Here is a 72,089-nt window from a genome sequence, read left to right as displayed (position 1 = left end):
AATAAAGCACAACCTACACCTGAAGCAAGCAAAAAGAAGGATATAAAATATTACAGAAGAAAAAATTACATAATAATAGGAAACAACAAACAAAATAAAAATTATAGTTGGTTAATTGAAATTATCTACAGGATTAAAAATGTTTAGCTAGATTGGCAAAAAAAAGAGAATCAAATATCTAAAATCAGAAATGGAAGTATGTGCCAACTATTGTTACACAAATGAAAGCAGTGTAGGAAGATGCTATGAATAATTGTATGCCCACAAATTAAATAATTTGGATGAAATAGAAAAATTCCCAGAATCACATAAACTACACATTTTATCAAGAAGATATAAAATGCTTTAATAGAAAATCAAAGGAATGGAGTTAGTAACAAAACACTTCTAATAAAGAAAGCTCCAAACCAGATGACATCATTGATGGGTTCTATCAAACACTTAGGAATAAATCAAACAAATGCATCTCAAGTTCTTCCCCAAAAAACAAAGAGAGAGAGAGAGAGAGAGAGAGAGAGAGAGAGAGAGGAAGTAATACGTCCTAACAGTCTATGAGGCTAATATCACCCTGCCACTAAAATCTGGCAAATATATCACAAGTATCACAAGAAAACTACAGATTTTATTGATTTTTTGTTTGATATTGATAATACCACTACAGGTTTCTTTTTTTCTTTGAAAATTGTTTAATTAATATGCACTGTATTTTAGTGTATCTTCAGGTAAAATTTAGCAGAACGTAGGGTTCTCGTATATACTCCTCCCCCACACAAGTACAAACTCCTCTATCACCACTAATTCTGAGACTACAGTTGAGATTAAAACACTTTTGTGTATGCTTTACAATGTTCCACAATTTAGAGGTATTTGTAGTATTATTGTGGAAGAGTTATTATTTCAAGCCATTTGTGAGTGTTTGGCATTGTTACTGCTAACTAGTCCTTTCAGCATGCACTTTCTTTGGTCTCAAGTATTTTCCACAGGTACATGTGCTTCCCAATATTCATGTGAATATTTGAGAGTAAACTTTGAATAATCTCTGGAGATTTTCCTGAGTGCAGCTCTCTCATCTCCAATACTCTGCATTGGGAATTGTAGATGCTTTAGTCTTCTCATAGTCTCAGTTCTATCTCCATAAATCAGGAAGTGTGTGGTACTATACACTCTTTGCATTTTGATTACAATCTCTCTATAGGCAACAAGGTAGGTCAATCTTAAGTTTCACCCCATTTATTTTCCATCTCTGAGGGATCATTGTCCTTTTTACCTAATTTCCCGTGTCTTTCAATCTTTTCTTTCCATGTATAAATATATACATTTAAACAGAATATATATACATATAGATATATGTATTTGGTTTAAAGGTTTTAATTTTTTCAGGAAGGCAAATGTAGTTTCTTCTATTTCTTGTTAATCAGCAGAAGTCTTAAAAACATACTGTTAAATTGTTCACTGGATTTTTCATAAGAATATTTCTAAAAATTTGTTCAAAGAGGAGGATAAAGTATATACTATACACCAACAGAGAATAATACAGACCCAAATATGAGTGAAGTTCAGGTATACATAAATTTAGTGACAAGAATGGTCTTACTTTTGATTATGTTTGAAATGTTTTTCAAATTTCCAAGTAAGCTAAGTAACACATACTAATAATTTACATTGATGAATTTCATCAGATAATTTTTAAATTGTATATATTTATATCAACCCCTGAAATTATTTTGCTTTTTTGACATAGAGATGAAATCAACAATATCTATTAAATTTCAGAAAATGGTGACAAACATATATTTTATTTAAAATGTACTGTATGATGTGAGTGGAGAATCATAAGATATTTAATAATTCATTTTGGAATTTTCATCAAACAGAATAGAAATATAGCTGAAGTTGATAACTGTAATAGAATAAGAAGTATTTAAATCTTATAATAACCATAAAGATCCATAAATATTTTGGTTCTCCCAAATTAACAGAAATCTTGATAAGAACTTTAAACTTCAAGAAGATGAGTTTTATCCATATATTTTAATGTTAATGAATAGTGTACCAATGCCAATATGTAGTGCAGAAAAATAGGTGAGTGTATATGTTTAAGGCATATTAATTTCCACAAAATTTCCATGAAAATGATGCTATTCTAATCCCATTCCATACATTAAGAATCTAAATTTGAGAGGTTAAATTACTTTCACAAGATTGCACACAAAATCAGTGGTAGACGAAACAACTGCCATTTGTAAATATCTAGGTCTGTTTGACTTAAAACCTATAAGTTTCATGTATGTTTTTCTTTTGTGTTCAAAATGTTTTCTTAAGGTAGCAGCTTTTCTGCAAAATGCCCTTCATCCATAAAGTTCTGCCTCTTATGTCCAGAGCAATGGAGCCAACCCACTAAGGACTGAACATCTGAATTCATGTACCCAAATAAATTTTTTGTCTTCTAAAACAAAAGAAAGAAAATATTACCATAGTTATTAAATATGTGTTATTAACACTCAATAATTGGAGGAGTAACCTTGTTTTTGGTATATTATAACTGAAATAATATTGGCCAAAGAATTAGCAGCTCAGAGAAGTGGTCTCAATTCTTCCATTAAGTGGTCTGACAGACAGACAGACAGACAGAATTGGACAGACAGAATTAATATTGGCAAAATGTCCATAATGCCAAAAGCATTATACATATTTAATGCAATTCCTATTAAAATTCCAATAACATTCTCCACAGAAATAGAAAAAGCAATGATGAAATTCATTTGGAAATATAAGAGACCCAGAATAGCCAAAGAAATTCGTAGCAAGAAGAGTGAAGCAGGAGGCATCACAATACCAGACCTTGAACTATACTATAGAGTAATAATAACAAAGTGGCGTGATATTGGCACCAAAACAGACAGGTAGAATAATGGTACAGAATAGAGGACACAAAGACAAACTTACATAAATACAGTTATCTCATGCTAGACAAAGGCACCAAAAACATTCATTGGAGAAATGGTGCTGCATATAACAAAAAGAAATTAAACCCCTTTCTCTCAAGGTGCACAAAAATTGACTCAAAGTAGATAAAAGACTTAGGCACTAGACCAGAGACCCCAATAGAATAAAAAAAGTAGGCCTAAATCTTTATTATGTCAATTTAGGATCTGACATCCTTAATAAGACTCCTAAAGCACAGGAAGTAAAATTAAGAATCAATAAATGGACGGATTCACACTAAAGAGCTTCTTCTCAGGAAATAACAGAACATGAAAAGAGAGCCTACAGAATGGGAAAAAATCCTCATGACCAGCACCTCAGAGCATTAATCTCCAGGATATACAAAGAACTCAAAAAACTCAACACCAAAAATCAAATACCCCAATCAAAAAATGGGCTAAGGAACTGAATATACACTTCAAAGAAGAAAAAATATGAATGAATGATCAACAAATATATGAGAAAGTGTTCATCATCTCTTACAGTTAGAAAAATGCAAATCAAAACTACTCTAAAATTTCATCTCACTCTACTCAGAATGGCAATTATCAATAATACAACAAAAACAAATGCTGGCAAGGATGTGGGGAAAAATGTACCCTCATATATTGCTGGTGGGGTTGCAGATTAGTGCAGCCACTCTGGAAAGCAATATGGAGATTCCTTAGAAAACTTGGAATGGAATCACCATTTGACCCAGCTATCCCACTGCTTGGCCTATACCCAAAGGACTTAAAATCAGCATACTACAGTGATGCAGCCACATCAATGTTTATAGCAGCTCAATTCACAATAACTAGATTGTGGAACCAACCTAGATGCCCTTCAATAGATGAATAGATAAAGAAACTGTGGTATAAATAGACAATGGAATATTACTCAGACATAAAGAAGAATGAAATTATGTCATTTGCAGGTAAATGGGTGGAGTTGGAGAATATCATGCTAAGGGAAATAAGCCAATCCCAAAAAAACAAAGAATGAATGTTTTCTCTGATATGTGGATGCTTTTCACATTAAGGGGTGGGGGCTAGGGATGAATAGATGTAGTTTGGATTAGACGGAGGGGAGTGAAGAGGAGGGGTTAGAAATGATAGTAGAATTAATGGTACATTATTACCCTATGTACATATATGATTACATGACTAGTGTGATACTACATCATGTAGAACCAGAAGAATGAGAACACTAGAAGTTATACTCCATTTCCATTTTTGTATGATGTGTCAAAATGCAAAAAAAAAAAAAAAAAAAAAAAAAAGGTTTGGAGGAGAAATTATTGGGTTACATCTTTAACTTAATCAGAGAATTAATCCCTGATGGGATTAACTGTATGGTAACTAGAGGCAGGTGGGATTTGACTGGAGGGAGTGGTTCACTGTGGGTGTGGCTATGGGTATATATTTGTATCTGGAGAGTGAAGTTTCTGCTTTCTGATCAACATGTGATCCACTTCTCTCTACCACACTCTTTCACCATGATGTTCAGCCTCACCTTGAGCCCAAGGAATGGAGCTGGCCTTCTATGGACCAAGACCTGTGAAACTTTTTCTCCTCTACATTTGTTCTGGTCGGGTCATTTAGTCACAGCAGTGAAAAAGCTGACTATAAAAAGGTATTGAATCTCAGTGAGTATCTTATCCAAATTAATATAGTATAATCCAGTATTCTTCAATTTATAGTTCTGAATAATCCTTGTATATACAATATGTACTTTTCAGTTTTTCAACCAAATAGTAAGTGGTTTCAGGCATGATTATATTGTTGTTTTACTGAGAACTGGGTTCAGAAGTTGGTTCCAGAATATACTAACTTTAGGAATTTGGGTCATCATTTCAACCTCTCTAAGCTTCAGTTTCCTCATTTGTAAAATGGGCATCTAATGGTATGATTGCATATAAATGTTCATAAATGAGAAAACATATATAATATATATAGCATGCACACACAATATATTTAGTTATAACCAATTATTTCTTCTGTTTGAGATAAATAAATTTATAGTTTACTATAAATTTCTCATTATTACCCTGCATAGTTTGGGATCATTTCAGATTAAGGAATTAGGCCTACTAAAAAATAATAATTACAAATAAATAGTTTCATAATTATGTGCAAATAAAATATTTTCTAAAAAATTCTAAAAAAAATCCTGTTTTTGTTCTTATATTATTCTGTGATAATATTGTTCTGATATTGTTCTGTGATCATTATTTTTTCTTACAATATATTTCTTGGAACATCATCTTCCCACGACATTCTTTCCCCACCCCAACACACACACACACACACACACACACACAAACACAATTGTCTGTGATTGAATATCTTATCAAAATTCTACAAACTAAAACATCACTTAAGAGTTCTTTGATGTAGAATACAAGGGCAATAGGATATATTTACTTATGTTACCTGTTTAAATTTTAAACACAAAGACTTGGGACATGCAGGAGGTACTGGGTTCAACTCTAGCACAATTTTTTAAAAAGTCATTATCACCCTTTTCTCTAAATTGTATGATGTGTAAACATGTTCCCTTTTGTCTTACCCCAACTCCCACGTATAATGTATTAAATTTCATGCACCTTATAAATGTTGAAGTGTATCCTCTAATCATATTTCCAGTTTTCATATTTTACCACTCTTATTTCTTTTCTTTATGCAAATGTCAGTACCTAATTATATTTTATTATCCAAATGTTCCTTATTATTATTGGCAAATAATATGATCCTTGGGCAGTTACTCTGTATCAATATGTTTTACATGCAAATAACAATAAAGTTCTCAACTTAGTTTTAACAGAAAGTGTGTTGTCATATAACAAGATTTCTGGAATATTACATGGGAATTGTACTTCCACTTCTCTATAATTTTTTAGCTTGAATCCCTTCAGGTGTTATTTTCAGTCCCAGGCACACATCAAGAAAGATTGAAAGTTCTCATAATCAGTCTATACAGAGCAATATCCAATGTAAAGTAACAGACTTTCAATGTCTTTTTTCAACTAGCACTGAGAAAGTATTCCAAGATATCTTTCAGAGCACTTCATTCACATATCATTGGTACATGGATATTCCTACTTCAGTCACTTGTAAGAAGACTAAAGTTACTATGAATGTGAATTAAACTAAATTTTGTCCACTGGCTGGATTTGGGGATAGTCAGCTTCTCCACGAGTACATGATTATATGTTAGAATGTGACTAACTGAAAAAAATCAATATTTCCTTAGGAAGAAAATGGAGACTATAGTATAGTGATCAGACTTAAAACAAGATCCCTTGTATCAATTTAAGTAAATGTTAAAAATATCAAAGACTGCTTTGAAATAATAGGCTTAGTTTACATAGAGAAACACTGAAAATAAACATCAAGTGGAGCATTTGAAAATCTAGGTTTTATTGTCATTTCTCACAATTAAAATATATATACTTGCACAAATTATTACAACTGTCTGAGCCTTAATATCTCTACATTTATAGTGATGTTATTACTTTTTTACCATTATTCAAATAGACATGATGATGACATGGAGTAACATATATGAAAGCTCTTTTGCATAAAAGTTCCATTTTAAAAGATTATATTTAGTTACCTTTGAGAAAGTAGATTTGACCTTTTCATGTGGTAATCAGTGCACCTAGACACAATCCATTAAAAAGACAAAGAGGATAATTTATGTCATATTTTTATAATAACTTTTGGAGTTCTCTTCTGTATTGTATTAAAGGATGTAATGAGTCAAACAGTGTTAAACCCATTTTTTCCTTTATTAGCAAGACTTCTTGAAGATGGTTGCTTGTATTTTTGATGAGTTTGCAAGCAAGAGAAAGGTCTGAAATCTAGCAACCCAGAGTCAATATAATGCTTACAGTAACATAAATGACAAAGTGTCAGTGATGACTGAGATGACAAATGACAACATGCATATTAATAAGCACTAGATGACATTCAATCACTGTCCAATATTCTTAGTCATGTTGAAGGACAATACAATCTTCAAATGCAGTACCCACAAGAGAGGTGTGACTGTCACCAAACAACTTCTACATCTTAGAAAGTCAGCAGAAAAGTGGCAAGGTTATGCCTACCTTCATGGAGGAGTGAATGACACCTGCATAATTTTTATATCGATACTAAAGATAAAAAACAATAGCTCCAAATTATTGTATAGAGGTCATGTCTATACCTATCATCAGTTCAGTTCTTTCAAATGAATTTAGTAATGAAAGAAATTAAAATCTTCGTCTTGTGCATGCTCTCTCTTTCTCCCTCCCTCGCTGACTCCCTTCCTTCCTACATAGTTTTTAGACTGAACTGTTTGGCTGATCAATCAATTCTGTCAAGGGAGTAAATATAGATGGAATTTATGTAGTCCAATGTCATTAATCTAGTTATATGATGCAGAAGTTATGTGTGAATACATATATAGAACATACATAATTGATTTTAGATCTCAAATGTCTACACTTTTATAAGCACCATCTACTTCGTATTTTTACAAGATTATTTTTACATACTTAGAAATATTCCCTAAAGAATTTATTACCAACATATAATAAATTTAAATAATGTAGGCACTTGACAGAATCAGTCAACAACACAACAAGGAAGCCCTGAGGTGGACAGTCCCATCCAAAAGCTTATTGTATGCCAGAGTGACAGGCAGAGATTCCTTCTGGCAGTGTAGAAATGGCTGATGTTATTGTGTGTTACAGCCCTAATGTTATTCAAAATATATTTTGGAAAATCTATCAAAAAACTATTTGTGTGCTTTGGTTTGAATGTAAACGTATACAGAAGCCTCATCCTTCAGCTCTTATGTTCATTCCTTTTCTATTGAATATCAACAGACATTTTTCTTTTCTTCTACATTCTACATAGGCAGCAATAAGTTGTATTGCAGAGATAGGCTGTTGTTGAAATGTACTTTCTTGAACTAAAAACGTTAAGAATGGTGATATTAAGTAAAACTAAAACTTTACCCTGGAGATAAGAATGTTCTTATCAAAAATGTTAGAAAGAATTAGTGTTTCTCCACAATTATTTATCTTAGCATAGACTCTCTTTGTCTGCTCAGGTGTCATAACAAAATATACAAGATTGAGTGGCTTAACAACAGAAATATATTCTCTTACAGTTCTGGAGGCTAAAATTGCAAGATTAAGGTGTCATAAGATTCGGTTTCTCCAGAGACCTCTCTTCTTCATAAATAGCTAATTTCTCTTTTGTTTTGGCATGACTTTTTTCTGTATTTACACACTGCTGGTGTCTTTTCCTCTTCTTACAATAACATGATCCTTTTGGATTAGAGACCCACATCCTTATGACCTCATGTAACTTTAATTACCTTCTCTTTTAAAGGATTCATTTCAAAATCCATTTTATATTGAAAGTCAGAACTTCAGTCTATGAATTCGCTGGTGACACAATTTAGTACATGTCACAGAGAAGTGTATTTCCTTTTATGTAGATATTTGGTGTATGGTCATCAACTAAACTCAATTTAATTAGATGAACATTTCTTCAATATATAACCTATGATAAAATATGTAAAAGAACACATTTCTGGCACATGTATTTATTTTTAAGCTACAGAAAAGTATAAGAAAGAAAGTAGTGAGAGATAGGGAACCGTGTGTTTATATGTATGTGTAAGAGACAGAAAGAGAGAGAGAGATAGAGAGAGAGGGAAAGACAGAGCGAGAAAGAAAAAGAAAAAGAGCGAGACCTTAGTCTTAGAAAAACTTAAAAACAGTTGGGGGCATAAAGACTCCATGAATTACAACAAATTGTATTGTATGATTTAGTATTAAAGAGGCATTACCCATTATTAGTGTTACAAAGAAGGAGAAAAGGAGGAGAGACTTATGGGTAGGTATTTGTGAGAAGGGAATGTTCATGAAGGAATTTTTAAGGCTTTAATAAGAAACTCAGTGAAATTTCCAAAGATATCGCCCATGAGCAAAAGCACAGGGATAGGAATGAGCAAAAGTTATTATAGAAGGTTCCCCTCTCATACCACCTTTGCTCTTGAAGAGTCAAGAATAGGCTGACACCCAATACTCGGTCTGCAAACTATTGAATATATTATGGCCATCACTAAACTCAGATACCATGGATAAGTTATTATTTGAATTTCAAAGAACACGTCTTCCATTGTGTTAAACCAGCATGTATTTCTGATTCATGTTGATCTATTCTCACTTCTAAATTTGCTAGCAGTATATCTACAGAAAATTAAGTCACATGGAAAAAATTGCCAGAGAGAAAAGTAATACATCTTAAGGAAGTTACTAATCTTTGAGAGATTGCTAATAATCAGACATTAGCAATGTAGAGTCAAGCCAGATGCATACTTTTGAGAGTGATTTTACAAATAAAATTGTCTAACTTTATAGTATGATTTAAATACCAGGTTCAGATTTTATCAGGTTTGCTCACAATTACTAAGAAACAAAACAAATTCAGAGCATTTAATAAAAGGTTTATGCAATGTTTTGTATCAATATTACCCACCTATTAATAATAGGAGCTTGTCATTGATAAATTGTTTGCAATTTGGACTGGAGAAAAGGGGAGAATAGATATAGAATAGCTGCTGATCATTTCCACATACAATTCTAATAATTATATTTAATATATCCATTGTTTGTTTTTACATACATCACATTTTTAGATTACTTGACAGAGTAGCAGATAAAAAGGGATAAGATCTCACATTGTTTGATTCTATGCTTTCTTAAGGTGATTGTACCAGCACAATCTGTCTAATAAAAACTAGGATAATCAATTTTTTTTTCATCAGGAAATTTGTATTTATGCACAGAGGCTGAGTTAGTTAAAGGGTTTTTGGATACTTGAAACATAAGATCAAATAGATACAGATCAGAAATAGTACCCATGATAACACTAAACCAGAAGAAAGACCAAACTTAAGAGTCCTGTAGAGAAAGCTTGCCTGTGGAGAGAAATATGGACTGTATGTATACAATACAGAAAGAGAGAACACATAGAACACCTGGAAAGAGTCAGATTTAAGGACTCTATTTAAATTGTGGTTATACTTTCTGAAACTATTTTCTGCTTCTTTGCTATCCCATTCTTATAAACAAGAATACTTTGATGTTTTTTCCTTGGAATTTGAGTCCCTGACTAGGAGAATGTCGCTGGCTCTTTGCAGTTCCAAAATCCATGGATATTTGTCACCGCCTGCAGCAACAACTTGCACGGGTCTTATGGGTGGTGGAGTGGAAACTGAGGCACTTCTATCTTTCTCTTTGGTGCCCTGCTTTCTTGCTTGTTTATAGAGGATAGAGGAAATGAAATTTACTTGCTTTGAGAGGAGAGAGAGAGAGACTTTGTTTCTTGCTTGTTACTTGCTTTGAGAGGAGAGAGAGAGAGACCCCGCTTATCAGAGAGAAACTTTGCTTAAGAGAGAAAATTTGAAAGAAAGACAGGCTTTTCTTAGAGCTTAGAAGGAGAGAGGCCTGCCACGCCTTAAAGTCCTGCATCCTGTGAACTAAGGGTGTGTCTACCTAAGGTGCCCTAGTGATGCGTCTCAGTTCTCTGTTCCGCAATCTGCCTTCCACCGCTGCCCCTACTCGCTGCTGTGTTTTTCCCTCTGGCTACTTCTAATGGCTGCTGTGGCGTGCCTTTCCCTCTGGTTGCTTCTAATGGCTGCTATATATCTGTCTCGCTCCGCCTACGCTTATATCACCTCCAGGAAGCGGAGAGCAGGGCCACGCCTCTTACGCAAAGATTAGGCTAGACGCTCTGAGCAGGCAATTAGTGCTCGAGAACACATGTGCATACACTGTGTGCGTGGACGAGAAAATCACCTGAGTGTGCTTAGGTCAATTAACCTCCTCGCTGCCGGTGTGATCAGGCGCCATCCCAGCGCTGCCAACATGGCACAGCCCCCAACAGGAGAATACTTTTTAGTGTTGTTGTATGTGCTTTTGGATGTCCACAATGATCCCACAAATTAAAGTTGTTGCTTTGCTCTAAGCAGTAGCATATTTGCCTATTGTAAAAGGTATAACATGCAATGTATTCTGTATTATTCAAAAGATACCAAAAAGATTAATTAAATACTTTTAGTTTTCAATCGTGCACAGGAACATAAAGAACATTACGGAATTATTAAATTAATTATCATATTATGGCATTTAATTTCAACATAAATTTACACTTATAAAAATTTATTCATAGTGGCCATAACATATGTAAGCATTGCTTAATGTATTAATTTATATCTCAGTCATTATGATAACTCTTTTTTTTTCCTTTGGTACCAGGGATTGAACCCAGGGTCACTTAAATACTGAGCCACATCCCCAGCCATTTTTTATACTTTTTTTGGAGACAGTGTCTTTCTAAGTTTCTTAGGGTCTCACTACGTTGCTAAGGTTGACTTTGAACTTGTGATCCTACTGCCTTAGCCTCCCAATCTGCTTGTATTACAGATGTGTACCACTGCTCCCAGCTTGTTAACTCTTAATTCATGTATAAATACTGAACAAATTTATTCCTTTAAGTAACTATTTTTATGCCATAATTTGCCAGAAAGGATATAGTTAAAATGGCTTAAATATCTAATGCACAGTCAAGGACTAGATCAGTATATATTTTAATTTAATGTTTGTTGAATAAATGAAATCTTTAAAATCTTAGGTTAAATAATTTTGTAAATTGCCACAGAATTTACAACTTTAAATTTGACTTCTTTTCTTATTCTACTAATTGATCCATGGGGAAGAAATAGGTGAATGGTTACCTCTATTTTTTTTTTTAATATTCTTTCAATATACTTTTTCTTTTCTTTTCTTTTCTTTCTTTCTTTCTTTCTTTTTTTCTTTCTTTCTTTCTTTCTTTCTTTTTTTTTTTTTTTTTTTCTTTCTTTTTTTTTATTTTTTGGAACTGAGGATGGAACCCAGGACTTTGCGAATGCAAGGAGATGCTTTGCCACTGAGCTACATCCCAGTCTTCTCTCAAGATATTGATACGTGACTTTTCACAAAACAAATGAACCAAATGCATAAAAAGCCAGGAAAATTTTTTCTACTGATTTCCAGTAATGCAACTTTAGCAAAGAGAATTGTTGTAGGATAGAGTATTATGCATCTTCAAAGAGTATGTATGTAACAAATCAAACATAATCAATACTTTTGAAGAATGGACAGTTATAAAATCTCTTATTGTGAGAGAAGTGTAGTTACAATCATGGTTCTCTGGAGGATGGAACAAATTATAGAATTCAACTGATAGGAAAACACTTGTTTGATACATGAGAAAAACTGAGCTTCATAAGATATAAACTATTGACCTTGAACACTTTAAAAACATCAAAAGTACAACACCTACATCTAATTTTGTGTTTGTGGAAATTATGGGTTATATTTCAGGATCTTTTCCCCTTCTTCCATAGTAGTAAAATATATTCTCATACATATTGCTGCAGTTCAGAATAAAGACACTTGTTATGGTTTAGATGTGGTGTCCCCCAAAAGTTCACATGTGAGATCATGAAAGAAGGACTGGATGAGAAATGATTGGGTTGTGAGTCTTAACCCAATCAGTGAATTAATAATCCCTGGTGGAATTAACTGAGTGGTAACTGGAGGCAGATGGGGTGTGGTTGGAGGAAGTGGTTCATTGGGGGTGTGGCTTTTCAGTATGTATTTTGTATCTGGTGAGTGGAGTCTCTCTTTCTCTGCTTCTTGATCATCATGTGAGCTGCTTCCCTCTGCCACACTCTTCCACTATGATGCTCTGCTTCACCTGGAGACCTGAGAAATGGAGCCAGTCTTCTATGGGTTAAAACATCTGAAACCATAAGTCTCCAAATATCCTTCCTCTACAATTGTACTGGTCAAATCCTTTAGTCACAGCAGCGAAAAAGCTGACTAAACACTAACTCCTAGCATTCCCTATAGTTTGTCTGGGTGAGGGGAATACATTCCCTGCAACAAGCACAAACATAACTGTTGTGTGTTTGCTTTTGTGAAATTCCCTTAGACTTTATCTATTACTTTTAGTTCTTCTTCTCCTGGTGGCTAAAACATTCATATAATAGCCAAAACCAGAAAAGCCATTTTGGGGGAATGTATGAATAAAGTGCTCTCCTGGAGGAACAACAATGTTGAAGAATAACAAATTTGGAGGAGAGTAGACCTCATGCCTCTAGACTTTGAATGACAAGTACATAAAAAAGAAAGACCTATGTTAATTAAGGAATGGTTACAATTCATTTTACTATTACTCTTCATCAAATGCACTTATAACTCCTATTATTCTATCACATCAGAGCTTGGCACAGTAGTTGACATGCAGAGTATTCATTAGATGTTTGCAGCAATGTAAGAGTCACCTTTTACACCTACTTCTCCTTCCCCAGTATCGAATCCAACATTGAGTTCTATTAGTTTTAACTACTGTTATCTCTGAAATCTATGCACTTTTCTGTATTTCTTCCCATCAAAATGAGCTGAAGTTCTCAACTTGTCTTGCCTAAACTATTCTAAAGTTTTACGAATGGTCTCACTCACATCATATCCATTTCTACTTAAAATTGGCCCTTTTGTTTCTTTCAGGAGAAAAGTACAAATCTTTCCTGTAGCCAGTATGCCTCATTTTTCCGGTTTCATTTCATAGTAATTCCAGCCTCACTATGTGATCTTCCTAGTCCCACCCCAGCTCTACAACATTAACTTCTACAAATACTTCAAACCTCCCCTTAGCCCTTCAGGAAAGATTTCCCTGACTCTGAACATACTCTTACATGATCCTCTTAGGGCTTCACATGTGTCTCTATCATATTCTCTATTCTTTATAAAACTTTAAAAACTCCCAAGTACACTGTATAACAGTTCCTTTATCCACATCCTTGCCAGTGTTTTCTTTCTTTCTTTTGTTCAACATTCATTCTAACTGGGGTGAGATGGAATCTCTTTGCAGCATTGATTTACATTTCTTTGGAAGTTTAATGGTATTACATGATATATCTTGTATTTATTGCCTATTTATATTTCTTCTTTGAGAAGTGTATATTCAGCTCATTTGCACATTTTTATTTGGATGACTCAGGATTTTTGTTAAATTTCTTTTGAGTTACATGTATTTTGGTTATTAATCCTCTTGTCTACTCTGTCAAATATCAGTACTTTTGTCCATTGTATAGGTTGTCTTTTCACTTTTGTTTTCCTAGACATAAAGATACTTCTTATTTTGATGCAATCACATTTGTCAATTTTGACTTTTTTACTCTCCTTTTGGGATTCTTGCCAGAAAATCATTTCCTATTACACTGTCTTGAAGTGTTTCCTATTTTTAAATCTAGTAATTTCAGAAGATATTTGATGCCATTTGAGTAGATTTTAAATACAGTTGTGTCAAGTTTCAATCTTCTGTATGGGAATATCCAATTTTCCTAGCTCCATTTACTGATGATGCCATCCTTTCACCAATGTGTATTTTTGTGTCTTTGTTGAAAATCGGTTGGATGTAGATGCAGGGTCTATTTTTCTGGAATCGGAATTGTTTCCAAATGGTCTGTGTGTCTGTTTTTATTCCAATACCATGACATTTTGAATACTATAGCTTTGTAGTATGTTTTGAAGTCATACATTGTGATGTCTTCAGCTTTTGTTATTTTGTTAAGATTCTTTTGGATATTTGAGGTCTTTTGTGTTTCCCTATGATTTTCAGAACTTTTTCCAATTCTGTGAAACGTGTCAATTGTATTTTGTTCATGATTGCATTGAATACATAGAGTGCTTTGGGAAACACTGACGTTTTAACGATATTGATTCTTCCAATCCATAAATGTCAGAAGTGTTTCCATTTTTTGTGTCTTCAATTTCTTTCACCAATGCTCTATAATTTTCACTTTAGAGGTCTTTCACTTCCATGGTTTAGTTTATTCCTAGGTGTTTTATTTTTTTTAACTGTTGTCATTACAATTGCTTTCATTAACTCCTTGTTTTGGGCTTTTGGGGAAGAAATTTATTTATCCTATGTTCTCCTAATTTATGAATGATAATTTTGCTGGGTATATTTTTCTTAGTTGGCAGTTATTTTCATTCAGTTCTTAGAATATGTCCATCTATTAACTTCTCTTCCATAGGGTTTGTGCTGATAAATCTGTTGTTAGTCTAATGGAGTTCTCCTTAAATATGACTCTGCTGACAATTAATAGCAGAATTGATAAAGCAGACAAATATATGAGATGAAGGACAAGCTATTTGAAAATACAGTTGAAAAAGAAAAATGAAAAAAGAATCTAAAGGAATGAAAAAATCTTATGGAAATTATGGGATAGAAATGAGCAAATGTATGAGTCATTGGCATTCAAGAGGGGATGGAGAAAGCTAAAAGGGTAAAAAGCCACACACAGTGAGGAGAAATATTATTAACCATATTCAGTACAAATAAGACTATTCCAAGGCACATTGCAATCAAATGTTCAAAAATCAAAGACAAAGAGAGATCCAAAAAGCAACAAGAAGAAGCAAACATCAAATAAATGAGCACAAATACACCTAACTGAAATTTCCAATAGAAAATTTACAGACCAGGGGAGACATGTTAGAGTAACATGTTAACATGCTAAAGATTTTTTAAAAATGTCAACCAAAATACTGCATTCAGCAAATCTACCTATTAGAAATGGAGAGGAAGACCTTCTGAAACAAACAAAAGCTAAGGGAGATTATTATAACCAGAACTGCCTTACAGGGGAATTTTACAACATGGCACAAAGACATGTGAAAGTATAAATTCACTGGCAAAAATAAGTAAATATTCAAATCTATAATGTTCTAATACTGTAATGGTGCATTATAATTCATTTATATTTAATGAGAATTTTAAAAGGCAATAATTTGGTAAGGGATGAGCAATATGAAAACATAAATTATGAGATAAAATATTCAGAAATGTGGGGGAGGAAGTAGAGTTAATGTATAGATGTTTTGTATGTGTACATGTGCTAATTAAATATTATCAGTTCAAAAGAGATCGCTATCACTATAGGATGATTTTTATAAGCTGCATGGTAAACACGAAGTAAAAACCTACAGTAGATACACAAAAAATTAAAAACCAATAATCAAAACATACTAGTATAGACAATAATTGAACCAAAGAGGAAGAAAATAAGAGGGTTAGAAGGGGTAAAACTGCGCAAAACAACTAAAAAATTAGCAACAAAATGACAGTAATAAATCATTGTTGATTAATAATTACCTTTAATATAACTAGATTTTATGCTATAGCTTAAAGACTCAGAATTAATGATAAGACTCAACAACATTCTGCCCACTGTAAAATCTCTCATAGACTGGAAACAAAGTGAAGAAAAAAGATATGTCATGCAAATGGACACCAAAAGAGAGCAGGAATATTTGTACTTATATAAAATAGACATTGAGTTGATGATAAGAAGAGACAAAGAAGGTTATATAATAATAAAGCATTCAATCCAACAAGAGGATATAGCTATTTTAATTATGTATATAAATTACACCCAACATCAGAGCACATAATATATATAAAGTGTATAGTAATGGAACTAAACACAGAAGTAAACAGCAATACAGTAATAATAAGGGACTTAAACTCTTCACATTTAGCAATGGATAGCTCATTCACAGAGAAAAAATAAAAAATATGTCAGATTTAAAATATACTCTAGACTAATTGGACTTGATATATATTTATAAAACATTCCACCCAATAGCAGTAGAATATATATTCTTCTCAATGGCTTTATAGAAATTTCTTGTCATATATAGGCCAAAAATCAAGTCCTAACAAATTTTAGAAAATTAAAATCACATCAAGTATATATTTTAAACACAGTTTTTACAAAATTATGAATTCATGACTTCAGAAGTTTTAGAAATATATGGAAATACTCCTGAACAGCCATAGCATCTTTAATAAATTAAAAGGAAAGTAAACACTTTTTGAAATAAAAAGTTGAAAAAATATCAAAACTATGGGGTATATCAAAAGAAGTCCAAGGGTAAAGTTTATAATATTAAATACATCAAAAGAAGAAATATCTCAAATGAATCGCCTAACATTGCAATTCAAGAAAACTGAAAAACAAGAACTAAGCCTGAAACTTGTAGAGGGAAGAAAATAATAAATATCAGAGCAGACGTAAATAAAATTGAGAAGAGAAAAACAGCAGAAAACATCAACAAAACTGAAAAATAGCTTTTGAAAATAAAAACAATCGATATACTTTAGCTAAATTAAGAAAAATTATTCAAATAAATAAAATCAGATTAAAAAGGAGAAATTGCAACCAATTTCACAGAAAAAATGTAGAATCTGAAGAGACTAATATGAACGATTATGTGATAACTAATTATATAATCTAGAAGAAATGGATACATTCCTGGAAACATACAACCTATTATACAGATAATTAAACAAAACCTAATTATAATGTAAAAGAAAATTGGCACAGATCAATAATTAGTAAGAAGATAGAATCAGTAATAAATGTCACCAAAGAAAGAACAGCTAAGAGTCTAATGATTTCACTGCTGAATTCTGGCAAATATTTAAAGGAAAAATTATTCTGTTCTTTATGAAACTTTTTTAAAGTATTGAAGAAGGATAATTATTTCTGAACCCATTCTATAAGGTTAGTGTTACCTGATACCAAAATCGTAATAGAACAAAGAAAGAAAACTGCAGAACAATATATCTTTTGAGTTTAGAAGTAAAAGTCCACAACAGAATAATAGCAAAGCAAATTCTAAAGTACTGTAAAGTGATTATACAAGATGATCAAATGGGATTTACCTGGGGATATGTAAGCATGTGTTTTTGTGATAAGTCACTATCTATGATACATCTCATTAGCAGAATGAAAGATAAATACCATATGGTCATTTCTGTAGATGCAAAAGGAGCATCTGACAAACCCAAACATCTCTTCATAATAAAGTCTAAAATTTTAGGTATATGATGATAAAATTTCATTAAAATAAAGGTCATATGTGACAAAATCACAGTTAATATCATGCTGAATATGGAAAAGTTGATTTTCCTTGTTGGGACTAATGACGTTAACTAACTCAGGCTGACTCCTTACCTCCTGGTGGGTAAGCAAGATCAAGGCCTCAAAGGCGGTTTCAAAAGTTAATGACAATAAATCGGACCACCATCAGGTATTGGTTAACAACAGTTTCGCACCCCACCCCCTCCCGTGCCTTGCTGACCTTTAAGCTGATTGGTTCCCACCTAGCCTTCATCCTACATAAAAGCTGTGTGACTTCCTCAATAAATGAGTTCCTGCTGTGACTGGTCCCCCTGACATGTCTGATTGTCCTCCACCCGGAGGTCTGGGTGCAGGTGGTCAGTTGGCCCTACCTTTCCCGGTCTGGCCTTGTTGGGAAGTGCTCCCTTCTCTTGTCGCTGGTCGAGAAGAGCAAGGGGGCCAAAGACCCCAACATTTCCTTTAACATCTGGAACAAGGCAAGGATGTGTACTTTTGCAATTCCTATTCAACATAGTATTTGATATCTTATCCTGATGAATTTACATGAGTCATAAATAAAATTACCCAAAATGGAAAAGAACAAGCTTAATTGTCCTCTGATTACAGTTGACATGGCCTTATGTATAGAAAAACCCTAAACACTTCATGTAAAATCTGTTAGAATTAATAAACTAACTCAGTCAGGGTGCAAGATGGAAAAGCAAAATACAAAAATTAATAGACTTTCTATACACTAATAGCTTCAAAAGAAATCAAGAAACATAATACCATGTAGAATTGTTACAAAAAAATTTATGAACAAATTTAACCAAAGAAGTGAAAGATCACAACACTGAAAATTATAAATATTTATAAAGGAAATTGCAGAAGACACAAATAATTAGAAGATATCCCAAGTTCATGGATCAGAATGATTAGTTTGAAAATATTCATACTTTCAAAATGATCTACAGGTTCAGTGCAATCCCTATAGAAATTACCAATAAAATTCTTCACAGAACTAAAAAATATAATCCTAAAATTCATATGGAAATATAAAGATCCTGAATAGCCAAAACAATCTTGAGAAGAAAACATCTGAAGATATCACACCACCTGATTTCCTCTAGGTAGCAAGATGGAAGATTTGGACCTAACTACTATGTATGCAAATAGAAGAAACCATCCAATGAAACAATGATATTTTCAGTAGGATCCAGAAAGAAAACCTAACTCTGTGATGTCTATAAGAATTCTACTTTAAATATAAAGTATAGATATGCTAATAAAATATTGAAAGATTCCCTGTTCATACATCTCTTTAACTGAACTGTCAATCTCACCAAGCTGACTTTGTTTGCCCCTAATGAGATTCATTGTGAATTAAATATCATCACCTAAGAGGTATCCTGGCCAAAAATGTTTAATCTGTATTTAATCAAATTTCTAGACCTAACTTCTAGCTTACAATGTATATGGAGTACAGAACAAGTTTTTTAAAAATGCCAAATTGTAAGAGTTAAACAAATACAGAAAATAGAACATTTTATGAAATAACTGATCTGGACATTGTTAAAAGGATGAAATTAATGGAAAAAATGGGGCAATCTTTTAATTGAAAATAAGCTGTACACATAACCAAATGCAAAGCAGTAATCTTGATTGAATCTTTATTCAAATAGTTGAAAGGTAAGTGATACTTCTGGGAGAACTGGAGGAAAACAATAGACAGTATATTAGGTGGCATGATGCACTTACCATTTTCTGAGAATTGAAAATATAAAATTATTATATACTTAAAAGACCCATTCTGCAATAGAGAGAACATGAATATGAACCAGAGTACAATGACATACTTTGTTAATGAGGACTAGTGATGTACTTTCTTAATATGAGGACAAATGACATACTTTGTTAATATGAGAACTGTTCTTGATTCTGATTAGAGGCTTAAACTTTCATTTGTTTGATTTATAATATATAACCCTAATAGATGTGTACTATGTTTTATATATAATTGATAAATTATAGTACAAACTGCAAAAAAGGAAAGAGAAAATAGTTTACCATTTGTGGAAATACTTTAATGTACAGAAAGATAATATGCATTCTTTCAAAAGTTAATCACATACTATAATACCATATGCCAATTTCAGGTACTATGAAAGTGATATGTGGGGGTAGTAGTAAAGTCTATATTTTATTTCTTTAAATAAAACCAAGAGAATAAGCCTCAGAAACTATGGGAAAATATATCTTAAATTTTAAGAAAAAATCAAATAATGGGTGTTTATTTGATGTTGTGGATAAAACCCAGGGTCTTGAACATGGCAGGCAAGTATACCATTGCTGAGCTACAACCCTACCCCACAAAACTGGCTCTCTTAAGCACTAAAGTTCTCATTTATACTGAGTATCAATTCCTTTGGTATATACACTACTACCATGTCAATTTCAGACTACAGAAGTGACCCTACAAAACAGAGAGTTGGGACTAGAAGCACACAATCAAGTCTTATAAGTTAGTGTGAGTGAAAATAGAAGGGAGATCAGTGGAGGAAAGGAAGGGGACTGAAGGAAAGGGAGTAGAGATGGGGAAAAAAAGAGGACTGGTGGAATTAAATCAATCAAATTATGCTATGTACAAATATGAATATTTCTCAGTGAGTTTCAACTTTATGTATATTTATAAAGCACTGATTATACAAAACTATAAATTAAAAAAAAAAAAAGAAGACCTGTAGAGTAGAAGAAGGGGAACAGAAGAAGGAGGAAGGGGAATGGGGAAGTACTGGGGAATGAAGTGGAGCAAATTATATTACATGCTTGTATTATTATGTCAAAATGAGCCTAAACATCATGTATAGCTATAAGGTACTACTAAAAGCATGAAAAGATAGTGCGAGTGAGTTTCAGTATGCCAGTACAATGTACTCATCTACAATCTGCAGTGCTGTATGGTAGAAACAGCAAAGCACAGAAATCTATTTGCCCCAACTACTATGGTAGGTAAGGGAAAAGTAAAGACAAGCATTAATTAATTTATTCTAATTTGAATTACTCACATAAGTTAAGAATATCAGTCTATATATAATAAAAGTTTCTATCTATCACATAGGTGTTTTAAATATTTTAGAATGACAGGATATTGTGTTTCAATTCTAGGATTTGGAATAGTTAATACTATTGAGACATAGAATATTGATAATGGTTAATTATTTATTTAAATATTTTAAAATCTAACAGGTTTTTAACTTTAGTTGATGTAGCACAAAAGCTGGTTTGGCTGGCAGGTGAATTCTTGTAAAAATAAGTTATTCTGACAATTTGTGTAACATTATCCCATGAAAGAAAGGTTAAAACATTCTTCAAAATACACATGATTAATTAATTAATAGAACACTGGTGCTGAGAGTTAACTGCATTGTGAATCAGGTCATTTCAAAATGATTTTTCTGAAAGAATTGTCACCCAGAGGAAGAAAATATCAGTTTCTTAAGTGCAAAATTATACAATAAAATTTTAATCAGATAAAATTGCATAATTATTTTTGAGAAATGAACATTTTAATTACTAGTTTTGTCTCAAAGTTCAGATGTTAAATGTGTATTCTTTGTAGGAAAATATGCAACAATTTATTTCAAACTACATTTATTATAAACTATATATCATAAGTAAATAGAAATAAGAATATTGGAAAACCATGGTCATACTGGAACCTTTAATATACATTTACAATAGTCATTTTGTACCATGGGTAGTGATTGTTATAATTAGTAAATATTTTCAAATCTTTTTTAGATTTGAATATCAACATCATATCAAACAGTAGGAATAATATTGTAGAGAAAAAAATAAGGAATATATGTATCTGTAGATTTTCCCATCATAACTCCTATTTTATTAAATGGTCTGAATTTTTATATATTTATGAATAATCAAAATCCCTGAGAGTATTATACTCTGTTTATGAGAATATGTTAATTCATAGCATATTTTAGGATACATATGTAAAATTATTGAACAAAATAATATTGTCATATGATATTATTCTCACATGATATTATAGATTGAGATATCTGAAAAGCAGAGTGAGACAGAATTTATTATGTAGAATGTTTATTAGATACTGCCCTTAGAATCAACACAGGTAGAAAGGAATGGAAGAAAGGAAGATTAGTCAGAGAGTGAAGTGAGTTCTGATATTAACTTAGTAAGTTTTCAGCAGGCCTTTGTTGAATGTTCTCGAGTGTAAATGAACCTCCTGCATTATTCTGAATAAAAGCAAGGTGACTTTTTTAACTTCATACTGTTAATTTCACGTGGAGATTTGAATGAGGAAGTTTCCTAGGAGCTGCATGCCAACACCAGAATTTGTGAATTCATTGTAGCTAAAGGTGATCTTGGTGACTCATCACAGCTTCAACCATATAGCTTTTTCATGACATAAGAAAAATGGACATTATACCAATGTTTTAAAAATTTTTAATGGAAATATTTTACTCAAGTTTCAGAGAGACAGAACTATATGTAGAATATTTTATCAACTCACATCCATTTATATACTCTTATATTCCTATGTAAGTATGATTTGATTTATATCACATACTATTAGGAAGAAAATAATGACTCTGATATGAGCTGAGTAATAATTGTAACTATGATGGCAAGACAATGCTGATATGATAAAAATCAATTCAGATATTGAATATTGCTACTTTGTTTCCATTTCTTTGTGTATGATATCAACATGATACATAGTATGTGCTTTTAATATTATATATACACATATATAAATAAATGTAAATATTAACTTCTCTAATTACACAAGATGAATAATAATTTTCCTAAACAAATTGGACCCAATAAGAAAAATATCATTATTAATATTTTAAAATGCTTACTCTTAAAATACTCTTTATATCTTCATTGCTTCCCATGGCTAAAATGTGAAAAAACATTTAGTTCGTGATAAAGAGGTTAAATAAGAGGTTTCATGGTTCTATCAGTAAGTGATACAGCAATCTACAAAATCTAGGTAATATAAAATTATTTTGTTTCTGTTTTCAACCTCAAGACAGGTTCAAGTAATATCGTAACCAATGTGTGTATACTGCTATGATGGGATTGAGTGTCACTGAACAAGAAACAGTGGAATAAGTTCCAGTACAACAAAAACCTAGAAAGCCCTTTTGAATAATATGTTGTATGGGATACTCACATCAGTGAAGTGGTCCAGCATCAGCTACAGACCATGATTTCAGATTTTTCTATTTTGCCATTTTGAGGAAGACAAAATATATATTATATTTGTTTTTCAAGTGCCCTCCATATTTTGCATACTGATTTCTTCTTGAATTATTTCTACTTGAATTGTGGGTCTGAAGGGACAAACACAGAGTTCAACATTTAAGAGTTGTTTACTAGTTTTTAATCCAATAACCTTTCATATACTGTACAATATTAACTTCCTTTCCAACAAAAGACTTCTCGTATCTTCTTATATAAGAGAATATCTGAGCCCATGTCACCAAAATTTCTTCATCCCCATTGTTGTTTACTTTTCAGAATGGATTTTTTCTTCATGAATAAAGCCTGATAGTATGTGATTTCTTTGTTTTTGTTTGTCACTTAAAATAGAACTGAAAACTTGAAACAACAATTTTATTCTTTGTTTCATCTCTTTCCTTCTGATGCCCCAGTAGTGGACCACAGGATGAAATAGATAGATAGATCAATAGATAGGTAGATAAGTAAGTAGGTAAAGTTTAAAATACAGATCACGTTAGGGAGAAATTTTATTATTACACAAAAAGTACAGTTCACTATCAGAAGAATTCAAATCATCTGATAAGAAGCTTGACTTACAGCAGCTACAGAACAATTTATAGCATAAAGGAAGAGGTATTTAAATCTTTATGTGATTGGCTCTTAAGAATTCAATTTTTTAGGGCAAATAGCTGCTTAAACTAAATTTTCTATAGATTTGTTTAATTTTATTGAATCAAGATAAGAAAGAATTAAAGCTTATATTTTGTTTTTGATTCAAGATAGTGTTTTGGGAAATCAGGATAAAGCTTTCATTACATGTCAATGGGCACTTAGCATTAGAGTATATCACTACTATGACCTTCATTTTCATGTTTTACACAATAGACAAATAAAGAATTGAATATTTGGGATACATATTTCCTAGTTAATCCACTGTCTTTATTTTATTTTATTTTTTCTACTTCCTCTTTGATCCTTGCATCTCAGCACTTCAGCCATAAACTGAGCTCTGTGGAGTGAGTCAAGCTCAAGAGTGAATATTTGTAGTACTGTGCCAAAGGCTCTCGGCTCATTCAAGCATGTGAAAAGTGGCTCTTCATCCCCACCTGAGTTTTCTGCTGGAGAACTACATTCCAAAGATTCCTGAATTAAAGCTGTCACAGGTGGTTCTAGAAGGAAGGGTCCAATGAAAACCAATCCTCTGCCATTGTACTTTTCAAAAGCCTAACTTTTGCTTAGTTTTTCAATCCCCAAGAATGAAACAGTCATTTCAATGGCAGCAGAAATATTTTCATCTTCCCATCTTTTCTGGAAGATATGGGGATCCCCCTAGTGTCCTACTTCCTTTTTTAGTCCCCTACTTCTTGAAGAAAATTCAGCTGTGTTTCTTTTAAATTAATTTTTATTGTAAACAAATGGGATACATGTTGTTTCTCTGTTTGTACAGGGAGTAAAGGCATACCATTTGTGTAATCATACATTTACATAGGGTAATGTTGAATCCATTGTCTTTCAATGGCTTAAAGAACTTATGATTTTTATGGCCTATTTTGTGATCTACTGGAAATTTTTTGTGTGGAATGCATTTTAGCTGTTAACTCCTTTGTCTAAGTACATGCTGTTTATATTTACAGGTTTACCTTAGGCAAATTTCCTCTTTTATTTTTCTTTTGTTAGGAGAATTTTAAAAAGTATGTAAAATTGGAATAGAAAGAAATGTTTCCCATACCCATCATGTAGGTAAAACAATAATGATCAATGTTGTTTCTTCTATATTCCTATATATACTTATATATGCATCTAATTTATTTTGAACCAAATATTAAGGCATATTTTAATAAAACTTCCAAAAAGGAGATGGGGTTCATAATTAAATTCAGACAACTTTGGGGAGCTAAATATCATGAATTTATGAGGTACAATGGGTCCCTCTCTTCTTTCGATCTTTCCAATTATGATAATATGAGGAATCTTGATGAAAACTAGATGTTGTTACTTTATTTTCTATGTCCTTTGACTGTGTACAGTGTTTATTCTCAGTGTAGCTGATATAATGGCTGAAGTAAATTTCTTCTAAAGAACTTTGTCTCAACTCACCATAAAAGTGTAAAAGAAAAATAATGTGTTTATAACTATGACAAAATCTTTGTTTTTTCCAACTATTATATAACAGGAATGATGTACACATCTATTTTTCCATAACAGAGTATCTAATTCATTAAGCATATAATATCTATGTTTTCCATTATCTCTTTAGGTGGTCCTTTAGGAAAATACCCTTAAGATGAAAAACAATATAATTTTCAAATGTCTAACACCTATCAGCATTTGCTGAGTCCTGAAATGGCAGCAGGTATACCCAGAGGGCAATACAGCTTTTGAAAACCTAATCTGAATAAGGTAGCAATAATTGGAATCTTGTGTCAACCAAGAGTTGACCAAGTAAACCAATCATAGTACTGCATATTAGTCAAAAAAAACCCATCTCTAATTTGCTTAATATTTACATTTAAATTGAGGAGACTGCTAGTGATACAAGTAACCTGCCAGAACTAAATAGTAATCATGTTTGGAAGAAGATAATATTATTAAAGTCTTCACAATATTTCTAATTTCGTTTACTCAAAAAGAAATTCATTAAACAAAAATAACCAGATATATAAGTAGGTAAGGAAAGCATAAACAATGACAACATCAAATCACAAGAGAAGCAGATCCACTGGAGCTCCAGATAACGCAGGTTGCAAATAAAACCATATAACTTAACTTGGTTAGAGACAAAACAAAGTTAACATTTTTAATCAACAACTTAAAGACAACTAAATAATGGGAATTTTATAATGGAGAAGTTTATCAACTGGTATTAAAAAATTAATGTGTGGAAGCCAGGTGTGGTGGCAAACACCTATGATCCCAGTGTTTCTACATGCTGAGGCAGGATCATCTCAAGTTGGAGGCCAGCCCCAGCATCTTAGCAAGACACTCAGCAACTTAGTGCAACTCTGTCTCAAAAATAAAACATAAAAGTGCTGGGGGTGTTGACCATTTATATCTGGGTTACAAAAATTAATTGATCAATATATTTTTTAAATTAAAAGACATTAAAATAATTAGGCAAGTTCAAATAATCAGAGGACAGTATACAAAAATGTATCTACCATTGGCAAAATGTACAGCATAAAATTTTCAACTATACCACATAACATAAAATTTTCTTCAAATATATGTAAAGAGCAATTTACAATATATAAAACTATATAAACTATTCAGGAATAAAGTAATTGGAAAATTCATAAAATGTCCACTCAGAAAGTTATAAAACATTAGTAGAGAAATTCATGTGGCTCCAAATAAATAGAATAGATATAACATTCATGGATATGAAATCCCAACTTTTAAATATGTTATTTTCCTCAAATTTATCTACAGACTCAATGCAATCACAAAAGTTGCAATATGTCCTTTGTACAAAATGATAAACCTGCTTTAAAATTTTTATGGGTATGTTCAAGTTGAAAAATTGGCTCAAGTCAATCTTGAAGTAAAAGAACAGGTGAGAGATGGGAACTTACTAAATATGAATGCTCACTCTAAAATTACAGTAATTAAGACAGTGTGATTTGGCATTCACTAACAATAGACCAATATAACAGAATCGTATCCAGACACAAAGGCACATGCATTCATATACATTTATTTAATACATGGGTGGCATGGAGGTTAAGTAGGAAAATATAAGCCTTTTTCATGAAATCAGGTTGATTTAACTGCATATTTTATGAAGGAAAATGAAACTTGACCCCTAACTCACGCCATTGGCATACACACATACATTTCAAGTGTAGTATAACTGTCCATGCAACAAATTAATGAACCCAATAATATTAGGTATAAGATAATATCTTCATAGATTTATTAGACTTTATTTTAGGAAGGAAAGCTGCCCAATATCTTCCTTCCAGGGCCAAGAGAACAGTTCTATCCTCTCCTCATTCATCTTAGTCACTTGTCTTCTGCTGTAATAACCTTCATTTGGTTCCCTCTCATCCATTGAAGCTGACCTTGTAATTCAAGCATACTTCTATCTATCTTCTCATCCTCCACAGGAGCTTCACTCACTCATATTGTATTTCTAATGATGTTTTCTTTTACACAAATTTCTCAGATGACATCATTATCTATGTGTATATCACATATGAAAGCCTGGGATTAACTTCATTAATTGCTCTTCACTGAAGATAGTAGCTTTTTTCAAGGTAGCCCTATTCTTTTCCATTAAAAATTTTAATGAGAGGAGAGCTGTGTGGACTCAGAACACCGGGGCCTGCCCTGGAGGAGGAGGAGGAGCGTGGCCACTTGGATTCGGAGTGGCTATACCAGAGCTACAGGTGGTTGCCAGAGGAGGAGCTGCGTGGCGAGCTGTTTGGACTCAGACCACTTCTGAACACGAGGGCCTGCCCTAAGGAGTAGGAGGAGGAGGAGGATGAGAAGGAGGAGGAGCGCAGCGGGTCCTTTGGACTCGCAGTGAATGCATTAGAGCTCCAGGCGGCTGCTCAGAGGAGGAGGTGATTGGTGAGTGGTTTGTACTTAAAGCGACCGCTCCTGAACACAGGGGGGCTGCCTGGAGAAGCATGGTGGGTCGCTTGGTCTCGAGTGGCTGCACCAGAGCTCCAGGCGGCTGCCCAGAGGAGGCGTGCAGTGCGTTTCGTGGATTCAGAGCCACTCAGAGTGACCGCTCCTGAACACCGGGGGATGACCTGGAGGAGGAGGATGAACGGGGAGGGTCACTTCGACTTGGAGTGATTGAATGCCCAGGGCTACGGGTGGTTGGTGGGAGGAGGAGGCCCGCAGTGAGTTTCTTGGACTCCTAGTGACTGCACTGAAATACTAGGCGGCTGTCTGGAGGAAGAGGCGTGTGGCGAGTCTCTGGGACTCAGAGCGATTGTACGGAGCCCCAGGTGGCTGCTCAGAGGAGGGGCCGAATAGCTAGGCGATTAGGTGCAGAGCAGGGTCCCAGGATCTAGGAGGCTTCTTGGTGGAAGAGACCCACAGAGACACGCTTAGGGGCAGAGCAAAGGTTCCAGGACTGCGGGCAGATTCTCTGAGGAGGTGCAGCCTAAGGAGATTCATCTGCGAAGGGTGAGGCTCCCAGGCCCAGGAGGTAGAGCCGGGCCCCTGGGAACTTTGCAGAGGAAGGCAGCCCAGCCCAGGTGGTAGCTGTAAATTGAGGGGAACCACTAGGAGGGAACTGACCAGCGAAACCTCCCCACTGGGTGAGTCTTCCCTGCCGGGTGAGGTTGCCCCACAAGGACGGTAAAACCAGAGACTCAGGCCCAAACAGGCCTTGCCTCAGCCCACAGCCTAGTTCCCCTTCGGATGACCATTGGTCAACAAGTGGTGGCATTTCTGCCCACTAGCAGGGAATATACCCCACCTGAAGGTCACCACTACTAGAGAGGCAGCTTCTTGTGGAGCACTGCATTATCAACTTCCTCCGGGACTACAGCCTACTGAAGGCTAAGAGGGGATATATATAGAAATCTTCAAGGACATTGTAAGTCAATAGATGAAATCTGCAATATCTCAGCAGTCCACTGATACCTGAACAATATGAGAAAACAAGGAAAGAAAATGCTGCAAACATATCTAGATGTTACATCAATAAAACCCAATGACAGCATGGCAGAAGAAATGACAGAAAAGGAGTTCAGAATGTACATAATTAAAATGATCAGGGAAGCAAACAATGAGATGAAAGAGCAAATGCACGCACTGAATGATGAGATGAAAGAGCAAATGCAGGCATTGAATGATCACACCAATCAACAGTTAAAAGAGCAAATACAGGAAGCAAAAGATCATTTCAATAAAGAGTTAGAGATAATGAAAAAAAAAAAAACAAACACAAATCCTTGACATGAAGGAAAAAATAAACCAAATTAAGAACTCCATAGAAAGCATATCCAGTAGGATAGAACACCTGGAAGACAGAACCTCAGAAATTGAAGACAAAATATTTAACCTTGAAAACAAAGTTGAACAAACAGAGAAGATGGTAAGAAATCATGAACAGAATCTACAAGATCTATGGGATATCATAAAGAGGCCAAAATTAAGAATTATTGGTATTGAGGAAGACCTAGAGAAACAAACCAAAGGAATGAACAATCTATTCAATGAAATAATATCAGAAAATTTCCCAAATCTGAAGAACGAAATGGAAAATCAAGTTCAAGAGGCTTATAGGACTCCAAATACACAAAATTACAACAGACCCACACCAAGGCACATTATAATGAAAATACCTAACATACAAAATAAAGACAGAATTTTAAAGGCTGTGAGAGAAAAGAACCAAATTACATTCAGGGGGAAACCAATACGGATATCAGCAGATTTTTCAATCCAGACCCTAAAAGCTAGAAGGGCCTGGAACAACATTTTTCAAGCCCTGAAAGAAAGTGGATGCCAACCAAGAATCTTATACCCAGCAAAACTTACCTTCAAATTTGACGATGAAATAAAATCCTTCCATGATAAACAAAAGCTAAAAGAATTTACAAAAAGAAAGCCAGCATTACAGAACATTCTCAGCAAAATATTCCATGAGGAAGAGATAAAAAACAAAGAAGCAAATCAACAATGGGAGAAATTATCCTAAAGGAATTGTCAAATAAAGGAGGAAACAAGTTGTGTCAAACAAATAAATAAATAAAATTTTAAAAATGAACCAAATGACCGGGAAACCAAATCATATCTCAATAATAACCCTGAATGTTAATGGCGTGAATTCATCAATCAAAAGACATAGACTGGCAGATTGGATTAAAAAGAAAGATCCAACAATATGTTGCCTGCAAGAGACTCACCTCATAGAAAAAGATACCCATAGACTAAAGGTGAAAGGATGGGGAAAAACATACCATGCACATGGACTCAGCAAAAAAGCTGGAGTATCCATCCTCATTTCAGATAATGTGGACTTCAAGCCAAAGTTAGTCAGAAGGGATAAAGAAGGTCATTTCATACTGCTTAAGGGAAGCATAAATCAGCAAGATATAACAATCATAAACATCTATGCCCCAAACAGTGGCTCATCCATGTATGTGAAACAAATCCTTCTCAAATTCAGAAACCAAATAGACCATAACACAATAATACTAGGTGATTTTAACACGCCTCTCTCACCACTGGACAGATCTTCCAGACAAAAATTGAACAAGGAAACCATAGATCTCAATAACACAATCAATAATTTAGACTTAACAGACATTTATAGAATATACCATCCAACCAAGAGCGAATACACTTTCTTCTCAGCAGCACATGGATCCTTATCTAAAATAGACCATATATTATGCCACAAAGCTAATGTTAGTAAATACAAGAAGATAGAGACACTAGCATGTATTCTATCAGATCATAACGGATTGAAGTTAGAAATAAACGAAAGAGTAAAACACAGAAACTATTCCAACATCTGGAGATTAAACAATATGCTATTATATGATGAATGGATAACAGAAGATATTAGGAAGGAAATTAAAAAATTCTTAGAGGTAAATGAGAACAAAGAAATATCATATCAAAATTTCTGGGACACTCTGAAAGCAGTACTTAGATGGAAATTTATTTCATGGAGCGCATTTAATAAAAGAAGTAAAACTCAACAAATAAACGACCTAACACTACAGCTCAAAGCCCTAGAAAAAGAAGAACAGACCAGCACCAAAAGTAGTAGAAGACAGGAAATAGTTAAACTCAGAGCTGAAATCAATGAAATTGAAACAAAAGAAACAATACAAAAAATTGACAAATAAATAGTTGGTTCTTCGAAAAAATAAACAAAATTGATAAACCTTCAGCCACACTAACAAAGAGACGACGAGAGAAAACCCAAATCACTAAAATTCAGAATGAACAAGGAAATATCACAACAGACAGGATTGAAATACAAAACATAATTAGAAGCTATTTTGAAAATCTATAGTCCAACAAAATAGAAAATTTTGAAGACATCAACAGGTTTCTAGAGACATATGAACTGCCTAAACTGAAGGAGGAGGACATAAAGAATTTAAATAGACCAATTTCACGTACTGAAATAGAAGAAGTCATCAAAAGCCTACCAACAAAGTAAAGTCCGGGACCAGATGGGTTCTCAGCCGAGTTCTACAAAACCTTTAAAGAAGAGCGCACTCCAATACTTCTCAAAGTAGTCCATAAAATAGAAGAGGAGGGAACCCTCCCAAACTCATTCTATGAAGCCAATATCACACTGATACCTAAACCAGACAGAGACTCATCAAGGAAAGAAAATTTCAGACCAATATCCTTAATGAACATCAATGCAAAAATTCTCAACAAAATTTTAGCAAATCGCATACAAAAACATATTAAAAAGATAGTGCACCATGATCAAGTGGGTTTCATCACAGGGATGCAAGGTTGGTTCAACATCAGGAAATCAATAAACGTAATTCACCATATCAATAGACTGAAAGTAAAGACTCACATGATTATTTCAATAGATGCAGAAAAAGCATTTGATAAAATACAGCACCCCTTCATGCTCAAAACACTAGAAAAAATAGGGATAGTGGGAACATTCCACAACATGGTAAAGGCCATTTATGCTAAGCCCATGGCTAATATCATTCTAAATGGTGAAAAACTGAAAGCATTCCCCCGAAAAACTGGAACAAGGCAGGGATGCCCTCTTTCACCACTTCTATTCAACATCGTTCTTGAGACTCTGGCCAGAGCAATTAGACAAATCAAAGAAATTAAAGGGATACGAATTGGAAAAGAAGAACTCAAACTATCCCTGTTCACTGATGACATGATTATATATTTAGAGGAACCTGGAAATTCCACCAGAAAACTCTTAGAACTCATAAGTGAATTCAGTAAAGTAGCAGGTTACAAGATCAATGCCCATAAATCCAACGCATTTTTATACATAAGTGAAGAATCTGCAGAAAGAGAAATTAGGAAAACTACCCCATTCACAATAGCCTCGAAAAAAATAAAATACTTGGGAATCAATCTCACAAAAGAGGTGAAAGACCTCTACAATGAGAACTATACAACACTAAAGAAAGAAATTAAAGAACACCTTAGAAGATGGAAAGATCTTCCATGTTCTTGGATAGGAAGAATTAATATTGTCAAAATGGCCATACTACCTAAAGTGCTATTCAAATTCAATGCAATTCCAATTAAAATCCCAATGACGTACCTTACAGAAATAGAGCAAGCAATTATGAAATTCATCTGGAAGAATAAGAAACCCAGAATAGCTAAAGCAATCCATAGCAGGAAGCGTGAAACAGGGGGTATTGCAATACCAGATCTTCAACTCTACTACAAAGCAATAGTAACAAAAACGGCATGGTATTGGTACCAAAATAGAAAGGTAGATCAATGGTACAGAATAGAGGACATGGACACAAACCCAAATAAATACAATTTTCTCATACTAGACAAAGGTGCCAAAAATATGCAATGGAGAAAAGATAGCCTCTTCAACAAATGGTGCTGGGAAAACTGGAAATCCATATGCAACAGAATGAAACTAAACCCATATCTCTCACCATGCACGAAACTAAACTCAAAATGGATTAAGGCCCTCGGAATCAGAACAGAGACCCTGCAGATTACAGAAGAAAAAGTAGGTCCAAATCTTCACCTTGTTTGTCTAGGATCAGATTTCCTTAAGAGTACTCCCATAGCACAAGAAATAAAAGCTAGAATCAACCACTGGGATAGATTCAAACTAAAAAGCTTTCTCTCAGCAAAGGAAACTATCGGCAATGCAAAGAAAGAGCCTACAGAGTGGGAGAATATCTTTGCCAATCATACTTCAGATAGAGCACTAATCTCCAGAATCTATAAAGAACTCAAAAAACTCTACTCCAAGAATTCAAATAATCCAGTGGACAAATGGGCTAAGGAAATGAATAGACACTTCACAGAAAAAGATCTACAAGCAATCAACAAACATATGGAAAAATGTTCAACATCTCTAGTAATAAGAGAAATGCAAATCAAAACCACCCTAAGATTCCATCTCACCCCAATTAGAATGGTGATTATCAAGAATTTGAGCAACAATAGGTGTTGGCGAGGATGTGGGGAGAAAGGTACACTCATACATTGCTGGTGGGCCTGCAAATTAGTGCAGCCACTCTGGAAAGCAGTGTGGAGATTCCTTAGAAAACTTGGAATGGACCCTCCATTTGACCCAGCTATCCCACTCTTTGGCCTATACCCAAAGGACTTAAAATCAGCATACTACAGAGATACAGCCACATCAATGTTCATAGCTGCTCAATTCACAATAGCCAGACTGTGGAACCAACCTAGATGCCCTTCAATTGACGAGTGGATAAAGAAACTGTGGTATATATATACAATGGTATATTACTCAACCATAAAGAATGATAAAATTATGGCATTTGCAGGCAAATGGATGAAATTGGGGAATATCATGCTAAGTGAGATAAGCCAATCTCAAAAAGCCAAAGGACGAGTGATATCGCTAATAAGTGGATGATGACTCATAATGGGGGGAGGGAAGGGTTAGTGTTAGGGTTAGAGTTAGGGTTAGGGAGGGGGGAAAGTATGGAGGAAGGGAGCACTGTATAGAGGGAAAAGAGGGGTGGGAGAGGTGAGGGGAAGGGAAAAAATAACAGAATGAATCAAACAACATTACTCTATGTAAATTTATGATTACACAAATGGTATGCCTTTACGCCATGTACAGAGAAATAACATGTATCCCATTTGTTTACAATAAAATAAAAATGAATAAATAAATAAATAAAAAGCACAAAGAAATCTTAAAAAAAAATTTAACTTGTCCTCTCTGTAACTCAAACTCTAGTCCACAATTTCTGATGATACTTCACTCCCACTATTCTCAGTTCACTATTAGCTCACAGTGTTCCTATTTTCTCAGTCTCTGACATCCCTCCTATTTCATGCCTTTCCATTCACTAACTATTTTACTAATCTTGGTTAAACAGAGTGTTCATATATATTGCTCCTGATCTCAGGTAAAAGTACACGAGGGATGCTTTGAAATCAAAAAACCTTTAGAAAACCAATCCATATAAACTTTATTCAACCAAGACCTTGATACCATTAGTCAATTAATTTATTTGCAAGTAGTTACTCAACCTTCCCAATGTACTGATATTTATTTATTTATTTATTTATTTATTTATTTATTTATTTATTTATACCAGGGATTGAACTCAGGGGCACTTAACCACTGAGCCACAAAAAAGGGATGGCCCTGTTTTGTATTTCATTTAGATGGAAGGTCTCACTGAGTTGCTTAGAACCTCACTTTTGCTGAGGCTGTTTGAACTTGTGATCCTCCTGCCTCAGTCTCCTGAGCCACTGGGATTACAGGTGTTTACCACTGCTCACCACTGTGCCTGACTCTTTTTATTTTTTTTAAATCTAACTTCACCTGAGTTGTTCTCCATGTTTACATCTTACTGAGAACAAGGAAATCACTCAGTGTGAGCTCTCCCAATATTCTTCCTCAAAATAAGTCTGTGCATTTTTTCAATCATTCTTCTCTCAATTCTCTGTTGATCTTTATTCTCTCCCTTATTCACTCATCTCTTTTCCTAGAATCTCTGAACATGTACATGTATATCTGTTATGTTTTCTGCCTCTGGTTATCAAGACTGTATTATTTAGCTCAGTTATTCTCAAATGTCTTGGAAAAAAATTATAATGACTTTTATTTTCAAATGAAAATAAATTTGAAAAAATGACCAAATTTCTTTGGTAGACCTACTCTTTCAAGTTATTTTTCTGTTTTTCTCTTTACTTAAAAAATGATGAATATGCTTTGTTTGTAAACCTCTTCACTATACACTCTCAACCTCATGGAATAAAATAAGCACCTAATTACCAAATCCCTTAGCCACTTTGCTTACTGTGCATTCTGATTATCTCTCAGCAGCATTTAGTTACCACACACTTTGTTTAATATTTTCCTGTCCTCAAACCTTCTATGAGAGAGACTATCTTTTACTCCCATTCTATCTGATCATATCTCCTCTATCTTTGTTTTAATACTTTTTGTCACCCTTCAATTATAGTCTCCAATGTTTTGTAACTTTCTTCCTTTTCCTTTCATGCCTCATTTTCTTCTTTAAACATTTGACTTCATTTTCATATGTCTTTATTATCCACATCTCCAAAACACTTGAATAATTATTTCAGTACGACTGCTTCAATGAAACCAATATTAATAGTCATTAATATTTACTTCTTTATCTTTACTTGCACTTTGTTTTGAACCTAGTAATCCTTCCTTGTATTTATATTAGCTACTTGAATGTTTATGTATGTTTTTTCCTCCAAAATACAAGTGATTTAGGAGACATAACTGAGACAAATTAAATCTCAGGATGTAAAATTTCAGCCCTTTATTATCTATTTTCAGTACTAGAGGAAAATGTGGACAATAGCAGAGTTCCTCCCTTCATTTTACTACATTAATTCTAAGCATCACACTTTCCTATCCACTGACTTTTGTAAACAGTGGAGTATGTATTTTGGGAGGTAGACACAGATAGATCATTCAATCAGGTCTGAAATATCTTTCCACATGAGTCACTGGCTGAAAACTTAGCAGTGTTATCTATATGAGACAAAATACAAGAATCATGTTGGTTTGGTGAAACACTGTTTCATTTATTAGAACTTTGTCCAAGAATTTGTTTTGCATCTCTGTCGTTTTTTATTTCAAGTGTTTATTCATAAAAAATCTCAACCATATGTGCTGAATAGTTATCCACAATAAAGTGAAGGTTGCAAATTTTGTTGCTATTTTCTCAACAAATTCAGGCAATAAAATATACCATCTCTCTTTTGTAAAAAAAAAAAATGCACAATTTATCTTATTCCTACTTTGTGGCGGGTGGAACCTGGGCCCAGGGTTACGCCACGTATATCCAAAGATGGCGACTGGCAGAGAGCAAATGGCGTTCTGAATATGCATACAGAAAGGCAGAACGCGTTTACAATTGGCTGTATTATAATCAGTTCAGCTGCCTAGCACGTGGACAGATGTACTTTACATGTATGCTTGAGCGAGTGATCGCTTGACCTTTAACAGGATTGGATGGACATATCTCGTTACAATTGCTTATGCATGAGACTGCTTATATATTGAGGGTGTTATTTGAATAAATGGGAAGCTGCTTCATGAACCTTTGAAGTATGTGTCTTCTGTCCCGCTGGTCGGGCCATAAGCGGGAGAAGGGGCAGTTTTAGGTAAGCGAAAAGGGAAAGAAGCCCTGGTTTTCCTCCATAACCGGAGCCGTTTGAAGCAGCCCTTCGGCAAATAGCAGTGGTTCTCGGTACTACTTAAAGAATGCTCAAATGGAGTAAAAAGGCAAATCAAAGTTCATTTTCAGTTCTACGATTTTTTGGCCTTTATGTTATCTCATTATATCTTCACATGAAGATAACAACAGGCCCAATTTTAAGTTAGATCCTATTGGAGAATAAGGGAATCTAATTAAACATTTCCCTACATTAATATACAGCTCCTCTTAATATATTCCTTTTCATTCTTTGGCCTTTAAAATATAACTGCCCAACACTAGTATAGAAACACACTTCAAAATTAATCATTTGGAATTAATGGTGGTTGGAGACGCCTCACCTATGTCTGTTACTCAGCCTACACTGATTTGTTCATACCTCTCAGGAAGTACAAAATGGAAAACTGCACTTCCCTTAGGTAAGTTTACTCTCCAGTATTCCTTCACCTTCTGCAATGGATTTTTGTGTAACCTCCCCATAGACTAAACTGTTTTGAAGAAGCATGTTACATTACCATTGGTTTTTAGATGATTCTGTTTTAAATAAAAAAGCTAAAAGGAAAAAGTTGACTTTTCTACTTTAGAGTATTATGTTTAGAGTTATTTTCATAGACTTTTTTCATAGTTTCTGGCCTATAAAATGTGAATAATAACTTGCCACATGAAATTCAACAACATATACATTTAGTAGATATTGCCACCCATCCACTACTAAGAACTTGTTTTGAAATTGGAAAATAATAAAAAAGCAGTTTGTTGGATACATGATGTTGACTGTAAGAGAAGTGTATGGAGTCCATGACTTGTTATATCCTCCTTGTATAATTGCCTGGAAAGACCAAGATCCTCTATGGTGAATAACCCTTCTCTAAATACAAAGGAAACCATCTTGAGTAAAATTAGCTTAAAGGAATCAAATCACTTCATCATTAATGTTGTCTTCTTCACAGGACACCTAAGATAAATATCATGTTTTGCATTAATATTTTCTGCATCTTTAAGCTTTCATGCTGTTTCTCCTTTCTGTAATGATTAATTTATTAAGAATAAGTAAAAAAGAAAACCATGAAACACGAAAAATTACCAACAACATAAGGAATTCCCAAGGAGAGGAAGATAAATTATTCAGAATGTTTCAAATGAATTAAGTAGAAGTTTAAACTGTGTATGCACACAAAGGTATAGATGTCAATTTAACCACAGGCATAGTTCTGATATTTAACCACTAGACTATCATAAAATCTTTGCTCTATCAGAAATGTAACATAAAAGTTGAGGTGTTAAGTGATGAAAGAGCTATCATAGTTGTCAGGAAACTGATGCCTTTTTGCCTCAAAATAGTACATGACCAAACAATTTATTTAAATCAATTAAGTGTTCTATGTGAATAATCATCTTAGATACATGGAATGTTCAATGACTATTTTCCAAAATATGAGTTTCATAAATAATCCAGATAATATATATATAAAAACATGATGCTTCACAACATGGATGTCCTCTGAAACATCTATGATCTTCTTACATATCATTTCATATCTTGATTATCACCTATTTTTAAAGGAAAATGTCAAAAGATTCTAAGATATATTTTCAAGATTCAAGGTATGGAATTATCCTATTTCAAGGCCTTGAACAACTGACAAAGTATTTTCTTTGTTTTATGAAACCCTGTCATATCTTCCTTAGTTTTCATCTTTCAGACTCACAAGCCCTAAGCCTATGTATATATGAATTTCTCTACAAACTTTCCATTATTTAGTTTCCATTTTCCAATCCCTTTCTAGCTGTTTCTCTGTAGAGAAGCTCCTCTAATGAGTGTTCCATAATAAAATGCCTGTCAAAGAGACATACATTTCCAAGTAGCTACTGCCAAACACTCCATCAAGGGACAATTATTTCTTTATCAACTATGTATTTTAGCTCCTGCCAGTGTGTGACACTTATTAGCTATTCAAGATTTGTAAACATGGTTACTTACTTGACATATGTAGGTAAAGAAGTCGAAAGAAGACACTGACCCATAGATAAATACAATATTACTTAGTGAATTTATGAGAAAACTATACTTCAGGATAAATGTCAGCATTAATGTTTAAAATCCAAATATTGTGAAATCACTTTCATAAGCAGGAAGTATAAAATCCCAGCAATGTTTAAAAATTTTGACATTAAATTATCAATCTCTGTAGACAAGAATTGATAAAGCTACATAAAGTTTCACATTTTAAATTTATAGTATTTAAAGTATTAAATTTATATTTCATTTATAATTAAAGACAAGTGGAATACAGAGAGCATTTAGATAACCAAATATAATATTAAGAGAAAAAAGAAGAGCTGGGTTTGAACTGTGAGCCTTTTACTACTTACTTGGTTGTTAATTTGCTCCATGACCTTCAGTCAGTAACCTCATTGTGTCTCAGAGGATATAATAATCCTGACCTGCTTCACAGGGGCGTGCTGTACCTTAATTGATGTGTGTTAAGCTCCTGGAGGTACTTTAATGAAAGCCATTATTGAAATGCAATTATTAACATTTGGGATAATGAAGTTAACTTAGATGGTTTAGCCAAGCCTGGTATGAAGACGGTTTCTAAGTTCAAGAGCACAAAAGTTCACTGTTGCAAAACTTAAAAAGAAAAAAGGCCTAAAAAAGCAAAAAATAGAAAATGAAACCATAAGTGGCTTATTTGCTGACTTTAGCAGCATCAGGGCCTGCAGTTTATTGCTTTGTCTCTGATCAAGTGCATTGCAATCAATGCGAATTACTACAGAGATGCTGGGAGATAATTTTGCAAAAATGTCAAAAATGCAAAGTTTGGGAGAGCTGGATGGACTAGAAATGACTATCGATTTTCTAAAGGTTGGTAAATTACTACAATACCACCTTTCTTCAAGGTAGACTGCAAATCTTGCATTTTAAGCAAGATCAACTCTAATTTTAAACTTCAAGAAAGGCTTAGTGTATTACATGCATCAGTTTCATCCATGAGAAATTTAGAAGTCATGTGCTTACTTAGTAGAAACTAACTGTGAAATTCCCAATAGAGCTCATCCTTCTGTCCAACAGTTCTTACCTGTCTATACATTTTAGCAGGGCTTGTCTTTATACACAGAGAACAGCAAGACCAGAATAGAAATGTGTGAAATTAACTCCTTAGTCCCAAGAATAAAAAGAAACAAAAAGAAACATTTTCTGAAAATGTCCTGAATAATGACTGCTGAATGTTAAGTGAAGTCACACAGGCATTTATCTTCTCTCACTAAAGCTATTTTTAAAATGATGTCCATTACACTTAAAAATGACAACCTAGAACATAGGGGCATAAAAACTGAAAATTTAAGACTTAGAGAAACATCTCCAATTATATCTTAATTATAGTCACTCCTTGAAAAGTTGCAATGCCCCTAAATTTACATACTATAAACATTTAGTTGGCGTTCACTTTTATCTTTATTTATATTCACTAAAAATCCCAGGAAAAATATGTGAAAACAGCAGCAAATACCCATGAATGTGTGTCATAGGCATCACTTTTTTTTTTTTATGTTCATGAAAGCATTTGTCACCTTTTATTTTATATTTTATATGAATTTAACATGGTGATATTGTTTAAACCCCCTTATTTTTCCTGAGTCTAATTATTTCAGACTTGTCAGATTATACTATTATGAATATCTTATAATATAATTTAATATTTATAATATATGTGAATAATATATGAAACAGGGTTTTTCAAATTTGTATGCTTTCATATAATTAATGAACTTAAACTAGATCTTTGTGCAACTTATTTTTTCACTTAATATTGTGTTTTTCATGTTTGTGAAAATAGTCTTGTCCCACTCATTTTAATGTTTAATAGCATTCACTTGTATTCATAAACTATAATAGTATTATATGCACTTCCCCTTATGGACATGTGGATTGATTTTAATATTTTTGCTACATTGCACAATATTCTTATAATTAAGTCAATATAAATGTATTTGTATGTATACATATACCATACACACTTTGGGTGTAAGTGTGTGTGTGGTTTTTGTGTATTAGTTTTCTGGGGCTTCCATAAAGGATTTCCAAAGACTAGGAAACTTAAAAAACAGAAATTTATTTTCTCACAATTCTACATGGTAGAACATTGAGGTCTAGGTGTTGACAGGTTTTTCTTCTGAGACTTCTCTCCTTAGCTTACAGAGGCTCACTGTTTTTGCTGTTTATTCATATGACATTTCTTCTGTGTGCATACATCCCTAATTGTCTCTTTGTGTCTTAATATTTCCTCTTCTTATAAGGATGCCAGTCATATTGGATTAAGGCCCACTTAGGTGATTTATCTAAACTTAATTATCACCTTAAAGTCTCTGTCTGAGAATACAATCACATTTTTAGGTATAGAGGTTAGGTCTTCAATGTATGATTTCTTTGGGGAGAATAATTCAGCCCTTAACTTTGTTTATATAAGGAAAAATAATAAAACAAAAACTCAAATTATTGTTATATGATTCAATATGGGCAGATTTGTAAATTTGAATATAATTTTTACAAAAGAGAACCTAAATAAAATGAGTTTATAAACATACCATTACTATAGTACTTTGAACTTCTGTGAGCTCTGAGTATCCTAGATATAATCAATACATTTCATAACCCAGATGTTTCATTATTAAAATATTCAACTAATATTTAGAAGAAAATAAATAATTTTACTAGTTTTATTAAATTCAAAAGGGATCAGTCTTTTAGTTTGATTGGATGACTGAGATTGCATTTGGTAAAATTATTTGATTAGAGAGTAATCATCATTATTAGATTAGAGGAAATTAAATTACAATTACTAAAAATTACAGGTAATTATAATACAGCTTAATTTCAAAGCTAAACTCGTCTTCCAAAGAAAAACATTAAATCCATGTGCTTAAAAATATGCCTGTATATCTATTAATGTGATGCATAATAATGACTTTGGTCATTTGAAAGCTAAAAGTATGTAATTGAACAATTATTACAGCCACACTGCCTGAAGGCACTATTTGTCAAGAGAGTTATATGATGGCCAATTATATCCACTCAACCTTGAAGGATAATTCTATCTTCTGATGGGAACAAATTACCATTGCACTTCTTTCCTTCCTCCCCCAAAGTTTAACTATGGGCTTTTATAATTTAAATTTTCTAAAATGAACACATTTTAAGTGCCAGACTTCCTTTGATTTAAATAAAACTAGTATACACATTTATTAGAATAGTTCATGTAAATGTTCAAAAGAATTTAAAACCACAGTCCTCAAGAACATAGACACAGTCTAAGAAATATGTGTAACAAATAAGTTACTAGAATATAGTTGTCAAAAAATCCTAGCCTTGAATGCACTTTTGTCTTCTTCACAGACATGGTGACTTTACTTTAGCATAGTCTGTCTGTCTGATTTCCTAGCTCTGAAGAGTTTCTAAACAGCAAACCAGGAAGAAAGGAAAAGGAATTGTTAAGGCAGTTAGAATGTCAGCAGAAGTAACAACTCAAAATGTGACTTAATAAAAAAAAAGCAAAAAGAGTAAAAAATAGTTATAAACTCTATTCCTTCATGAGAAATGTAGTAAGTTATACTCTTAATGTTCATCCTGAGTTATCAAGAAGTAATTAAATTACATTTGATGCCCTTTTTTGAATACCAGAATTCAAACAGATATTAGAAAGGCATTTAGATGAAAAGACCATTTTAAACAATTTTATTATCTTCAAGTTTAGTTACTCACCTTCCTCAGTGAAGTCAACTAAAGTAAATATCATTCTACATATATGTGACATAAGAGAGATTAAATATTCCAGAATAAATGCTGTTTTCTTGTTACATTATTGCTGTTTTTTTGGTATAGGTGTTTTATTTTTAAAATGAGTTTATAACCACAAATAATTGATATGATTAATAACTTTTGATTTATAAATATTTTCGGTTCATTTGAACCACTTTGTTGTCTCTGAGACTGGGAACACAATTTCTAAAAGGCATCTGGAGATATAACATAGTTACAGATATATATTAGGAATTTCTTATTTATTTTGGCCCTGTTAATGCGACAAGTGAAAGAGGCATAAATTTCTTCTTTGGTCTGTGAATTAATGACTAGGAAACACTGAATTTTTTTTTTAAAGAAAAGTATCCGTTCAATGACTCTGATTAATTTAAACTAAAAATAAAAAGAAAATTTCCACACTGAGAATTAATTTCATAGAATTTTTCATTATTAAATATAAATTTCAACCCTGAATTTCATATAAGAGTATTAATCCCATGGGATCAAAATATTTTGGGAAATTCTATCAGACTGTGATAAAAACAGTAAGTGAGAATCTATCTGAACTTCTTTCATTGGACGTGGATATACTTTGTCATTCTCCATCAGTATATGCTTTACTCAAAATTCTTCAATCTCCTTTCTGTCCATCTGAATAATTTCTCTTTATCCTGCTTCACCAATTCATTTGGGCAGGTCAATAATATTTTCATGTACCCTTTCTGTTAATACTTTTGGTTCTACTCTCCTTGAACCTTTATCCTTTTTCTTCACTCAACCCCACTTTGGATTCCCATGGGAAGCTACCAATGAAATATAAAGTGTTTGAGAAACTGTTTCACATCCTACATTGCAGGTTAATCACACACAATCTTTTCTGAAGGCTTGAAAGAGATTATGATTTGGACATCTTTGGAGTATCTAAAGGCAAATAAAACATTCACTATAGGTAGATGAAAAAATCCTGGACTATGAATCAGAAGTCCTGATTAGTTATATACTACTATGGACAAATCTTTTTTGAATGTAAATTGGAGTTTAAAGATGTATCCTTTAAACTCAAACTATTATGATATTACCATAGATTTCTATATCTTTCTATGTTACTCGTTCAGTTTTCATTAATCACTTGCTATCATTGAACATATATAATGGCTAAATAATAAATTAGCATTGATTGTAAAAATTTCCAGAGTAATCTAGGCACATGCATAGAAAAATAATTTTATTTAGTCTCCCAGTCAAATATCATTCTACCTCAAGGATAAAATGGCACATCTAAATGTTAACTCAATTCTTTAAAAAGTCAGTGCTACCTACCATTCAATATTTTTTAATCCAGTTTCATTGTGTAAAAGGGTAAATATTGAGTAAATAATTGCCTGTAATAACACTTGAGAATAACTAATGTGAGCATTCTGAGACTAATTCCTAAACCTTTTTACAGTTTAATTCTTGCAACCAATCTGAGCAATTGCATTTATCCTACTGCCAATATTTCACAAACAGTAAATTAAAAGTTTAGAACTGAGCCAAGTAGCTATGCAGTTCTTCAACCAAAAAAATGTACACAATTATCTTTGTGATAAAAGTAGAACTCTAAAAACTATAGGATAATGAACAGAAAATTTGGAGGTTATAAATAGTCAAAAATAATCTTTGATGTTCTCATACAACTCCTTTATTGTTACATGTTTACCACCTAAGTAAAATGGCCACTCAGGGCAATGGTAGAAATAACTTGTTACCACTTTTCATTAAATAATGATAACCACTGCTTTTTAAATAAAATACAACCACCTTAGTTTTCTAGAGAAGTCAAAAATTACAGGCAAAAATTACGCTAAAAATTTAACTTCTTTCTTACCTGCCTTTTGATTAAATTTAATATTGACTGAGCTACGGTTTGTGAAAGTCACAAATATTTTGGGAGACACAAAGATAAGGCAGTCCTGGTCCATACACCAGAATAGTTATAGAATCATTTGCTTTTAAATGGTTTGTGTTTGTTTGCTTGTTTGTTTGATTTGGTGTTTTGCTATGTTGCCTATACTAGCCAGAAACTTGAAATCGTCCTTTATCATCTTTCCAAGTAACTGAAATTATAGCAATGTACCATGGCACCTAACTCACATTGTCTTTTTTATGTTTTTATTAGTGCACTGTACCTATATATAATATCAGGATCATTTTTACGTAATCATACATGCATTTAGTATGATTTTCTTTCATTGCCTTTTGACTACAAGACATAGTTAAGAATTTTAAGGAATTTTAGCTTACTGATTAAATTATTACAAAAGTCTTTCTGTAAGGATATTGTTTGTTATTGACTAGGACAATATCAGATCAATAAATCTTTACCAGATAAATGAAAAATCAGGTTTTTCTAATTCAGAAGTATGTTAAAATATCCTGCTTCATATTATGTTACTAACAAAATATAATAGTTCCATAAAGCCTGAAATCTGTATATTAGTATATTAAGAAAATTCAAACAACATTAACTATTTTTCCAAAGTAGTATGTGATAACTAAATTTCGATTCATTCAAAGAACTGAACTAGTAGAATAATTGCTTTGGCTAAGAACATAATCTCCAGACAGAATTGTTCTTTTCTTTTTTACCATTTGTTACTTCTGTGAGCTTAAGCAAGTTATTAATCCTCTTTATGACTTAATGGTCTTATAAGCAAAGTGGAGTCACAATACATACTATCTTCAGTGGTGGCTGCTTTGTTTAAAGTGAGATTACAAAAATGTTTCAGGATATGGATTTCTTTTTGCATTTTGATTAACCTGAGAACCAGAAAAAATACAGAACATTGAAAAATATATGTGGGTAAATGGATATCACAGGCCTGTGGAACCTGAGAAAGGAGAAATATTCAGCATGAGACATATAATTAATTATTTTGACTTTCAAACTAGAGATAATACTTGATCTTTCTATAGACTAGAAGAACCTAAATAATTCCCAATAGTCTCACAGCACTTAAAGACATAACAATTGGTGTTTGGAGAGACCATGGAGCTAACAAGTTGCATGGGAGAATTTTAGAATGAAGCTACAAAAAGAAAACACTCCATAATTAGTATAGTGAAGACCTTGAGTATTTGACTCAAAATCATTTTGTTCATACAGGTTTGAGAAACTTAAATAGGGCAAATAATTCCACAGAAGAAATATGCTAGTGGGGAATAAGATTAATCCCCTAAACTCAGGTATGTCCTGCAATCATTCATGGTTCTAAATTGCAGAGTGAGTACCCAAGATATTTGAGAGAAATTGAAAAGGAATCACATCTTTTTGACTCTGGGTCATTCACTGTACCACTTAAAAGTGATTTTTAAGCTGGGCATGGTGGTACAATCCTACAATCTCAGCCACTCAGGAGGCTGAGACAGGAGGATCACAAGTTCAAAGCAAGCCTCAGAAAATTAGCAAGGCTCTAAGCAGCTTAGAAAGATTCTGTCCCAAAATTAAGAAAAAATAATAATAAAAGGACTGGGGATATGGCTTTTTGGTTAAGTGCCCCTGGGCCTAGGATCAACTGTAGTGCCAAAAAACAAAACAAAAAAATTTAAAATGATCCAACTTATTTCTAAATAACTGCCTGTCAGTAGTAAAAACTAGATAAAAGGTGGTATAGACAATATTTATAGAAGAATATGAGTTTAATAAAAATTATAAAAGTGTGGATCAAAGAATATCTATAAAAGAATGGACACAAAGAAAACAGTATGAAGGCACTTCAAATTCAAATGGCTAAAAATAAATGATAAGAATAAAGCAACTCATTAAATACAGAGAAATGAAACATTATGTACATTATGTATAAACACCATTAGTCATCTTGCCAGAAATTCTATAAGCAAGACAAAATTGTATAGTAGCTGAAAAAGAGTGAAAAATCAAAACCTGAAAAATACATCATTTTAAAGTCAGTGGAAATTAATTTGAAAAGTACAAAAACTGAATTTTTCTTAACAATAAACTCAGAGACAGCTATGGCCAGAAGACCTACACTCTAAGATACAGGAAAGGAAGTTGTTCAGGAGGAAGGACAGTGCTACCACAAGTAAGCTTACAAATATACCAATTAATAAAGGTCAAACAAAATGGTCAAAAAATAGGAATAAACACTTAAAATATTTTCTCTTTTCTAAATTTTTTAAAGCACATAGCAGTCAGCTGTGATGGTGAACACTTATAATTCCAGCAACTTGTGAGGCTGAGGCAGGAGGATCACAAGTTCAAGGGCAGCCTCAGCAATTTAGTTAGGCCCTAAGCAACATGTTTTTTTTCTACTGGGAATTGAACCCAGAGGTACTTAATCACTGAGCCACATCCTCAGCACTTTTTTATGTTTTTTTAGAGACAGAGTCTCACTGAGTTTTTTAGGCCTCACTAAGTTGCTGAATCTGTCTTTGAACTCATGATTCCCCTGCCTCAGCCTTCCTAGCTGCTGGGATCACAGGTGCTCACCACTATGCCCGGTGGCCCTAGGCAACTTAGAGACCCTGTCTCAAAAATAAAATATAAAAAGGGCTGGAGGTGTGGCTCAGAGGTTAAGTACCCCTGGGTTCAATCCCCAGTACACAAAAACAAAACAAACAAAAATTTCATACCTAAATAATGATGTGTTAATATTTAATAAGATATGTAGAAGTAAATAATTAATATAACAAAGGACTGGAAATGGGGAACAATAGCATAGCTAGTAAGTTAATAATAGGCATAAATTCAAATATGAAAAATATTTGATTAATTCAAAATAAGGCAGGGAAAAAAAAGAGAGCAAATAAAAGAGAGATAATAGAAATCAAGTACGGTTAAAACCACTATATGCATAGATACAATACATGCACATCTGTATTCCAATTAAAAGGTTGAAAATCATTGATTGGATAAAGAAAAAAGCAACACAAATGCTGTTCTACAAAGAACCTATTGTAAATGTAAGGAAAATAAAGGTTAAAAGTAAAAGTTTTTAAAAACATATTCCAAAGAATTGCTAGTCATAAGAAAGTTATAATAACTATTCTAATAACTCAGATATTATAGATTTTACAGAAAGAACTTTTACTGCAAATAAAGAAGGATATTTCATAATGATAAAGGAAACATTTCATAAGTCATGAATATTCTAGAAGTTACATCAGCAACATGGCAGAATAGAAGGTTCCTTACTATACTTCCATCATCAGATACACTAAAATTTCAAACACTGATGAATTTCCCTAAAAGGAAAACCAGAATGTAGTTGAAAGCCTCATATATACTGGACTGAGAAAAGATCCACACCAAAATGTGTAGGAAAAGTAGAGATATGGAGAGGGAAAATGTTCTATGAATAACAACAAGCATGTACTGGATGCTCCTGGAGATTGAATTAAGTCAACATTTGAGTAAGCTGCCTGATGAGATAGGGCAGCAGATAGAAAGAGTCAACAATCAGGTGAAGCTCAGGAACAGTGTTTTTTTTTTTTTTTTTTTTCTTCTTCTTAGAGTTAGAAAAAGAAATAGATTCCACTATAACTGGGCATGTGGCTACTGAGTGAGAGAGGGCAAGTTCTGCTCCAGAGTACTGAAAAAAGGAATCAAAGATTTCAAGAAAGGAAATCAAAGATTTTAAGAAATACAGATTCAACTTTCAAGTAGGTAAGCAATTTGGGTGAAAAGGAGATATAAATACAGTATAACAAGTGTTTCAAGAGCAGACCTGCACTTCCAGGCACATCCCTGTGAATTTTATGAGATTTTGGGAAGTAGAAAAACATTAAATGGGACCCATTATCTAGGATATTTTGGGCAAAATCTCAGAAATCTCTGTGTACTTTTCTTATCTTTCTTGTTTACTTCCTATTTTTAATATTCCCATGACCCAACAACCTCTTTTTCATTTTTCTTGACATGTTCAGTGGTTACCAGGATCAAAATCAATCCCAGCATCACGAATGACATTGTTTTATGATCCTGCTGGATGATCTAGACTGCCACACACTATCAGCAGAACACTTGATACAGGTGGTTAACATCTGCATGAGCCTGAACACACCAGCACAGTCTGGCACAACCAAATGTACAACTGAGTCAGTGTGTTTGCTATGTACATGCCAAGAGACTCTAAGAGGTTACTCAGTTGAGCTCTGAGTATCTAACATGCATCCTAATATCTAGCTAAACCAAAAGCTGAAAGACCCAGTGAAAAATCCCTCCATCACCAATATGTCATTGAGGAGTCATTTTTACTCTTTAATGCTATCATTTCTTTTTTTATTTTTATTTTTTATTGTAAACAAATGGGAAACATATTCTCTGGTTGTACATGAAGTAAGGGCATACCGTTTGTGTACTCATACATTTACATAGGGTAATGGTGTTTGATACATTTTGTTATTTTTTCCTTCCCCCAACCCCTCTTTTCCTTCTGTACAATCCCTCCTTCCTCCATTCTTGCCCCCCTCCCAAGCCCTATAATGTGTCATCATCCACTTATCAGCGAGATCATTCGTCCTTTGGTTTTTTGAGATTGGCTTATCTCACTTAGTATGATATTCTCCAATTTCAATCATTTGTCTGCAAATGCCATAATTTTATTATTCTTTATGTCTGAGTAATATTCCATTGTATATATATACCATAGTTTCTTTATCCATTCATCCATTGAAGGGCATCTAGGTTGGTTCCATAGTCCGGCTATTGTGAATTGAGCAGCTATGAACATTGAAGTGGCTGTATCTCTGTAGTATGCTCATTTTAAGTCCTTTGGGTATAGGCCAAGGAGTGGGATAGTTGGGTCAAATGGTGGTTCCATTCCAAGCTTTTTGAGGAATCTCCATACTGCTTTCCAGAGTGGCTGAACTAATTTGCAACCCCACCAACAATGTATGAGTGTACCTTTTTCCCCACATCCTTGCCAACACCTATTCTTACTTGAATTCTTGATAATTGCCATTCTAATTGGGGTGAGGTGGAATCTTAGAGTAGTTTTGATTTGCACTTCTCTTATTACTAGAGATGTTAAACATTTTTTCATGTACCTGTTGATTGCTTGTAGATCTTCTGTGAAGAATCTGTTCATTTCCTTAGCCCATTTGTTGTTGGGTTATTTGTATTCTTGGTGTGAAGTTTTTTTGAGCTTTTTGTATATTCTGGAAATTAGTGCTCTACCTGAAGTATGAGTTGCAAAGATTTTTCTCCCATTCTGTAGGCTATCTCTTCGCATTGCTAATAGTTTTCTTTGCTGAGAGAAAGCTCTTTGGTTTGAATCTATCCCAGTTATTGATTCTTGTTTTATTTCTTGTGCTATGGGAGTCCTGTTAAGGAAGTCTGATCTTAAGCCGACATGGTGAAGATTTGGACACACTTTTTTTTTTTTCTATAAGATGCAGGGTCTCTGGTCTGATTCCAAGGTCCTTGATCCATTTTGAGTTGAGTTTTGTGCAGAGTTGAGAGATAGGGGTTTAGTTTCATTCTGTTGCATATGGATTTCCAGTTTTCCCAGCACCATTTGTTGAAGAGGCTATCTTTTCTCCATTGCATATTTTGGGCACCTTTGTCTAGTATGAGAAAATTGTATTTGTTTGGTTTGTGTCCGTGTCCTCTATTCTGTACCATTGATCTACCTGTCTATTTTGGTACCAATACCATGCTGGTTTTGTTACTATTGCTTTGTAGTAGAGTTGAAGATCTGGTATTGCAATACCCCCTGCTTCACTTTTTCAGTTAAGGATTGCTTTAGCTATTCTGGGTTTCTTATTCTTCCAGATGAATTTCATAATTGCTTGCTCTATTTCTGTAAGGTACATCATTGGGATTTTAATTGGAATTGCATTGAATCTGTATAGCACTTTAGGAAGTATGGCCATTTTGACAATATTAATTCTTCCTATCCAAGAACATGGGAGATCTTTCCATCTTCTAATTCTTTCTTTCTTCTAATTCTTTCTAATTCTTTCTAATTCTTTCTAATTCATTCTTCTTTAATTTCTTTTTTTAGTGTTCTGTAGTTCTCATTGTAGAGGTCTTTCACCTCTCTTATTAGATTGATTCCCAAGTATTTTATTTTCTTCAAGGCTATTGTGAATGGGGTAGTTTTTCTAACTTATCTTTCTGAAGATTCATCACTTATGTATAAAAATGCGTTGGATTTATGGGCATTGATCTTGTAACCTGCTACTTTACTGAATTCACTTATGAGTTCTAAGAGTTTTCTGGTGGAGTTTCCCGGTTCCTCTAAATATATAATCATGTCATCAGCAAATAGGGATAGTTTGAGTTCTTCTTTTCCTATTTGTATCCCTTTAATTTCTTTGGCCGGTCTAATTGCTCTGGATAGAGTTTCAAGGACAATGTTGAATAGATGTGGTGAAAGAGGTCATCCCACCCTTGTTCCACTTTTTAGGGGAAATGCTTTCAGTTTTTCACCATTTAAAATGATATTGGCTATGGGCTTAGCATAGATGGGCTTTACAATGTTAAGGAATGTTCCCACTATCCCTATTTTTTTCTAGTGTTTTGAGCATGAAGGGATGCTGTATTTTATTGAATGCTTTTTTTGCATCTATCGAAGTAATCATGTGATTCTTGACTTTAAGTCTGTTGATATGGTGAATGACATTTATTGATTTCCAGATGTTGGACCAACCTTGCATCCCTGGGATAAAACCTACTTGATCATTGTGCACTATCTTTTTAATATATATTTGTATGCGACTTACTAAAATTTTGTTGAGAATTTTTGCATCGATATTCATTAAGGATATTGGTCTGAAATATTCTTTAATCAATGTGTCTCTCTCTGGTTTAGGTATCAGGGTGATATTGGCTTCATAGAATGAGTTTGGGAGGATTCCCTCCTCTTCTATTTTATGGAATGCTTTGAGGAGTATTGGAATGAGCTCTTTTCGGTTGAGAGCCCATCTGGTCCTGTACTTTTCTTTGTTGGTAGACATTTGATGACTTCTTCTATTTTATTACTTGAAATTGATCTATTTAAATTGTGCATGTCCTCCTGGTTCAGTTTATGTAATTCATATGTCTTTAGAATCCTGTTGATGTCTTCGAGATTTTCTGTTTTGTTGGAGTATAGATTTTTCAAAATAGCTTCTATTTATGTTTTGTATTTCACTCGTGTCTGCTGTGATATTTCCTTGTCCATTCCGAATTTTAGTAACTTGAGTTTTCTCTCTCCTTCTCTTTGTGTGGCTAAGGGTTTATCAATTTCGTTTATTTTTTTCAAATAATCAACTATTTATTTTGTTAATTTTTTGCTTGTTTCTTTTGTTTCAATTTCATTGATTTCAGCTCTCATTTAAATATTTCCTGACTTCTACTACTTTTGGTGTCACTCTGTTCCTTTTCTAGGGCTTTGAGCTGTAGTGTTAGTTCATTTATTTGTTGATTTTTTTCTTCTTTTATTGAATGCTCTCCATAAAATAAATTTTCCTCTAAGAACTCCTTTCATAGTGTCCCAGAGATATTGATATGATGTGTCTTTGTCCTCGTTTACTTCTAAGAATTTTTTTATTTCCCTCCTGATGTCTTCTGTTATCCATTCATCATACAATAGCTTATTATTTAATCTCCAGGTATTGTAGTAGTTTCTGCTTTTTATTCTGTCATTTATTTCTAATTTCAATCCATTATGATCTGATAGAATACAAGGTAGTATCTCTATCTTCTTGTTTTTGCTAACATTGTCTTTATGGCATGAAATATGGTCTATTTTAGAGAAGGATCCATGTGCTGATGAGAAGAAAGTGTATTTGCTCTTAGTTTTAATGGTATATTCTATATATTTCCATTAAGTCTAAATTATTGATTGTCTTATTGAGATCTATGGTTTCTATTTTCAATTTTTGTTTAGAGAATCTGTCCAGTGGTGAGAGAGGTGTGTTAAAATCGCCTAGTATTATTGTGTTGTGGTCTACTTGATTCCTGGAATTTAGAAGGATTTGTTTGATGTATATGGATGAACCACTGTTTGCGGCATAGATATTTATGATTGTTATGTGCTGCTGATTGATGCTTTCCTTAAGTACTGTGAAATGTCCTTCTTTATCCCTTCTGACTAACTTTGGCTTGAAGTCCACATTGTCTGATATGAGGATGGATCCTCTGACTTTTTTGCTGTGTTCATGTGCATGGTATGTTTTTTCCCATCCTTTCACCTTTAGTCTATGGGTATCTCTTTCTATGAGATGAGTCTCTTGCAGGCAGGATATTGTTGGATCGTTCTTTTTAATGGAATCTGCCAGTCTATGTCTTTTGATTGATGAGTTCAGGCCATTAACATTCAGGGTTATTATTGAGATATGATTTGTATTCCCAGTCATTTGGCTCATTTTTGTTTTTTGGAATGACTTGTTTTCTCCTTTGTTTGGCTATTCCTTTAGGATAGTACTTCCTTTTGCTGATTTGCATCATTGTTTTTCATCTCTTCCTTGTGGAATATTTTGCTGAGAATGTTCTGTAATTCTGGCTTTCTCTTAGTAAATTCTTTTGGCTTTTGTTTGTCATGGAAGGATTTTATTTCGTTGTGAAATCTGAAGGTAAGTTTTGCTGGGTATAAGATTTTTGGTTGGCATCTGTTTTCTTTCAGAGCTTGAAAAATGTTGTTCCAGGCCCTTCTAGCTTTTAGGGTCTGGATTGAAAATTCTGCTGATATCCTTATTGGTTTTCCCCTGAATGTAATTGGATTCTTTTCTCTCACAGTCTTTAAAATTCTGTCTTTATTTTGTATGTTTGGTGTTTTCATAATAATGTGCCTTGGTGTGGGTCTGTTGTAATTTTGTATATTTGGAGTCCTATAAGCCTCTTGTACTTGATTTTTCATTTCATTCTTCAGATTTGGGAAATTTTCAGATATTATTTAATTGAATAGATTGTTCATTCCTTTGGTTTGTTTCTCTGTGCCTTCCTCAATCCCAATAATTCTTAAATTTGGCCTTTTCATGATATCCCATAATTCTTGTAGATTCTGTTCATGATTTCTTACCATCTTCTCTGGTCAACTTTTTTTCCAGATTAAATATTTTGTCTTCAATGTCTGAGGTTCTGTCTTCCAGGTGTTCTATCCTATTGGTTATGCTTTTTATGGAGTTTTTAATTTGGTTTATTGTTTCCTTCATGTCAAGGATTTCTGTTTGTTTTGTTTTCAGTATGTCTAACACTTTATTGAAATGATCTTTTGCTTCCCTCATTTGCTCCTTTAACTGTTGATTGGTGCGATCATTCAATGCCTGCATTTGCTCTTTCATCTCATCCTTTAGTTCCTACATTTGCTCTTTCATCTCCTTGTTTGCTTCCCTGAACATTTTAATTATGTACATTGTGAACTCCCTTTCTGGCATTTCTTCTGCCATGCTGTCATTGGATTTTATTGCTATACTCTCTTGGTTTGTTTGGGACATTTTCTTCTTCCCTTGTTTTCTCATATTGTTCAGGTATCTACCCCTGTAATAGTGAAACTCTGGGATATTGCAGATTTCCTCTATTGACTAATATTTTCTCTGTAGATTTCCAATATCTCACCTCCTAGCCCTCAGTAGCCTGAAGTCTTGGAGGTACTTGATAATGTAGTGCTCCCCAAGTAAGCTGTCCCTCTTGGGGTGGTGACCTTCAGGTGGGTTATATTCCCTGCTGGTGGTCAGAGGCACCTCCACTTGTTGACCGATGGTCTTCCAAAGGGGATCTAGATTGCGGGCTGGGGCATGACTGGTCTGGACCTGTGTCCAGCCTCCCACCCAGGCCAAGGGACCCTAGTTGTGCGTTGAAGCCTCTCTCTGGCCGGCCCTGCTCCGAGAAGCTGCCTGCTGTCTGGGCCTGCCACTTGGTCCCCAGGTGGGGACTTGCTGCGTGCGAAAGCCTCTTGCTTTGAGGCCCTGCTTGGAGAAGCTGCCTGTGGACCAGGCCTGCCGCTGGAGGGAGCCTGGCTGTGTGCCGAATGGAGAGTCTGGCTGCTCGCAGAAGCCTCTCACTGCCTGGCCCTGCTCTGAGAAGGTGCCTGGTGTCTGGGCCTGTTGCCCGGGCCAAGCCTTACCCAGTGGGAGAGACTCACCCAGAGGCTCTGAGTTGGTCCCGAGTCTCTCAATACCTCTCTTCTTGAGTCCTGAGTTCTGGAGTGACATGAAATGCAGTCACCCTCTAGTCTACCATCTTGATTCCTCCTAATGTTATCATTTCTTATTTGACCTGTGTTGCTTTATGTAATGATTTGATAGATTTCCCCTGGTATTTGATATTGAATGGTTTAATTTAATTTTATGCATTTTTCTTTAATGTCACAATGTATTAAGTAGATATTTTTGTTCTATTGTTTTCTTCTCTCTCTTTGTTATACTTGGTCCCTGTGCTTTTTTGCTGCTTAATTTTTACTATTCTGTCTCTCTTCCCTCTTCCATCCCCATTTATTGATCATATGATTTATTTTGTTTTGCTTTTCAAGGAGCTGAGGATAGAACCTAAACTGCACTCAATCAATGAGTTACTTTCATAGCCCCTTTTATTTTTTTTGTTTTCAGACATGGTTTCCCTGGACTTCCAAGTCAAGCCTTGAACTTATGATTCTCCAGCCTCAACCTCATGAATACCTTGACTTATAGCCCTGGGACACTATGTTCAGCATTCTTTTAAAAATATTATAATCTGGGCTAGGAATATACCTAGGTGATAGAGCAATTGCCTAGCACATGTGAGGCACTGGATTGGGTCCTTGGCACCGCATAAAAATAAATTTTGAAAATGTTTTGTCTCCATCTGCAACAAAAAATATTTTAAAAGTAATCTGTCCATTGGATTTATTCATTCCATGTTTTTCTTCTTCTTCATTTGTATACTCTCCTCTTACTTCCTCAACACTATTTTTTCCTTTTGCTTCTCTCCTTTCCCACCCCCACTTCTCTGGTTTTGTTTTGTTCACATGGTTTTTGTTTTTCTTTTATTCTTTCTTTATTTGTAATAATATATTAATTACATTTATTCATTCCAACTTTCTCTTCACTCTTTTTTCTATACTTACACTCTCACACTTTTTTCCTCTATTGTGTTTGTGTTTGTGTGCACATGCTGGTCATCAAACCCAGAGACCCTTTACCACTTGAACTACACCCCCAGTCCTTTTTATTTTATTTTATTTTATTTTGAGACAGGGTCTCACAAAGTTCCTGAGGCTGGCCCTGAACTTGGAATCCTCCTGACTCAGTCTCCCAATTTGCTGGTCACAGGTGCATGACATCATACCTGGCTGTATTAACTTTTTATTCTTCTGCCTCTCTTTTCTTTTCTCCATCTTCCTATTTTTTTTTTACTTTTGTTCCTCTTCTTTCTCTTTCATTTTCATGCTCTATATAATATAATGTCAATTTTACTTTCTTTAAAGCTAATTTTCACCTATTTTAAGATATTACTCTCCTTATCTATTTCAGAACTCTTAGAGGTATAGAGAATATTTTTCATAAGTTTATGGTATGTGAATTGTTTGCTCCCAAGTAATTGCTGTTACAGGTGGTCATCATTTACTCTCCTAGTGTTGTTAGAGATTGATCAAAGTGGTATCCCAAAGTGGGAGATATGCACCTCTGGCTTTGGACACAAAGTTAATAAGAACAGCATAATAATGAGATATCCAGGTAATAGTGGGAGAGTGAGTCATTACAACAGAGGCAAACCTCAATAAACAAATACAGGAAAAATGAGAAAATGAGAAAAAAAATTTCTTCTACTTTTACAACTACCAACAACTAAATACACAGATATGAAAGTGGATAGAATCCCAAATAATTAAAAATATTGGTGGTAAAATGATGAATGAATTAAAAGAAAGTATGAAGACCAGTGGCATAGAATAGAAGTTACAGAGGCAAACCCACAAATATATAGCTCAACATCTTTAGGAGTAAGGAAAATGCAAATCAATACTGCATTGAGATTTCATCTCAGTCCAGTTAGGATAGCAATTTTCAAGACTATAAATAAAAACACATATTGGTGAGGATATGGTAAAAAATATACACTCATACATTTTTGGTGGGACCACCAAATAATAATTAGGACAACCATTTGAAATTAGTATGGAGATTCCTTGCAAGACTAGGAAAGGAACGACCATATAACTTAGCTATAACCATCATATGAAAAAGGTGCCAAAGGCAAATGTGGGAGAGTAGCATTTTTAAAATTTGTTCTAAATAGTTATATATGACAGTAGAATGCATTTTGACACATCATACATAAATGAACTATAACTTCTCATTCTTCTGATTGTACATGATATAGAATTAAACTGGTCATTTATTCATATAAGATTATAGGGTCATAATGTCTGATTCACTCTACTATTCTTCCTACTACCATAACCTGCAACCCTCCATTCACTACCCTCTGTCTAATCCAAAGAAACTCTATTCTTCCTTAGCATCACCCCCATTGTGAATTAGCATCTGCATATCAAAGAAAACATTTGGCCTTTGGTTATGTGGAATTGGCTTATTTCACTTAGCGTGGTATTCTTCATCTCCATCCATTTATTGGCAAATGCCATAATTTCATTCTTCTTTAAGATTGAGTAATATCCCATTGTATATATATACCACAGTTTTTTTATCCATTCATCAACTGAAGGGCATCTACGTTGGTTCCACAGTCTGGCTATGGTGAATTGAGCAGCTATGAACATTGATGTGGCTGTATCTCTGTAGTATGCTGATTTTAAGTCCTTTGGGTATAGGCCAAGGAGTGGGATAGCTGGGTCAAATGGTGGTTCCATTCCAAGTTTTCTGAGGAATCTATATTCTGCTTTCTATAGTGATTGCACCAATTTTCAGTCCCACCAGCAATGTATGAGTGTACCTTTTTCCCCACGTCCTTACTGACACTTATCGTTGCTTCTATTTTTGAGATGAATCCATCCCATCTATTGATTCTTGATTTTACTTCTTGTGCTTTAGAAGTCTTGTAGAGGAATTTGTTTCCTAATCCAATGTGATGGAGATTTGGGTCTACTTTATCTTCTATTTGGTGCAGGGACTCTGGTCTAATTCCTCAGTCCTTTATCATTTTGAGTTGAGTTTTGTACAGGGTGAGAGATAGGGGTCTACTTTCATTTTATTACATATGTATTTCCATTTTTCCCAGCAACATTTGTTGAAGAGGCTATCTTTTCTCCAATTATGTTACTGGCACCTTTGTCTAGTATGAGATAACTGTATTTATGTGGGTTTTTCTCTGTGTCTTCTATTCTGCACCATTGGTCTATAAGTCTGTTTTGGTGCCAATATCATGCCCTTTTTGTTACTATAGCTCTGTAGTATAATTTAAGTTCCTTAAATTAATTTCATCTGCTACTCTGATGTTTTCTGCTTCACTCTTCTTGCAAGTAGCATTTTTAACAAACAGTTCTTGGAAAACTCAATATCCATATGTAGAAGAATAAAACTAGATCCCTTCGTTCACCCCACAAAAATGTCAACTCAAAATGGATCAAAGACCTAGGCATTAGACTGGAAACTTAGCAATTTCTGGATGAAAACATAGGTTCAACACTTCAACATAGAGGCACAGTCATTGACTTCCTTAACAAGATCCCTAAAGCATAAGAAATAAAACCAAGAATCTGTATGTGGGACAGCATCCAATCAAAAAGCTTCTGTACAACAAGGAAACAATTAAGAGCATGAAGAGGAATCTACAGAATGTGAGATAATCTTTCCCAGCTTCTCTTCCTGTAGGGGTTAAATTAACATCAAGAATACATGAAGAACTTGAAAAACTTAACAAGAAAACAATAAGCCATTCAATAAATGGGAAAAAGAACTAAACATTTCTCAAAAGAAGAAATAAATATGAACAACGAAGATATAAAAAATTTCAACATCCCTAGCAATCAGGGAAATGCAAATCAATACTACAATGAGAATTTTATATCAGTTCACTTAGTATGGCAATCGTCAAAAATGCAAACAATAAAAAAAATTGAGAATGCAGGGAAAGAGGGATGGATACTCAAACATTGTTGGTGGAACTACAAATTAGCACAACTACTTTGGAAAGCAGTGTGGCAGTGACTCACATATATAGGAATGGAACCACCATATGACCTAGCTATCCCAATCCTTGGTATTTATTCATAAAATGAAAATAAAATCAGCATACTGTAGTAATACAGGCATGTCAATGTTTATAGCAGCTCAATTCAAAATGATCAAGTTAGGAAATCAGTCCATGTATTCATCAACAGACAAATGGATATAGAAAATGTGGTATTTTTGCACACTGGAGTTTACTCAGCTGTAAAGAAAGAAATTATGTCATTTGCTAGTAAATGGATAGAACTGAGAACATGATGTTAGGGAAATAAACCATACTCAGAACGTCAAGTGTCAAACAATTTATCTCATATGCAGAAGCTAGAGAAAAATAAGGGGAAAAAAGGGGGATCCCATGGAAACTGAAGGCATGCCAGTGAAGGAGAGCAAGGGTATAGAGGTGGCAGGATCAAGGATGGGAAAGGGGATAAACTGTGAAATGAAACTGAACAAAGTCTGCTATGTACATATCTGAATGTACCATAGTGATTTTCACCTTTATGTATACCTGTCAATCATCATGATTTTTGGGGGGTGTACCAGGTACAGGGGCACTCAACCACTGAGCCACATCCCCAACTCCCTTTTGTATTTTATTTAGAGACAGAGTCTCACTGAGTTGCTTAGGGCCTCGCTTTTGCTGAGGCTGGCTTTGAACTCTCGATTCTCTTGCCTCAGCCTCCCAAGCCACTGGGATTACAGGTGTGCACCACCATGCCAGGCCATTTTTTAGGGGGATTGGCAGGGTTGATTTCAGGGACACTTAACCACTGAGCCACATCCCCAGCACTATTTTGATTTTAATTTAGAGACAGAGTTTCACTGAGTTGCCTAGTCCCTTGCCTTTGCTGAGGCTGTCTTCGAACTTGTGATCCTCCTGCCTCAGTCTCCTGAGCTGCTCGGATTGCAAGCATGCACCATTGCATCGGGCTCAATCATCAATTTTTTTAAAAAGACCTATACATAAATAGAAGGAATACCAGTAGAGTAGAGGAAGTGAAACAGGGGAAACAGAATGGTGGAACAGAGCAAAGGGAAATGGGAGGGAAAGAGGAAATATTGGGGACTTAAGTGGAGAAATAAATACTGCATGCATATACGAATATATCAAAATACACCCTACTATAATGTTTACCTATAATGTACTTATAAAATATTTTAAAAATTAAATGCACAAAGACACCAAAAATTAATACCAGGCAACTTTCTAATCAATACTGATTTATTGGAAAAATACTAAAACACAATTGAAATTAATTGAACATTTCCTTAACATATTTACATATTTTATTATAATATTTCATTGGATTTTTCTTAAATATATATAGTGTTGATGTTGTCAAAAAAGGTAAGTGTTGGGTACTTATGGAACTTTTAATATAAGAAAACACATTAAAATTTTCATGCACCTACTATTGATAGGCCATGATTTTACAGCTTATATGGAAAAATAATGAACATTAGTAACCATGCATTTATTTTCATTTTCTTCATTACTGAGTGATAGACCATACCCCCCATGGAACTCAAAGCAATAGCCTTCTCAGCACAAAAATGTATGTTCCTCTCAGTCAATTTGTACAGATTTTTTTTTCTAAAAGAATAGCTCTGTGTGCATGTGTTTTTAAATTCCTGACTCTTCTGTACTTGTTTTGAATAAAAAATATTTGAGTGATTCCTGTGATTCTACATAAGTATTTTAAAGCTGACTTATTGAGTTTAGCATAGATAGAATAATATTCATCTATGATAAACCCTAAGTTCTCAAGGTATTATTTAACAAAATGTTTATATTTTAAACATTTGTTTGGTGATGCTGAGGTGATCACCAATCTTTGTGATCAATAAAACAAATATTTATTTTTATTGAATATTTTCTGTATGCTGGCCATTCAAAGATAAATATTAGATATACAATTTTAACAATTTATCATGGTTTCTGTCTTTATGGAGTCTGATTGCAAGTCATAATTGTTTTAGCAGTACTTTGTCTTGAATGATATTCATAGTTTGTGAGAACAGCCCAAAATCTTCAAGGTTAAATGTACATATTTTTACCAGATTATTTAATCATATGTCTCACATCTGGAATTGAGACTGGCATACTAAGTGAGGAGTTAAATGAAAATATATTTGAATGTTTAAGTGCTTATTTGAGTGTCCATTTTAAGTATAAAGTTCAAGATTTTTTTAATGTTCTTATTAGTACAGTATAGTTATAAATAATAGTAGGGTTCATTTTGACATAATCACACATGCATGGAATATCATTTGCTACATTTTATTCCCCAGCATTTCTCTTGCTTTTCCTCTCTTTCTCCTATTCTCTTTCCTCTACACTACTGACCTTCCTTCTAATTATTATTAGTGCTTCTAATTATTTAATTAATGCTTTGTAGATATACAGAAGAATGGAATTCACTGTGGAATATTCACATATATATATACATAGTATGATGGTAATTTCATTCATGCTGAGTGAAATAATAGAAACTCAGAAAGTCAAAGGCTGAATATTTTCTCTTTTAAGTGGAAGTTAGACAAAAATAAGGAAAAGAAAGCGGACAAATTCCAGAAAAACAGAAGATAAATGAGATATATAAATGATGACAAAATTTCTTATTTTCTCCTTTTCCTTGATATAAAAAATTTTACAAAAGAAAAAAATATGAATATCATTTGAAAAAATTTTCTACTAGAAATACTTTAATTCAGGATTTTCTTAGAATAGTTTCACAAACAAGGTACATGAAAGTGAAGATAACATCTGTGAGTGAGCATTTGCTTTGAGTTTATTGTAAAGAATATAAATATGATATTATATAAATATAATATTAATAATATGGAGGGTGGTCAATGATCCCTAGGTTAAAGGCTGGAAGTTTCTACCTTATAGGCATTCATTCTATACTTATTCTTCATTATCACATATCAGAAAGTGTCTGCCCAAAAAAGAAAAAATGTATTCAGTCAAAAATAAAGTGTGCTTACACATAGAATCAGAAGAAAAGAAAGATATCGTAAATTAGGACCTTAAAATATTTTTCATTACAATGTCATAATTATAATGTTGGTAGCCAACTGCTGAGATGCTACAGAAGATATTGCCCAAGAGGCAGAGAGAAGGGAATGTTATAAAGCTTTATAATTCATTATAACATTCCCCTTTCACTAATATAAAAATAATTTATTTTACATGCTTATCAATATATTTTGCCAAAATACAGAGCAAATACTATTAAAGCAAGGGAAAATTAGTGAAGGGAAATGTTGTAAAAAGTATGAAATCCCAGGAGAATTTGAAAGCAGGAGAATCTAGGGCACTCAAAACATCCTGTTACATGAGCCATTTCTAACTAATAACACTTCAGGGTTATGTAAAGTAGTTTTCAAGTTTCTCCCAGATAAGAAGAGATCAAGAATTATAACTAGAACATTCCCTCCATAATGATGCAATACTGAAAGGTATTATTTCTATCATCTTCAAAAAACTCTTCTGGTACTCTATCATTTCTCCCCAGATGAAAATGGTCAAACACGAATGCAATGTCAAATTAAAAAAAAGGCAATTGTGCAAGTTCCACATTGTACCTGTCAGAAATGATTACTAAAGACCTTCCCATAAACCAATTCTGATGACAGTATTCACATGGATAGCACCTCCATTAAACTCAATGCTAAGGGGAGAATACAAACCATTTCTTCATAAGCAAAGCTAGTATGAACTGAAATGCTGCCTTTTTGGAAGTGAATTAAGCCAAAGTTAATTGGACCCTTCAAGAGCACAACTTGAGAAACTATGTCACTTTCAGTACTAATTACTTATGCAATGCAAAATTCCAATAAAAATGGATGACTGAAAAAAGCCACTGTTATTTCCATTTGACCAGAGAATAGATTGCACAGCTTTTAATAGCAATGAAAATACCTATCAACTCTGGTGTTTGAAGGGTTTTTCATTCAGGTTGCACTTTTTGATGTAGCCATATATGGGAATATATTTAGTGTGTCCTTTGTCAAGAAAATAGCACTGACCTTTTCTACCTTGACAGAAAATTTTAGACAGAATTTATTTAGTACAAAATGGAAGATCAAAGACTTTGCTCATGCATTCATTTGTGGAAGGTTAAATTATACATAGTAAATTGGCATAATGCAGTCACCAGATCATTTGGAATTTATGTTCACTTGCATATATTTGGTTAAATTTGTCTTTTCTTTCTATTTTCAGAAAAATCAAGTGTAGACAAAGAAAGGGCTTCCCATACTTCCCATACTTAAAAATTCTACAAAATGAGAAGTAGCATTTTCAAACACACACTGCCTATACTAATGAAAAACAGCACCCACTGTAACAGGTGAAATTATTTTATTACAAAAGCAGACATAAAGATTTTATCAGGTTTTGAAATACATATAGGAATGAAATAATGACACTTTTTCATAGAGCATGAGAAGGGTACTTGAGGATGGTGAAGCAGCATCAATTGAATTTAGATGGAAGATGATCCTTATTGACAATCTGACTACCCTATTTCTTAATAGTATTTTAGGTAACTATCACCAAATAATAGGAATTTGCACTTCTGATAAAACTGCTTTCTGTACTTGAAGAAAGGATATGAATGTTTATTGATTATTCTTGGGAAGATGATTGCCCAGCTTAGCTTCAGGAGAGTTTTCTTGTAAGGGATATATACGAGAAAATAGGTAAAGGCCAAGTTGTAGACAGCTATGAAAGATAGATGTTGAAGCATCACCATTGTTATAGCAACATTGCTATTGTTATAGCAACTCATTTCTCAGTCTAATTCATTGGAAATAATTAAATAATGCATCCACATTGGTATACCCAGAAATATACATAATTACCAGAGTAGGATTTATGGCCTAATTCTTTTCTTGCTCACAAAAGAAGTTTTTTTGAACATGTGTGAAAGCTTTTTAATAGGAACAATTATAAATCAGGTTAAACTTATTATTTAAATATTTTGTAAATGGTCCTTTAGTATTAGAAATTATTTGGGATATATCTCCTGATTGACCATTTTATAAAAAAAAAAAAGGGCACTTTGATGTTTTGTGTGAAAAGACATTATATGTCCACCACTATGCATTTGTTTTTCACAGTACAAAGACAACAAATTGATTAAACACCAACTCTAGAATCTCAGACTTAATATATTTTGGGACCATCTAAACTAAGATAAAATGGAAAACATTGAAAGGTTGGAACACTTAAGATATATATTATAAGGAGAAAGTCAGTAGGTATTTTTTTCTATTTTCTTTCTTGCTTTTGCAAATAAAAATGTGACTGCACTGCTTTGAGAGCTGTGCAGCAATATTTTAAAGTTTAACCATATGATTTAAATTCAGAGAACTTCTCACATCATTCTGGACCAAATAAATAATGTGTAGTAAGATAAACCACATAAAATCTCTGATATGAACAGTATGCATTATAAAAGTAGTGACTTCATATGGTTAAATGCATTATAATACCAATTTTTGGCAATGACACACTTATTTCTGGAGTAAAGTTTAGGCCTTGATCAAGTAAAGTCTGAGTAACATTGACATGGCAAACTTTCTGGAAGATAAATGGAAAAAAATAAACTGAAAATATCTGAAACATAAAATTAATTGAGATACACAAGAGGTTTGGAATGTCCAAGGAATAATTAAACCAAAGGAACATTACCTATTAAACTATATTTATAAGTATATGATACCAAACAACACATAAAAATGATTATCCATTAATGCCGATATTTTCTTGTACCATATAAAAGAACCAAATAAATAAATGTATGAATTTTCCTTCTAGATGTCCAGAAGTATTCAATTTAAGTTGGGATTACAAAAAATAAAAAGCACTTAATTCCATATAATCATACAAAACAAAATCACATGTCCTTTTTATGTTATTTTAAATTTTTAACTTTTTATATTTTTTTGATTCATTGTACACAAATGGGGTACAAATTTTCATTTCTCTGGTTGTACACAAAGTAGAGTCACACTGCTTGTGTAATCATACATGTCCACAGGGTAATGACGTTTGTCTCATTCCATTATCTTTCCTCCCCACTCCTCATTTCCCTCTACACAATCCATCTTTTTGCCATTCTTCTCTTACTCCTTCTGCCCTGTTATGTATCATCATCCATTTATCAGACAAATCATTTGGTCTTTGGATTTTTGGGATTGGCTTATCTCACCATGCTATTCTCCAACTCCATCCATTTACCCCCAAATGCCATAATTTTATTCTTCTTTATGACTGAATAACATTCCATCAGTGTGTATATATATATATATATAATGTATTTATACATCGTGTATATATACCACAGTTTCTTTATAATTCCAAATAATCATACAAAACAAAATCACATGTCCTTTTTATATTTCTTTCTTAAAGGTGATGAAGACAAGCAAGACTACTGAAGCATTCATAAAATATTTTTTAAAACCTGTGGTGAATATCCTTCCCCTATACCTAAATACTGACCAATGACAGCTGGCCTATATATGTAGACTAGGTAAAGAGAATAAAATAGGCATCTTATTGACATTTTGTGCTTTACTAATTAACAATGGTAATAATTATTAGTACTAATAATTTCTACTTGTGTTATAATTGCTTCGAATAGATTCAATATATGAAATTTGAGACAGTTTGCACAAATTTGGATTTCTAGTCTATGTTGAAAACACAATAGATGCAGCAAATCCTGACCTCATACTTTTAAAAGACAATGATCAGTCAAAAGTTAAGAGCAGATATCACTGTTGCAGTGGAAAAACGTTCTAGACACACTTTCTAGCCTATTTACCTCTATTATTTTATTGCTTCTTATAAACAATGTTGTTCCTTTTGAGTTTGTTATCCTTGAATTAATATTTGGGTACTAGATATGGATGCCTTGAACAGATCAGAGCAAGGGGATGAACTATAATTTAATGGTAATTCTTTCATCCTATATTCTCTCTCCCTGCATTCCTCTGAAAATGTATGTATTATTCAAAATTAATGATGATAAATGGAAGCATATATTTAAAGGGATAATTTGCATTTAAGCATTATAACATAGTTATTTCCATCTTTGGGAAGATTATTTTGGTAAAAGACAAAGGTGGTCCTTTTCTAGAGCTTTTAAAATAATACTGTATAGGGACTCACTTTAGCTTGTATTATAAATGGTGGTTCCTTTCTAGAAAAACTTGAGTCAGTCTTGCATACAGGAAGAAAGTGAAAATTTCTGGTGCTTTGAGGGGAAAGAAGTAAACATAAGAAAAGAAAAAGAAAAAGAAAGAAGGGGAAAAATGTGACTCATTCATATTTATCAAACACAGACATCCTTCATGATTTTAACCACAATGCTTTTAATTAAAAGAAACTTCCAGAAGGAAAAGTATAATAAATAACTTTTGTCCTCAGTCTAGCATACTAAATTGTTCTCTAATATTTAAGAGTTTTGAGTCAAATTATAACACTTGACTATTCTCTGGATCATGATATGTGAAATAAAAGTTTTTACCATAATGGTGAGGTTGAGAAAATGAAAGGACTTTTCTTGTGTAAACTTTCAGATTTCTTCAGGATTGAAGACAGCAGCAAGATTTGAGCTCGAAAGCAGCAGAAATTAATGTCTATGATGGAGAGAGAGTGAGAGGGGAAGGTAGAGTGAGTTCAGAAAGTTTTTATTCTTCAAGTTGACATAAGGTCTAAACAATTGTGAAAAAGTCTGACAGATTTTAGAAACAGTGGCATTTGACAGTTTTAGTTTTTTTATTCTTGTGTTGTATTTTCTTTTGTTGACCTCATATGTTTAGTAAAGTATATTAAACATCACAGACTAGATTCAGCAGTGTTGTAATTTTTTTTCTGCAGTCATGGAGAATAGTCTTTCATTAATATTGATTGGGTGAAAAATAAAAGGTAGAATAGCCTCAAGTAGCCACAGAATTTGTAGACACCTGGAATCATTGTTTCAATATATTTGAAGACTATCTTCTGTAATTAAGCCTTGATATTGTATCACGTTTGTATCTTCATATATGTAGTTTGAATGTATTAACACCATTGATAAATATTTCTGAAATGACATGTGATGTCATATTTGGACTGAGAGTTTGGTAAATTTGGAATAATCCTGATTAGAAAAACATTTTAATTAATTTGCCAAACCTGACTTCATTCCCCCAAAATAAAGGAACAAATGAATCTTCTGAAGGAAATTTTGGATGATTGATTCTAATGATCAAGTCTGTTAACAGAAGCATTAAAATGCACTCTGCTTGGAGACTTATAAAAGAGAATTGTGAAAAGCAACGAAGCTCATGATAACAAAATGAGAAAACCTATGTTAGTGCTGGGCCTTTAGTTTCCTGAATTTATCTCCATTGTAAATAAAGTATAAAAAATGACAGCAAATAATTCTATTGGGTTACCAAATGGTTGAACTGTGTATGTGCAATCTTTTCCCTTTGCTTATCTTATTTTTGTATATTTCTTTCAGAATGATTTTTTTGAAAGCACCTTTCATTTATTAGCAGATTATTCAAATTTCCTCAGTATTTTTCACTTCAGACAAACATTAAGCCAATCTTCACTGTACCTGGAAAAAAAAGGAAAACATGACACAGTGAGGTAGAATTTAATCCTACCACTTTAGTAAAATGGTATACAAACTTCCATGGCTCAGAGGTTACAAAAGACCCACAAGACTACATGTTTCCCTGTGTAGTCTTTTATTTTACTGCTTATCCATTGGCTTGTCTCAGTCTCATAGACAAACTGTTCTAAGACATAGTATGACCAGGAGAAGAAGCATCAGTGTTGGTCATTTTAACTTTGCTTTTTCTCAGTTGTACTAAGTGGGATGGGGTACAGTGAGGTTGAAATAGTCTGCCACAAGTGCAGCTGACAAGTGGATATTCTATTCATAGAAAACTTAAAAACAATAATCAAAGAAACAAAAAGTCAGCTTTTGTTTTCACCGTATGATAGTATTTATAAACATTTTTTATGAAAAATGATTCCTCCTGCAATTGCTTGCTGCTCCCACTGTTTCTCCCACCCTTGACACATAACTAGTTTCTTCCCTATTTCTTTCCTTTTTAATTAACTAAGCAAAGTTCTTAAATCCATGGACACAAAACCCAAATGACTTGCATTTGCTAGTCATATGACTGGGCAAATCACGTAACTAGGCTGTAGGTGTATTGATAGCATCTACTTCATAGAGATGTGAAAGTTTAATGAATTTTTAATAGCACTTATTATAATGATCTCTGAACATAGTAAGACCTGAATATTGCCACTTGCTATGGCTTGGACATGAAGTTCCACCTCCCCCCAAAGAAACGTCTCTATGACAATGCAGGAATATTCAGAGGTGAAATGATTAAATCATATGAGCTATAACATAATTGACAAATTAATGTATTTGATGGATTAATTACTTGAAAGGACTACTGTACTGGGTGGTAATTGCAGGTAAGTAGAATGTGATTGGAGAAATAAATCACCTGGGGGTGTACTTTGGGGATTTATATTTTGTCTGTGGTTCCTGGATCTCACTCTCCTGCCCAGTTGCCATAAACCAGCAGTTTTCCTCAACCACACCTTTCCACTATCATGTTCTGCCTTATTTGGGGCCCAGAAAATAGAGTCAGCAGGCCATGGACTGAATCTCTGAAACCTTGGACCAAAGTAAACTTTTCTTCCTCTAAGTCATTCTTGTTAGGTATTTTGGTCACAGTAATGAAATGCAAATGCATGACTACTACTACTACTATTCCTTTGAGAATTTGAAGTTACTTTTGTGAAAATAAGTACAAAATTCCTAAAATTTTATTAATTTGAAATTTTGTTTCAAGAATGTTTGTTACATTTTTGTAATTTTTGGATATAATCAAATAACTAAGGGTTTAAGTAAGAATAAATTGATATTCCTTACATATTTTTCTGAACTGTATAAACATAGGAACCAATTCAAAGTGGCTGACTTTTCTCAGAAAAACTTGAAATGTCAGTGAAAGAATATCATTTGAGTATCTCTTACATGACTACTACAAATTAAATACTGTGAGTGATACCATTTTATCCCCATCCTTATACTCTAGTGGGTTAGAATAAGTCATGCCAAAACCTGTAAAGAAACAAAGTGATCCCTTTATTTGACCCTGGAAATCACTGTTAAATAATCATGATTATTTTTCCATATGAAAGCTTTCTGCACATGACTTGAAATAGCCACCACCTATTTATGATCATTGTTAGTTAACATGAATTCCATTTATTGTTAAAGGTCAAGACTGTACCTAATTATTAACTGAAAAATCTGTGAAGAAGGAAACCATAATAAAATGAGCCCAGAGACCCAGGCCCAGTCATTCAGAGACCCAGGCCAAGTCCCCAGAGACCCAGGTCCAGCCCAGTGCTGCTGCATGAGACATCCACACCAGGGAGGCCAGCCCAGAGACCCAGGCCCAGCCCAACCTGGTCCCAGCCTGTGGTCTAGAACCCTTGCTGTGGTTGACCATTTGTCAACACGTGGAGGCACCTCTGATGACTAGCAGGGATTATAACCCACCTGAAGGCCACAATCCTTAGAAGGGCAGCACCCTTCTTGGGTCACTGCATTATCAAGTTCTTCCCAGACATCAGGCTACTGAAGACTAACAGGTTTGAACAGTACTGTATAAATTTATGGTAGATTTTTTTATTAGTAGTAATATTATGATTCTTCTTATTATACCTACTTTTATTCCTACTTTTCTTTAATTAATATTTTTCTCATCCTCCCTATTTTTTTCTTATCTATTTGTCTCCTTGGAGACGCTTTCTCCCTTTTCACATGATGACAACCAATTTCTTAAATTCCACTTTCACTACTCCTATGATATCGTACCTCTATAGACTCACTTTGTATCTCAATAACATTATATCTTACACTCCCCCATCCTCTTTGTCCACCATTAGAAATCGTGGTCTTTATTCCAAACCTAATGGTTAAGCTCTTGAAAATAATTGAACTCATAATCTCTGCTTATTAAGACAATATTGTTAATATCTTAAAAGGGAATATTTGAGTTAAGCATGCATATTCTTTGTATGAAGTAATGTTAATATTTACCTCTCACGTCAAGATGAGGTATTGGAAACCTGCAAGGACACTATCAGTCTATTCAGGGGAAAATGCAATACCTCAGATTTTTCACAACTAGAGAGGAAGATACATGAACAATATGAAAAAACAAGGGAAGAAAGTGTTCCAAACAAACATAGATGCTATATCAATAGAATCTAATGAGAGCATGGCAGAAGAAATGTCAGAGAGGGAGTTCAGAATGTACATAATTAAAATGATCAGGGAAACAAGCGATGAGATGAAAGAGCAAATTCAGGCAATGAATGATCATACCAATAAAGAGTTAAGGAGCAAATGCAGAAAGCAAAGGTCATTTCAATAATGACATAGAGATTGTGAAAAAAAAATTATTAATCTTTGAAATGAAGGAAACAATAAACGAAGTAAAAAACTCAATAGAAAGCATAACCAATACACTGTATCACCTGGAAGACAGAATCTCAGACATTGAAGATAAATATTTAATCTTGTAAACAAACTTGATGAAACAGAGAACATGGTACGAAATCATGAATGGAACCTCCAAGAATTATGGGATATCATGAAAAGACCAAATTTAAGAATGATTGGGATTGAGGAAGGCACACAGAAAGAAACCAAAGGAGTGAACAATCTATTCAATGAAATAATACCAGAAAATTTCCCAAATCTGAAGAATGAAATGGAAAATCAAGTCAAGAGGCCTATAGGACTCCAAATACACAAAATTACAATAGACCCACACCAAGGCACATTATAATGAAAATACCTGACATACAAAATAAAGACAGAATTTTAAAGGCTGTGAGAGAAAAGAATCCAATTACATTCAGGGGGAAACCAATACGGATATCGGCAGATTTTTCAACCCAGACCCTAAAAGCTACAAGGGCCTGGAACAACATTTACCAAGCCCTGAAAGAAAATGGATGCCAACCAAGAATCTTATACCCAGGAAAACTTACCTTCAGATTTGACTATGAAATAAAATCCTTCCATGACAAACAAAAGCTAAAAGAATTTACAAAAAGAAACCTGGCATTAGAGAACATTCTCAGCAAAATATTCCATGAGGAATAGATGGAAAACAATGATGTAAATCAGCAAGGGGAGGAACTCCCCTAAAGGAATAGCCAAATAAAGGAGAAACCAAATCATGTCCAAAAAAAAAAAAAAAATGAGCCGAATGACCGGGAATACAAATCATATCTCAATAATAATCCCGAATGTTAAGGGCCTGAACTCATCAATCAAAAGATGTAGACTGGCAGATTAGATTAAAAAGAAAGATCCAGCAATATGCTGCCTGCAAGAGACTCATCTTATAGAAAGAGATATCCACAGACTAAAGGTGAAAGGATGGGAAAAAACATACCATGCACATGGACACAGCAAAAAAGCTGGAGTATCCATCTTCATATCAGATAATGTTGACTTCAAGCCAAAGTTAGTCAGAAGGGATAAAGAAGGACATTTAATACTGCTTAAGGGAAGCATAAATTAGCAAGACATAACAATCATAAATATTTATGCCCCAAACAATGGTTTATCCATGTACATTAAACAAATCCTTCTCAATTCCAGGAACCAAATAGACCACAACACTATAATAGTAGGTGACTTTAACACACCGCTCCAAACAAAAGACAGATCTTCAAACCAAAAATTGAACAAAAAAACCATACATCTGAATAACACAATAAAACATTCAGGCTTAACAGACATATATAGAATATTCCATCCATCAATGAACAAATAAACTTTTTTCTCAGCAGTACATGGATCCTTCTCTAAAATAGACCATATGATATGCCACAAAGCTACTCTTAGCAAACACACACAAAAAAATTAGAAGTACTACCTTGTATTCTATCAGATCATAATGGAAAGAAATTAGAAATCAATGACAAAATAAAAAGCAGAAAATATTCCAACACCTGTAGATTAAATAATATGCTATTGAATGATGTATGGATAACAGGAAACATCAGGGGAAATAAAAAATTCTTAGAGGTAAGTGAGAACAATGATACAACATATCAAAATCTCTGGGACACTATGAAAGCAGTACAAAGAGGAAAATTCATTTCATGGAGCACATTCAATAAAAGATGGAGAGTCAACAAATAAACAGCCTAAAATTACAGCACAAAGCCCTAAAAAAGAAGAACAAATCAACAACAAAAGTACTAGAAGACAGGAAATATTTAAAATAAGAGCTGAAATCAATGGAATTGAAACAAAAGAGACAATTGAAAAAAAATGACAAAATAAAAAGTTTGTTCTTTGAAAAAATAAACAAAATTGATCAACCCTTAGCCACACTAACAAAGAGAAGGAGAGAGAAAACTCAAATTACTAAAGGTGAGGATGAAAAAGGAAATATAATGACAGTCACTATTGACATACAAACCATAATTAGAAGCTATTTTCAAA

Source organism: Sciurus vulgaris, assembly GCF_902686455.1.
Source record: "Sciurus vulgaris genome assembly, chromosome: X".
Taxonomy (NCBI): Eukaryota; Metazoa; Chordata; class Mammalia; order Rodentia; family Sciuridae; genus Sciurus; species Sciurus vulgaris.
This window is presented reverse-complemented; position numbering follows the sequence as displayed.